A 72,089-nucleotide genomic window follows, 5' to 3' on the forward strand; every position below is an offset into this window, starting at 1 on the left:
CTCATGAACCAACAGTGATTTTTGGCCTCTTTCCTCGTTCTATCGAGTGTAATTGCAAGAGCTGGTACTATTAGGACAAGTCGAGGGTCTTTTAAAAATCAGCCAGCTACTGCCTTCTGAGATGCCTTTGATTGTTGTCTTCTGATATGCAGTGCCTGTTTTAGTTATGGTGGACGATTAATTCACAATTTATATTTCCCTATATCCTTTGCTGTTTTATATTTTTATATGGTGTCATTTCTTATTAATTTCCTTCCAGAATTAAACTTCCCTCACATTTTCTACTGGCTTTATACAGCTTTTTCTCTACTTTAAACAGTCTTAGTGATATAGCAAAGCACTGACAAGGTTGTACAAGGCTCCTGTGAGACCTCATCTGGAGTACCTTGTGTAACTTCTGGTTGGGAACTGACATACTTGTGCATAAGTGGTTCGGGAAAGGGAGGAGATTATCATAAAAGAGAAAAATAGAATATCCTAGCTTGTTTTCCTTCAAAAACTGAAGACTGAGAGAGGATATAACTGCTCTATGTGGAGCAGGGGGTTAAACACCAACAATGAAAAAAGAATTTCTTACGCAAAGGTTGATATTGGCATAAGAACCACATGGGTATAGACTTGCTATGGATGTATAAAGCCTTGGAAGTCATGAGAATGTTCCTAATGGTTGACACAGAGAGGTTCTGCAATGGTATTTTCAACAGAGGGGGAAGGGCTAACTGCTTCCAGAATGGTTATGAAGGAATAAAGCACAATGTGGTGCCTGAGGTGGTAAAGAATCAAAGTCAGTGAATTCACAGATTAATTCCAGTTTATCTGTCTGGGAGTCCCAGGTCCAGACTGTAGGTTTAGATTTCTAGAAGAGTCTTAAGTGTTTTGTCTCCCATTATATTCCACAGAGAACAGAGAACAATCCAGCTCAGCCAAATATAAGTATGAGCATTTTATCAATCTCCACTTACTGTAATGAATAGACACCTACTTTTAGACACCTCAATTTAGATGTTAGCACTGGAATCTCACTGTACTCTGAATTATTAATTGCATAGCCCATGGGGGTTTGACTCAGATGGCTCAGAGAAGTGTGTTGTCCCATCTGAGAGGCCAGAGGGAAATCTGAAGAGGCAGGCAGATATGACATAAAACCTGTTCTCTTCTGAAGGATCAGCTGGGGTTTCAGCAGACATGAGGGTAACTTAGAAGGCACAAACTGCCTATATTTTGGTAACCGGATTGCATCTCAGACAGAGGGAACATTCGAAGTGAGAATGAATCCAAAGTCATAACCTTGATAACTTTCTCTCCTTTCCTTTCCTTGTCTCCTCTTGTCTTTCTCTGATTTTCTGTTGCATTTGCTTAATTTGGTTACATTTGCAGTTACATACTTTAGAACAGACTGCAGAATCTTGAAAAGCAAAAAGAATTATGCATATTTAAACTGAAAAGAAATAAACTAAGATTGTAACTTTCCTTCCCAAGTAAAGGCTTCACTGTGCAATGGGCACGTGGATTCCCTCTGTTTAGCCCCAAACTTTCTGCTGATTTTGCACTAATGATTTCAGCACGGTAAACTGAGCATTTTAACATTTACCACCAGGTTTCTCAATGACACCAGTGAGTTTCTTCTTAGCCAGCAGAAGTCTTTTCATAATGTAGGGCAAGAAAGAACTTTAAGGAAGGGCAAACAGCACCAAAAGGTAAAGCAATGGTTCCCTGCAGGATCCTGTTTGCCAACCATTATTAATATGCTCATTTTTGGATTTGTCTTTGGGGCTTTCCTTGCACTGTGACATTAAAAGTCTTGGCAGATGTTAAAAGTAAACAAAATCTGCAGTGTTTTTTGCCTCTCTGAATGGAAGGAAGGTGTGACTGATCACTGCCTTGCAAACCCTTGATAAGAACAATTGGTGTTACTGAGGCACGTGGAAGGAAAGAAATCCAAGCCAGACTGTTGTGAGGGCTTCTGGAGGGAGTAAGAAGAGAAGAAGAATAAAACTGAAGATTTAAGAGGAGACAAGAGATTATGCAAATATGAGCTGTGAATAACATCCTGGCAGTACAGCCCCTCCAGAGATAACTTGCCACCTGCATTTCTCTAACAGGCACCTCCAAGTCAGTGAGAAAAATAGAGTAGCTTTTGAACAAAAAGGGAAGAGCTAGAAATCAAAATCAGACTAAGCGCTCTTTAATTCTAGACACGTTAAACTCTAAATGCTGTCAAAAAGCCAGTAATAAAATTTAATTCTTTCTGAGGACATGACGATCAGTCATCCGACCAAAAAATCAAAGTCTCCTGGGAGTGTTTCTTCCATTGCAGGGCTTGAGTAGACTTGACCCTCTCAGCATTTCATATTTCATAATTGAACTCAATGTCCCTCACACTTTTAACATCTAGCTAGATTAAAAAAGAGCATTAATCACTCTTGCCTTGGAACAGCTCTGAAGAGGGAAGTAGGACATCAGGTGCAGTTTAGAGAGGCCTGGGGGATTCAGGGGATCAGTGTCTCTGTGCGTGTGTTAGTGTGTGTCCATGTCTGTGTCACAAACAAACAACAGTCTCCAATATATATGATCTACCACCAGCTCAACAGTTTCACAAACCTGAGAACCATGCTTCTGCGGCTTATCTCTGGAGAAGTAAAAAAAAAAAAAAAAAAATTAACAAGCTCTTTTTAACTGGTTGCTTTGTTATGATTTATTCATTTCTTTTTTGAATAGCCAGGGTTTATCTCTTCCAGCTGCAGGAACTTAGAGCAAATGATAAACGAAAACATCAAGCCAGAGCCTGCGCTAATGTCTGACACAAACATGTCATTCGATATTTAAGTATTTATTTATTCATTTATGTTTTTGTAGTCTCTTTTTAGGCGCAGAACCTTTGTATTTATTGTAATAATGGTGACAAAATGTGGGAATGGGGCGGGGGTGCGGGGGGGAAGAATGAACGTAAACGCAAGGGAAAAAAGAAAGCAGCGACACCAGAGGCGGAGGACCGGTCCCCGCAGAGGCGGGGCCGTCGCTCCCCCTCTTTGCTTTTGGTTTAAGTGAGGAAAACCCATCTGGGGAGCGGGCTGCACCCCGCATCCGAGGGGAGCAAGGCCGAGAGGGCATTTGGGGTCCTGGCCAGGAGGGGAGACTGGGCGAGCGGGAGCAGCCCGAGGGCCCCGCGGCAGCGGCGGCCGCCGAGGGGGCGAGCCGGGTCCCACGGCCCTGGCGGGGCCCGGGCCCCATGGCGGGGTGGTCCTGCCACCAGCATGGCTACAAATTGCCGTGGCTGCGGGCCCGGGCGAGCGCGGGGCCCTGGGGAGGGTCCCCTCCCGCCCGGACGGTCTGCAGGGAAGCCACGGGGCCAGGGGTGCAGCGGAGCGAGGAGGGGACAAAGGAGGTGGCTGGGGCTGGCTGCCGGAGAGGGGTGCCCGGCTGAAATCCTTCACAGCCCCGCCACACAAAAGCTCCTAAATCTTCATCAGAAAGTCATTAGAAATCTGTTGGCGGGGCCGGGCGCAGATTGCCGGGGGAAGGGACTGCAAAGCCCCTCCGGGCTCCACAATACCTGAAATGAACTGGAAGGGATGGGGTGGGGCTGGCAAGCAGATTTCCTGCCATAACTAAAGACCCCTTTCAGCCCGCTCTGCAACAGTTTTACGATGTGTTAGAATTTACATTCACGTGTTGTTAACCATTCTTTGGTGCAATGAAACGTTTTATCTGTCTGACCTCAACCTTTGCCATATGCTGGTGCAAACTGTTCAACTTAAGCCTGGACGAGTTTAAGAAAAGGAGGAGAAAAAAAAAATAGGGGGAGAAAAAGGAGGGTCCAAAAAGCACATTGCTGGGTAGCCTCTGTTGTTGCTTGCGATAGCTGCCTTCCTCTCCGTTTTCCATGGAAACGTTTTGAAAGCCAATTCCAAAAAAAAAAAAAAAAAAAAGAAAAAAAAAAGAAAAAGATCCATGCCAAATAATGAATAGGGGTTCAGGACATGCCAGCTCTTCACTAATTGTCCACTTTACTTATGCTACTTCATGTTTGAAGGTTCTTTTTATATTGTGGAGAGATGGCAATGAAACTTCTTACTGGGTTAAGGAGAGGTGTATGGAATACATTTGAAAATGATCAGGAAGAGTTTTGTAAGGTTTTTATTTAGTTTATTCTAATTTCCTGATTTCTTTCTCAGCCCAGTTATTTTGAAAGAATAAGAGATACAGACTGTGGAAGGAGAGTGATAGTTGTGTGAGATAGCCTGGTAATTCTGTAATGAAGGATCCCATTTTATGCTTTTAAAGATGTGCCTGGTTAACTTATGAATTTGACCTTATTTTTGCCAGAGACTGGCACTGTGGCAATGCCTCAGGCTTGCTATTTTTTCTTTGTGAAACTGTGGTTATGGATTTGTCTCTACATCTTACCTACATCTTGCCTGTTTAGATGTGGTTAGGTATTTCTCACCTTACGTTTCTGGTATACTAAACAACCCAGGGTGCACTTCCTAATATCTGTGGATATTCCTAATCCATCTGTGATGGATTTTCATGGTCATTTCTGTTCTGAGAAACATCAGATTTACTTCATCTCACAGATGCCTCTGGAATCTAGTAAGAATGGTCTTGGATAGGTCCCTCAGGAGGATGTCCACAAAGATGTTGTAATGTTGTCATGTTCAGCAGCAGTGGGACTTTGGGATCAGAAAACCTTGAGTTCAGCCATTTAGCTGTAAAGGTTCGTTTGCACACATATGGAGTTTTTTATGACAAGGCTTTGAATGCTTGAGGATATTGGGTTGTTTGGGAGTTAGGCAAGTCCTTAGTGACTCAACTGGTAGCACTTGTGTTCCTGGAAGGCACCCATTGTTTTGTGAACCTCCCTCTGTAAAGCCATGCTGACCCTGGGGGGCATCCAGCTAAGAGAACTCTTATGGCTAGATAAGGCTCCTATACTCACCATCATAATGAATCCCCAAATTCATTAAATTCAACCTAATCAGATGTATTAGCATTGATACAGTCCATCAGTAATCCCTGTCCTGGCTCAATCATTGCTGCAGTCTCTTATAGTATATATTTATGTATTTCTTGGTATGTGGCATGATTCTCAGGGAAATAAAAATAATTGTTGCTTTCTGTGAAACCCTGTCACATTTTTATAAGTAATTTCCATTCTGTTATGGTCTATTACACATGATGTTTTGAAAGAATGAGAAAGAGTTAAGCAAAATGAAGACCATTATCAATATTTCATTTGTCACAGCTGAAAAACTACATTTATAGGTCAGTCCTTTTCAATCCGTTCATTGATTTCAGTACTCAAAGCCCTTCAGGGAGTGTCTAAAATCCACTGATGTTTCAGAGTGCTAAGTTTTGTGTTTGAATGTCTGATAAAAATGAAAGATGTGTCAAAATCATGTAACAAGCTCTGGATCTGATTTACCACTGTACACTTTCAGTCCCTACTGGTGTTAACTTCAGTGATTTCATTGGAATGGAGCTGGTATTGATTTAATTCTTGTGTTGACATGACCCTCCAGAGACACACTTCCCTGCTCTTATTCCCACTGACTTCAGTTCAGAATATAATCAGGATCATAATTAGAAATGATGACCTGATTCAGTCAGGCATAAAAATACAAGTCAGTCTTCAAGTTTCTCAGTAATGCTACTGACTGCAGTGGCACTACTTGCTTACTTGAAGTCAAGTATGTGCTTACATCCCTTGCAGATGGTAACCTATGTATGTAGGTTCTCTCTTGAATTCTCTGAAAGTGGAAGTCTTTTGACTGTCTATAACAAGCTTTGGAACAAGTCCATAAATAGAAGAAACTTGGTAAGAGGAGGGAGCAAAAGAGAGACTTGGGAGCAAAACTGTGGTTGCTCCTCAATCCCCATCTATGCAATTCCATTTACTTCGATTAACTTTAATGTTTGCAACTGGAATGCTTGGAATTTGATCAAAGATCTTTCAGAACATATTCATGATATTGTCTACAAACTTACTACTCTAAGAAAGCAAAACAGGATAATGCATTTCTTCCTGCAGATTGTGCTGTCTATTCTAGGTGCCATTTAAATATCTGATGCCTCAACAAGCATACCCAGCAGGATTCAAACACCTTTATTTATGTGTATTTTTCAGTCAAAACTTGCCAAACTGCAGTTGCAGGCTTCTGGGGAGAGAACTTGGCTTGGAATTAAGTACTCTGGAAGTGGACTGGATCCAAGAATAAATAAAATCACAGTTGAGGTGGAAACACCTAATTACAACCTTTGTCCAAAAATTCAATGTAAAAATAAGGAAAATACTACTCATCACATGAAAAGGTGAATTTTTCTAGTTTCATTAGGAGATTTTAAAATCAGCCAAAATATCAAAAGCTAAATTATCTATAAATGACCTAAATCATTGAGCTAAATGATCAATATTTATATTCAAGTGAAAGAGAAGAGGACTGAGGCAATGAAATTTAGAAATGCATGTATTGTAATTTGATTTGAACAGTCAACATTGGTAAAAAAGCCTAATTGTTTACTAGAAGATTACTTTCTGATTCAGCATTACCACACAGATCTACATCTGTTGCTCTTCATTTAAAAATTACTTCTAATCTAATTAAAAATAGAAAGCAAGAAGGAGCTTGCTGTCCTTTGAAAGTCCTTAAACTTGTTGAAGCTAAAAGTTATTCAACAATTTTAAAGGAATTAATTGGATTAATTAGAATCAGGGGCTAGATTCTAGCTAGTGAGCTCCAGCTGGAAAGGTAACTGTAAGGAATACGATTTTTAATGCAACACCAACAGTGTACTTATTGCTTGTTGGCATCAAATAAATACCTGTGATATGCCTAAGTTACCTTTGAAACAGCTGATTGACCTATGTTGCCTTTGAAATGGCTGATTTGTGTTGGCCTAGCGGCAGCAGCACGGGGGTCAGTGTGGCTTGGTTGATCTCATACTGCAGGAGACCAGCTTCTGCACTTAGGCTGGTAGCACTGCAGGGTGGCTCAGATCTACAGATTATCTCTCTAAAGAGTAAGAGGTTATGTAACTGGAGGAGAATGCAAATTCAGGTAGCCTGGTTTGTGTCTTGCCTGGTGTTACTTTTCTTTTCTTGCAGATCTTTAAACTGTGACCGAAAAAGAACTTGCATCACAATTTCCCCTCCAACATTATAAAAGCATTATTTCTCTTAAGTACATTAGATTGCCTCTAAAATTTTAATCTAGCATCCTAGCAATAACCTTTTTTTCTTCCCTGTAGTAATTATTTGCTTGGAAAAGCCTCCTGTTCCTGAAAAGAGCAGGAAACAAACACAGGCATATGCAGGGAACAGAGTGAGAATTTCTGAGTATTACATCTTACGATAAGTGACTAAGTAAAATAGGCAGAAACATAGTAGTCTTAAGTATTCATGTAACATTTTATATTCCTATTTAAGGTCTCCACTTTCTGTAACTATGAGAGGACATGGGTTTGTCTTTTTTTAATGTGGAGATGAGTGAACACAATATAATAAATGTCATACTTGTTCCTGGTCTTCTAGTATTTCTTGCTGAATTGATTTGCAAATTTCAGATGAAATTCATTTCACCCAACTTTAGCTGTTCACAAAACTCAGTGACCTTTGGTGAGCACCAAGAAATATATCTTCACAGTGACTCTGGATGAGGAAGCCCAGGGAGAAACTGGCTTACATCAGATGCTTCATTCTTTGGCAACTAGACTTAGCTGAGATAAAGCTCTCCCACTATGGTGCTGTTGCATGTCTGGGAAAGGGAAAACCACTTCAGTGGGTGGTTTTAGTAGACCAGATGTAGATTGTCAGGTGTAGATTTGGTAAGGTGAATGCTCTTTCTGGCATTCCTGGAAGAAGACCATAATTTCTTATTGTCCTTTTAGGGAATGATCGTGGTGTGTAGGCACACAGTTTGTGGTGATTGGGAGTGGGGCTGCTGCCAAGCCTCATCCCTAATGGGCCACAGCTGTGAAAAGCAGGTGAGCAGCATTGAAGGTAATGGACCTGGAGTGCGAGGTGCACTGACCAATCAGGAAAGGGACAGAGGGCACAGAGGTGCAATGCATCAACAATCAGGGGTATAAAAGGCTGGGCTGAAGAACAAGAAGAGTAGCTGCTTGCAGCCTTTTGGAGTGGTATGCTGTTACTCTGTATGGGCAGATGCCTGTAAGCCTTCTGACCAGGTATGGTGTTGATCTGTATGAGTTGAAGCCTTCTGAAATTATATGGTGAAATTGTATATCCTGGCTGCTTGGACTGTGGCATATGCTATGGCAGGGGTGTATCACAGCAATTTATTGTTCAGCATTCATGTGTCATGTCTAGGTGCTGTATTGGAAGTGGGGTTGGTGTGTGGTTGGCTGCTAAGAGGAGCTGTGATCCTGTAAGTATAGCCTGGGGCACCCTATTGTCACAAGCAAGGGAGTGTGGTATGCTTGCCAAAGGTAGAGGCTTGCAGGATCTGAGAGAAGGTATTTGGGTAGGACTGAGGTGGGACTTACTGTAAATGTGGGTGCTCTGCAAATCTTTGATTTCAGAAATGTTGAGCACCTTGACCTAATTCTCCAGATAAATTACTTGCCATTAATTTTGGTCTGTCTTTTTGGAAAGTGTCAAAACAGAAAGGTTTAATACTACAGGGGTAACTTTCAAAGAATTCAGGCCCAGTTATTTAAAAATATGGCATAGGCTTCATCTCACCTGCTTCTAGAAGTCTGCTGTTTAAATTATGTCTATTTGTGAGTTAGCACTATTAAAGGGCATGTTTTCAACACCTGCTCCATAAGAAATGGCTTGTCTACCTGCAAGTGCTTAACTCTTCCCACTGACTAGGCTAGCCTGGAGCAGTGAGCTCAGATGAGACACCTTGGGTTTAGACATCTTAATCTGTAGGTACTGCTGTTTAAAAATTACAGATTAAATTAATGGAGAAGTTGCTGCTGATTTGCATGGGAGGTATGACCTTCCAAGCCCATGGGACTTAGTCATGTGATTAAAACCCATGTGACTATTTCATTGCTCACAAGACCTAAGCTGTGCTTACTACTATTTAAATAAAAATAAGTCTCAGTTGATTTTAACTGGTATTATGTTACAACCCCAGTATAACCCATTGGGTACCAGGATGAGTTTTCTAGTTTGACATTGGTACTTTCCGGAGCACTTATGGAAAGTTTCCAAACTCTCCATTGCAGCCATGGAGTACAGCTGTAGATAGCAAGGAGCCTTGCAGTACCTGTATGGCATCCTCTGGCAGGTGCTCTTTGTGTGGCTGGGGGCTGCCTTGCTGTGGCCGAAATTGGAGATCTGCTTCAGCCCACATGCATAGGGTGTGCTTCTTCTTGCTGAGTGCTGCTGCCACTGTCTTAAGCTGCCTGCTCTTGCTGCTGTGCAGGCAGTGGGCCAGGATGTCAGAAGTGGCTTTGGGTGCTGAGGATTGTGATGTGTGTATGGTGAAGAAATGGTGCAGTCTGTCCCTAACAGCCTTGCCTTCATCTCTGATAGTCCCCCTTGGATTTGCTTCTGCTGCTGCCTGCTATTGAGCTGCCACCAGTGATTGCTGTGGGTGGCCAGAGGAACAGACAAGAAGCTGATGAGTAAAAAATACAAAAAGATGGTAGTATCAGAAGGCTAAAAGTCTTGTTACCTACACATAGACTGTCTCCTGCTTACATACCTGGTGTAAATATCTCTCTTGTTGTCCTTCTTGTGCTGCCAAGTGTTGAAGTATGTTTGCAGCAGTGGTCATACTATTCTTGTCATCTCTTTCATGAAGAGTGGCAGAATACAATTAAGACAAGGAATTGTCTTGCCATTTTGGGATTTCAGGGCATATGTCTCCCTTCATTTTGCCTCCTGGTGTCCTTCAGGGAGTGTAGGGAAATTAACCCCATTCACAATATAAGTGCTTGTAATTAGAATTCTCATTCACTCTTAATAGTCACTGGTATCCATCAAAGCCTTGATTTCCTGGTCTGTTGCATAGTGCAGTGAAGAGGAAAAGAGCTTAAGGTATGAAGCTTGTTGTCAGAATGAGAGGAGCTGCTCTGTTGGCTCTGAGAGTAGGCTTGAGAGGACCCAGCTATGCTTGACATATACCCCAGGGTGCTGTGTGGTCTGGAAAAGCCGGTCAGAGGAGTGAGTGGGGCTTTTAACAGCACTTTATTAGACACTAGGGGCAGGCCAGGAATGGGTTTATAATCTGTTGTCATGGTTCAGCTGACAGATGGTAGCTGGTGAGCAGGGGAGTCTTGAATGGGTCTGATGCCTGGGCTAACGACTCTAACTTGATGGCAAGCTGATGAAAGTGCCCCTGTGCTAAGAAGCTGTGCTGGCTGAAGGCTAGGGCAATCTGAAAACCAGTTTTAATTACACCAGTGCAAATTTTGTGAGCAAGCACACAGTCACCTTGGCAGTAAGCAGAGAGATGATGTTAGTGGTGTGTAACTCTGGTCTGTACTCTCTAGACCAGGCTAGCACAGCATGGAAAGAATATCAGACACAAGGTAGTCACCATAATAAGTTAAAAGTTCCCCTATATTATGATGGTACATGTTAATCTGTCCCTTCTTGTCAGCATCTAACTGTTGAAAAAGCTCTAATTCAGGAACAAGGAAATAATGTAATTCAAAACCAGGAAAAACCCACTAAACAGGGCTCTGTAAGGTATAGGAACAGTGGATTAACAGGGTACAAGGAAGCCTGCCAGATTTGTGCTGTATCTGAAGCTCTGCCATCCTGTTCGGCAATCTTGTCTTTACAGCTCAACAAGTGTCACGAGCTGGCTGTGTGCTGACACATCAGATCTGTGACCTCTCTTTTCAGCCCTGTGCAGCTGAACTGACCCTTGCAGCCAGGGATCAGATGGAAAGCCATTAGGGCTGATTCCTCACCAGCACCACGTCCAGACTCATGTCACTCCTGCTTCGAGTCATCCTGGGAGCAATCATCCATGCATTGATTTTATGGCAGTGCTGACACTTGCTTTCATTCTTTCGGAGCCGGGGAGAATTGCTCTTAACCATGCCCCCTGCTGCCTCGGGATATAATCTCAGGAGCATAGTTTAGGGGCACAGCCAGCTTCAAGGAGCATTACTTTGCTTCAGTGCATTTTTATGTTTTCTTTTCCCTGCCGGCCTTTTTCTGCGAAGGGGGATGTTTGAACCAGGGAATGCACTCCTTTTTTTCTTCTCCTTAGTAAAGTGACAGTCAAAAAGTCTGTGTGCTGTTGCCAAAAAATACAGACATTTGCCCCATTTGCTCCGGGGTAGTGTCATGGGCTTATGTCTTAGCATTTAGCTTGGTAATAATACCCTCCCTTAAAAAAGGACTTTGCAAGCAAATCAGTTCATCAATACAACAGCAATGTGAAGCCTGCATTTGCCAAATGCACATCCTGGGAATAAATTTTCAAGGATTGAACCTTCAGTAAGAGTATTTATGCAAAAACTTTTTTTTTTTTTTTTTTTTAGCATCAGGACCAAAACAAGGTTTTTTTCATATATTAGAAATTGTTTGAAGTACATGTTTGTTTTTTTTTCCCTCTGTAATTCTCATTAGCTAAATTAATTGTTGTTCTCTTTTGAAATTAAGGAGAACAAATTTTCTTGTACTGAAAGGCACAAGCAAATAGTTTCCAACAGTCTGTTTGTACCTGAGTTTTTATTACATTTCTCTTGAATGGAATCTCAAAAAGGGAAGAAAACTGTTTACAGGGGGAAAAAAAAGCCCAGTATATTGAAGAAAGAAATACGTTTGTGTGATGATTTCTTGTGGATGCATACAGCATTACAGTGTTTTGATAATGGAAACAATTAGTTTTAGAAACAGTATAATGCTTGCTAATTTCCAAATAATGGGAAATGGTCTGCCTGACAGGCTTTTCTTTTTGGTATTTATACTGCTTATATAGTAGCAAAATAGCAGGAGTAGAGGCAAAGCGGGACAGGCTCTCCAACAGCTGCATCAGACCCCTGCTGTGTCTCTGCCAAAGCCTGTGCAGTGGAACAGCGGCAAGGAGACAGGCTTTTGGGGGTCCCCTTATGTGATTAGCCCTCTCCATTTGGCCTGAAAAGGGAGCGAAATGTCAGGGTTTTTTAAGAGGAAAATGAAGGCCACATCCACATGGGCAGATGGGTTGTTTTCCATTGCATGAACAAATATCTCTGGAAAACAAGCGTGATTTGGAAAGGTAACCTGGCTAAGGGTCTTGAACTAAGTTATGCTAAACCATTTTTCATTTTCCTATTTAATTTCCTCTCTGAAACAAGGGAAGGGAATTGTGCCTTACTTTTTGCTGTTGTATAAGGCAAATGGGGTTGGAGGTCTGTGGATTAATAGACTAGGAGGCAGCTTCCTGCCTTCTGTCAGTGGGAGATAAAGGTGCCATCTCATTTCACAGGCATTTCTGAAAGAATCCATGAAGTTTGGTGTTAATAGGAAGAATGGGTGAAGTGGGTGGAGAGAAGGACTTTCCTGGAGTAGAGTGCATACTTTACACTGACCAATGATCTCATGAGCTGGTCATATTGCTCTGGCAATAATTGGGATGAAGGGCTATAGTGGACTATATAGGCAGCTAGATGTGGTTTTTGTGAAGAGGGATTAGTTAGTCTGGCTCCTATTTAGCTGAAGAAAGACCTGAGATGGGACAGCATGAACAAAACCATCCATGCATACCCTCTTTACAAGATATGAAGGTTGAAGAAGGTCTGTCATAAATGCTCCCTTTGGCTGCTTATTTCTTCCCTGGTCTAATGAGAAAGTGCTCAGGAGGCAAAGAAAGATTGGTTCCCCATTGGTATTGGTAGTGAGAATATGTGGTGGCACTGTAAGTTGCTGAAAAGCATCATGTATTTTGTGAACCATCTACTCTGCTCTGTAGAGGTAAGGTCAAGTGTTCAGTCTTTTCAGTTTCCCACTGAATTCCTTACAGTGACATCTTTTTGGAATCTTTTATAAAGGTTAACTGTCCCTTAAGAATACTATAAACTTCTAGACTCAGCAATAGAAGATCTCCGAGTTTACTGTCTTTTGGGATTTTATACCCTTAAATCCTAGAAAGCTTTATGTGTGACCCGAACTGCAAATATGTAGCAAGTAAAGGGTGGGACACGCAGGCCCAAATAATGTTGGTAGCAGGAAGATGGAAGGCTTCCTCTTGAGGGCTAGTTGAGGACCATCTGCTCAAGAAGGGCTAGAAAGCTACCTGGTCAAGGAAGGTTTAAAAGGATGAAAGAACAATTAAAAAGAAGTTAAAGGAGTGTTATGAAATGCCCAGGAGAAAGGAAGACTCATACACTTATGGGCCTTTAAGGCTCTGTGGAGCAAGGGCCAGTCACCTTACGCACTCTTCAGGAGGCACAACATACAGCCTTGTACATGGAAACACACATAACAAATCTTATCATTTTTGATGTGAGTACTTTGATTATTCAGTGTACCATGGATGAGAATGAGCAATTAAAATAAAATCAGATTTTATTTGCACAGATACTGAAAAGTATCTCTCTTTAGCAAAGCCTTTTGCTATTGCTCTTTGCACCCTAGGGAGTCTTCAGATGCCTGATCATTTCCCTTGGCTCCCTGTCTCTGGGGAAATCATATCTTTTTGTTGGTTCCCTTGGCTTCCCAGGCAATGTGAGGAGCTGGCTCAATGTGGGACATGAATGACAATTCATTGCCAGAAGGGAAGTAATTTTCAGGCCTCCTCCCCTTCTTTTCTTGCTGTGAATGTAATAGTACACTTTGGAAACATTACTGTGGTAATCTGAAAACAGCAATGCTGTCAGAATTCAGAAAATGCCTGATAGAACTGATCATTCGCATAGCTTAGCTATGATATTTGAATTGCTGTACATCATACTTCATTCTTCACTTATATCCTGATGGGTTTTTCCCCAGTGAACTGTCTTTGCACTAAAGCAGTATAAGAGCACTATAGGTTGGATGTTATTTTTCTTCTCCTTCCTTCCTGTCTACCTCTTTTTCTTTTTTTTTTTCTCTTTTTTCTCTTTTCCAGAAAGCTACTTTGTGTTGCAAAGATCATCAGATGAAATGAATGCAGCCCAGCTGGGATTTGCTGGAAATGTGTTCAGCTTGGCAACACCTCTCACAGAGTAGCTGGGTCCCTAAAAGCTTTGTTTAAAACGATGAAATGAAAACAAAGGAGACATAATTAGCTGCTGTGTAATAATAGAAAAGGCTTGTATCCAGTTACTGTAAAAGTCATTTAATGAAGGGTAATCTGGACATAAGCCTGCACACTATAGCTGTAAAATATTTAAGCTTTTTAATGAGAGGGAAAATGGAGAGAAGGGTTTGCTAACGTGATTAGGAAAAATGCCTTTCATAACCATTTTTACAGGGGCTTGCAATTCCTAAACTGAGGTTTGAAGCTTTCTTCAAGCCAAAGCAGCAATAAAACTTTTATGCTGCACCAACACTTAAAAGCTACATACATCACATTGGTTTTATATGTCTGAGTGGGAACATCAGTGTACTGCTTTTTATGCCTGCAAAGGGCTACACTGGCTATTGAGTAGCAGCTCCAGTTTCTTCCACTTACTTCAGATTGTAGAGTGCCTGTGGATGAGCAGTCATTAATCTTAAACTGCAGTAAAGTTGCTTTCAGTGATGCTCTTTCTCATCTCCCCCTCCTTGTTCTGTTTTTGCTGTCTCTGTTCCCTATCTTCCCCTTCTCTCTCCTTCCTGCAAAGCTCCCTTTTCTTATACTCACTCCACTCCTGAAACCAAAACAGATGCTCCTTGGTCTTAGGTGGACCAGCTGCTCTGATGGGATGAATGCATAGTATTATTTTTAGTCCATTGACAGGTTACTAGGCAAAATGCAGGAACCAGCTGGGGATTTTCTGTGATGGGACAATCATAAATGGTGTAATAAAACATTATTGTATCCCTGTGTAGTATTTAGAGGTGGGATTTACTATTACTATGGTATTTACCTAAGCCAAGTGCAAATGTGTCTGGTTTTGCTACCTATACCTGGGAGGAAGGGATAATCCTGTCCCCCTGCAGGGGACCCCTTCTTTTTAATCAATGGAGAAAGGTGGGCACAACTGTAAACCCCCTGGATTATAGATGTTCCTCTTTTTGTTCACGAAAATGAATGGAATCTCACAGTGGTACACCAGATTTTCCAGTCTTTTCTAAGATGCGGGAATGGCTGAGAAGGGCCACATGATATTGAGGCAGTGTGAAGAGTTATTCATGGCTATCTGACATCTAGGGGGGAAATAACCTAGAGACAGGATGGTTTCCACCCTAAACCTCTTCATGGAAAGTCTGATGGTTGTTGATAGCAGGGTGCACAGTGGTAGAGCCTTCCCTGTGGTCCTCAGGACAGTGACTGGCAAGGGGAAAGGAGGGCTTGGCAGTGAGGAGGAGCTGCTGGGCAGTGGTTGGAAGTTTTGCCACTGAGAATTTGAAGGGTGGAAAGGAGAAAAAACTGGGAGTTCATGTGCCCTCACTGTGCCAAAATATCGCCTGGCTTACGTGCACTGCCATAGCTCAGCTGCCTTCAGCTGTGCTCTTCCCCTTGTTTCCTAACTGCCTATTTTCAAGGGCTCCATGAATTGTACTCATTGTCAGTACAGCCAATTAGAGTAATTGTTGCCATTATTTCAGTGATATCTCACAGAAATAACATGCTCACAGACACAGCTTTTTCATTCCTTCAAAGTCATTACTGTACCATCAGAATTTCAGCTCAAAGGTTTTGCTTCAACATATAAATATTTGTAGGTCTGCCCCTCATATTCTTGCAAATTCTTCATTTAGTCTTCTGTGTAGAAATGGAGATAATAAATATTCATGCATTTCTTCCTACCTTGATATGCTAATTCCGGTATGAATGGTAATCTAGAAGCATCTGAAAAAGATGGCTTGATTCTGGTATTATTTATGAATCCTGCACTGAAGTATTTGGCTGGGGGCGACAATGCCAGTTAAGAGTGATTTGACAAGAATTGGTCTCTGGAGATACTGTCTTGCTTTATCCATTGCCTGAAATCACTTAATATTATTGAATTCCCTATTTATTACCTTATTACATTGGTGAATTGTCTCAATTTAGGTGAAATTGATTATTTTTTCTCATCTCTTTAACAGCCTTCTAAATAAGGTGCTGAACTCTCAAGTGCTTTGAGGTGTGCACCTAATAGTCCCTTTGACTTCAATGAGCTAGTTTAAAGAAATCCAAATACTTGTAGGAGATGGCTCTTCTATAGTTACTGGCTACATAGTATTAAATGAAGAGTTTGTTTCTGGGCAAGACGAATGGATGTTCAAATTGGCTCATTTAGTGTTAGTCACAAAAATATTTTCATACTATTGGAGAATTAAGGATATGTCTCAAATGAATCTCAAGCGCTAAGACTCTCAGACTTTGTTTTAAAAGCTTTGTATTTGAAAAATCTGGGACTGAAACCTGTTTTTTCTTTTTACTCGTATTGAGCAGGGATCCAGACAGTTGCACTATACTTGATATTGGTGGATATTAGGATGAAAAATATAGAATCATGACTGTCTCTCAGCCAATTATTTGTAGTACAGAACTCAGGACTCTGCTGTTGCCTTCAGTGGCAGCAGAGACCTACTTTCATCTGTGCCAGAACCTAATGGAGTTAGAAAAGCAGCAGTGGCTCAAATCAAACCAGTTACTTCAAGCTAACCTCTATGACAGATACTTGAAAGAAAGACAAAAGACCACTGGAGCTACTTCTAAATTGGTAACTCTGATCACTATGTAACCTTTCATGCACCACTGCATGTTTACTAGAAGAGGTGTCATGCAAACTGACAGAACTTTTTATTATTATTATTAGCATTTCAATGTAATTGCAAATAACAGGAAGGATCAGAAAAACATAATCGTGTGATGGTCAATTTTACATGTCACTAACTGGTCTCCATTTTTAATAAATATGAAATGTTAGTTGTATCAGCAAACCTTGACTGGTAAAAGATCAAATGACCTTTGAATGTAAGGGGTTAAAAAGACCAGATGCTTGGAATTGAGCTAATTGTAGATTCAAAGTGCATAAAGCTAAAAGCTGAAAGACTGAGCTTGTGTTTTCTCATTTAATGCTACAGGTCACTGGGGTTACATGCTCTTAACTATGTGAAGGCCTTGTAAGTATGAAGGCTTCTTCCTTTACGTCCTAGTGGCTTGGCAGCAGAATAACTCATTATGGTTAGAAATTACAATTTCCTTTTTAAATGTCTGGAAAGAAAAGAAGGACAAAAATTTAAAACCCTCATTCAAATATGCCCAGTTCCAAGCTCTTTAGCATGGGAACTGTGAGGATTGTATTTAACTGGTGGTAGATGACACTCAAATAATATCATTTTGGCTCATGAGGTGCAGCATTACCAGATGTAGCCATAAACTGCAAACATCCTCTTTATTTTGTTTTCCCATCAACACTGAGTAGGTTAAAGAAGATTTGCCTTTGTAAGTGGTCAAAAATTTAAGTCCATAAAAATGACAAAAGTTAGTAAAAAATGATTTACAACATTTAGAATATTTAAATTTTACTTCTTTCTGCTTTTGGTAATAGAGTTACTGTGAAATATCACTACAATTTTTGAACAATGTTTTCTATTTGTAAGATCAATTGTTTATCATATTGATTTTATCATGGAGAGGATGGTTTGGATATTTTCATCCTAATTAAACACAATTTTTCTCCCGGGCCTAGCTTAGGTGGAACCAAATAATGAGATTTATGGAGGCTTCAGATGTAAAACTATCTTTTGTGTTTTCTCTAGACCTTGTCAGTCCTAAGAAAAGTGAAATTCACTGCATCAGATTTATTCAGTCTCACTATTGCTATTTCACACTGCTGCAAGGAGGGCCCTAGTGGGAAGGACTCCGAGGATGTGGGAGTTTTAATAATTCTCATCATAGATGTGCAAGACAATGGAGGGAAGAGTGGGACCTCTGCCAGAGGTGTCAGTCGGAGGAGGTGGGTCATTGATGCCTTCTATCAAAATGACAACACCCAGTAGGAGTTCCTCATCAGAGGCTGCTTGGGAGCACTGGAAAAGTAGTCAGTTTTGTTCTGACAGGGTGATCAGGAGCTGGCATTGTATCCATGGCACCCTCCCCACTGTACTGCTGTATGACCTGCTGGTGGGAAATGCACTGTGCAAAGACAGGCTCTGCTGGCATGGGAGGAGTCCTGCAGAAGTTGAGCTGTCAGGAAAGTTCTGACAGCTTGTGCTTTTCTGATTTGGTAACTAGCTGATGCATGGCTTGTTTAGCTGTGCTATGAGGGTAGCAGGCCTTTACATGCTGTTTTGTGGTGTGAGAAGAGTGTACTTCTCATCTATTGGTTTGCTCTGCTACTGCTTGAGGCTTGCTTGTGTTTTTATTACTTGTTTCAGAAAGCAGATTATGAGAATGATTTGTTTCAGCAAAACATACCCTTAATCTACCCTATTCTTCAATTTAAAGTTGCTGTAGGCTATATTCTGCATTGGTCTTACCTAAATAGTACTGTCTAAAATTAGTCGTCTAGCCTATAATCAGATAGCTTGCCTCTAGACTCCACTGCCAGTGGGGGGAGAGAGAGAGTTAATCCAGCTAGCCTGTTTTATACAGACTTGATCCTCTCTGGACCAGCTCATGCTTCCCCCCTTTATGAGAGGATTTGGTGGCCACATTATTGATAGTTAACAGATTCCTGAGCCTCAGCTTTGCTGTGTGTACTGACTGAAAATGTGTTCTGTCCAACGCTGCAACACTCCACAAGAAATGAAGTGTCAGTGCTGAAGGTAGACTTAAGAGGGCTGCCATTGTCATCTTGGGGAGTGGTAGCAAGAGGGGAACTTAAATCTGTAAAGATTTCTTCTTGTCTGTAATCGAGGTGTGCACATTTAAAGTGCTTTCCAGGTTCTGGCCTCATTACTGTCTTCATGGGAAATTTTTACATTGCAACTCTTTTGTCTCTAGACACAAAAGGAATGAGTTCTCTGTAACATACAGTGACACATTTTGCTAGAGGGATAGAAGTGGGTGTTTTACTGACAAAAAGACCCTGTTAAACAGCATCCATCTTCCTCTTTGCAAAATGGGCAGTTTTTGTTATTTCTGTGAGTGCCCCTGCTGTAATGCATTTTCTTTTGCATTTAGACTTGTTCAGTACCTCTTCATTAGTGCTGTTAGATCCTTAGTAAGAGCAATCCATTGTACTAACTGGCTGGGATGCCAGACACAGAAGCTGGCACAGAGTGAAACTCAAATGGTCACTGTCTGCCTGCCAGGAGTGGGATTCACCAGGAATGTGGGTTGTTTAACACGTCTTTAAAAAGGAGCACATCTTTTCTTGGTGCTCATACCTTCTCCCCTCAGTTCAAGTGAAAACTTGGTTTTTACTTTGTCAAGAGAGTGACTGGTCCAATTGAAAAAGTTTGTTGATACTTATAAAGCCTCTACTAAAATACTTTATTCTTGGCCTTGGGAGATCATGGATTTTTATGCAAAACCATAGTATTTCTGGGTACTGAATATTCCTAAATTTCAGCATCTAGAAATGTTGGGGTTTTTTTCATGCTTCAATCCAAAAGAAGTAAATATTTGTAAAAGAATACCAGCTTTGATGTAGGCACCAATAAAAGGATTTATTTCACTTCTGAAAGTCAGAAGTCCAGTTGAAACTAGCTGTCTTTCTTCCTCTCTGATTAACAGGAGTCATATCATAAATCTTTGCAAGACACTTGCCTTAGTGTTATGTATGTCATTCCTTGGAATTACTTTACTGTCTACTTATTTTAGAGATTAATCCCATCCCTGTTTCCCATTGTTTATCCCTTGATATCAAGGTGAATCTGGATGGTGACATAGAAATTGAGCATCTAAATATCATTATGGATATAGGTAAAAGCTGGAAAATTTTGTTTTATCAAGTTTAAGTTCACAAGTATTATCTTACCTTTTCAAAGGGCAGAGGAGAAAAATCTCTATTTAAATCCTTTCCTTTGAAAAATACTACAATCAGCTGAACACCAGTAATTGTGTTCTAAATCTTTATAGCCTTAGTTCTAGCCTTTAAAGTGTATTTAGAATAACATATTTAGCTGTATTTCTTCTCTTGCCTTTAGAATGCCAGGCACACCAATAGAACTATATGAATAATAAATTATAATACTGTTTATCATCTAAATTGTTATAATTTAGAATTTTTCTCTCAAGTGTTTCTTCTAGAAATCTATTCAACCCTCCCTGATGACACATTTGGATGAACATTTTTCAACTGTGAATGCCTAAAGTTAACCATCTAGATCTAAATTTAGGCACAAAAATGAATGACCTGATTTTCAGAGTTGCTCATTACTTATTTTGATGCATTAATATGAATTTAATAGCTTTGCTATAGGTGCCAAAGTCTTAAGACTGTTGGGTTTTTTCCCATGCACATCTTGTCTATCAAACTGCAGAACACGTGCAGAATTAAATTACTAATGAACGATGACAATATGCCATATAAAAACAATGTTACATTGATTCATTTATTTATTTACATGGCTCGGCAGGCTAATATTATGCAGAAAGTTCATGATGAAAGCTGTTTTATACTGATTTGAACAGAAAAGCAGGCATTTCTCCCACTTGGAGAGAGACAATGGCGAATTCTGTGTGAAGAAAGCACATCCTCTGTTTCTTTGTTGTATGCCAAAATGAAATATAATCTGAACACACTTTGTTCATTCTATAGAAAAGCAAAATTAGTTTTTCCTGATGACTTTCATCATGCTAAAATTTGTGGAAAACTGGATGCTGCACAATAAATTGATGCATATTGTGAAACAAAAGCCTTTCAGAAAACATTAAGAGCCATATGCTCCTTTTAGAGATATGGGATGCTGCTTTAAAATGTGACTTCCTTGCTGTTTGAAGACCTGAATTGTCAAAGCTCTTGGCTACTTACATTAAGGGACCATAAGGATTTGCTTAAAGACATTGCTGAATTGGGGCCTAATAATCTGCTTTGATATACCTTTTTTAGAAGGTCCCTAAACTACGTTAAGACTGCCCGGGACTCCAAGCAGAGTCTACTGCACTGTTGGGCTGTAGCGTGAGTGGCAGGATCTAGACTTCAAAGATAAGGGTAATAAATACCCTTTGCTCAGTCTCTTTTTTCATTGAGTTATTTTTGATGCACACAAAGGGCATTTTGCAAAGAAAGTGAAAGAGGACTAGATGCTAATTTTCTTTGTCTTTAAGAGTTGGTCTTTGGGCCCTGATCAAACCAGTGGGGAGATTCTTATGAGCCACAGGGAAAGTGGGTGCAGGATCCCACCTACTGCACTCAATTTGCTTGCAGAAGCTTTCAGGAGAACATCTTGAATAGAAGTAAGCTTAGTGAGAGTGGCACAGCTCCACCTGACATTATATTGACAGCAGGTGGCAAATGTGGATGGAAGTGCCTGACAATTGCTGAATTAAGCATACAGTCCCTTCAGCGTCAGCAGCTGTGTGATCACTGGGGAGTTGTTTGGTTACATGTGGTTTTTTTCACATCTGTCAATTTAACTAAATTGGTGGTCTAAATGAATAGTGTCATGCACAGGAACATTACATGGATTTATGACAGCTTAAATGTATAGCACCTAGAGGTTTTGGGGTCCATGAAGCAGTGAATGGATTTCAGAAAAAGCATGTTTTTCATCTGTGGTAGACATAAACTTGATCCATTATTCAACATGCTATGCAAAAAAGAATTGCAGATTGGATTCACAGGGCAGTCTTCTGGCATTTCAAAAAGAAGAAAAAGGAATTTGAGAGAAAGATTTATGTTTGTTGCCTCTTTTTATGATACTAGGAAAGGAAGTCCAATTTCCTCCTAATTAGATTATAACAGGTGCAAGCAAATCCAACGGGAGGGAAGCTGCTTGTGTTATAGATATAGTGCATTTGGAGTGAGTGTAGCAGGGAAACAGGAAGCATCTCTCAGCCATGGTTTTCCCATGGTACTGTCTCAGACCTGTCACATGCTCTGCCATCAGATAATCCTGTTACTGGGCTTGGAGATATGACCTTACCCTCAGGTCAGGTGGCTGAGTTCAGCTGAACCAACTGGAGAAGCAAGTCCCCTTCTGACACTTGTTTCACACTGTGCTTTGTTCCTCTGAGAGCCGTGTTGCCTCAGGTTCTCCTGTTCCATCTTGCACACTCTGTTTCTTGGAAGCTTGGGGCTGCTGCTTTCAGCCGTGTGGGAGGCGCTGCAGTCCTCACCAGTTCTTGACTGCTGATCCTGCCTCAGGTTCTCCTTCCCGCCTCCAAACCAAAGAGGCAGCAAGAAAAGGATAACGTATCCTGCATGCAGACTTTGCCTCCTCCATCCTTGTAAGCTGAGGTGTGAGCAGAGAAGGCTTGAAGGGCCTCACATTTTCTGCTGTGCTGCCATGTTGGTTCTGCCAACACAGTGGGAGGCAGAAACTTGTAGAAATGTCAAGTATGGCCACAACTTGCTTCTCAGAGATTTCAGGTTGTCTTGGTGTGTAAAGATGGTAGAGTTTTTCTCCTTTCTCTTCAGGCTTGCACTGAGCAAGCTCTATTGACATGCCTCTGATAATGAGACTGGAGTCCAGATGGGCAGAAACTGAACAAGTGGTGTAAGAAGATGGATGGATGTTTCACTCCTGTTTTTAAGCAGTCCAGGGAGCAATGTTACTTAAATTAAAATGAGAACTAATGAGTTGAGAAACTTTAATTGCATTTTAAAGGAGGGGCAGATTTTCTACTTTCATTTTGAGTCTATAACTTAATATATAAGAAGGGTGAAGATCTACTTTTTAATTAAACAACTGAAGAGATCAGAACTGAGATCCTAGTTGACTAGGATGCTAATGCTGTTCTTTAAAAACTGCTAATGAAAAATATAGAGGATTAATTTATTATTATTGTAAAGGAATGCACAGAATTGTTTGTAATGGAGTATTTAATAACTTTCTTGTGGGAAAATTGAACTATTCTGATATAATGTGTATTTTGAGGAAACAAGGTAAAGTATGTTTCTGTGTAAATACATTTTACTATTGCTTCAGACTCTTGGTGAGATCATAATGATAAAGCTGCATAAATACTGTCACAAACTGGCAAAAACTAGCCTGGCAGGAAATTTCAAACCTAATGGCAAACTTCCACAGGCTATAGAAAATTAGTAGCTGTACTGCTAAAATAGCCATTGCAAGTCTAATGGGAAGAGGACTGAGTTTTAATATGTAGACAGGCAGATGGGTCCTTGTCAGCTTTATGGTGTGACACTCTTTTACCTTTAGGGAGAAGCTGAAATCCAGACTGTAAAGAAAAAATAGGGTCCAGAGGCTGGATCTGTGGGGAAAAATACCCAACTTTTTTTTTCTTCAGATTTGCTTTAACTATTCAGAATGGTATGTGAACTGCATTTCTAGAAATTAATGGCTAAATAACTGAACATTATAATTCCTTTTTAAAATCAGCTTTGGCTTTTCCCTACTTCTCTTTCCTTTTGGCCATAATTTATAATTTTATCTGGTGCTACATTCTTACCTGTTTTTGATATGTGTTTTGAGGAATTTCTTCAGGCTTGTCTATATCAACAGCAATGCAGTCTCTCAGCAGATGCACTAATTCCACTGACTGGGTGTCATCTTTTTGAGTTAGCTTAACTCCAGTTGGTGTGGATTTAAACTATTTCAGACTAAGCCTATTTTGAAATAAGAGAGCCTATCCAAATATTGTGGAAAAACTTATTTTTCTTTAAAGCTGACACCAACTCAGTTTAAACACACTTTGTGGTGTAAACAAGCCTGGGAGAGCATACCATATGTTTTGAATTACATTTGCAAGCTCTTGTGAGTACTCCAACTCATGTTCATGTGCAATTCAACCTATAGCAATTCAAGATGTTATCACTTCCCCACCTTCTCTGCTATTTATCACAGTCGGTCCATCAGAAGTTCCTGCCAGAGTGGCAGATAGCAGACTGGAGCACCAGCTCATTCAAGCTCCAATGAGAAGTGTACTGTCTTAGCACAAACCTGGATTCGGTCATGAGTTACACTGGACTGTGAAGTGGAATGTGATTGAGGATGCAGTTCTGATGTTTTGACTCTTGTTTTGGGGTTGCTAAGCTGTTGCATGGCAGCAGATGGACTCCAACATAACCACTGCTGGAGTGAGATTAACAAGGTGCAACACTTTGTCAAGATGCCTGAGAGGTGGTGTGGCTCAGTACCTCACCTGGTACACATTATAGACTCATATTCTTTCTCCTTCCTTGAAGTGATCTTTCACGGTGTCTTTGATATTTTTCTGTAAAGGAATCAGGTTTTTCTTGGGGTCAACAAGCAAGGTTATTCAGCCCCTGCTCTAGGTTAATTTGAATATCAGATTCCTCTGGATGCCAGTGAGGCTGTTCAGAATTCTGCCAAAAAATAGTATTCAGAATGGCTTCTTCTCCTTTAACCTTGTTCTCAAAGCAACAGCAACAAAAAATTGTTCTGGTCCCCCCGAGTCTTAAAAAATCATTAAGGCAGGCATTAAGCTCAGACACTTGAAATTTGGCTGTATTACAAAGGACTGAAAATAAGACATTTGCCCTAGAAAATGTCTTAATAGAGGGGTCATTACCTGTGCTCTCTCTGTGACTGGATTAGGCTCACTGCAGCTGAGGATGGATTGGACTAATAAACTCTGGAGCCCACAGAAAGTCTCCGGTAGTCAACAGCAGAGAAAGCAATCAGGGTGTGTGTTACAGTGTGAGCGTTATTGGAGGAAAGCTTGCCTTGCTCCAGGGTCCCCAGGGCTGCTTGGGCAGCTCTATTTCCTTCAGTTGTCTGAGAAGTTGAGAGCTGGTATGTTAATTTGTCCTGAGAAGCAGTCTGAGTTGCATAAGAGCAGCGGTAGGTGACACAGTGCCTGTCCATCCTGAGGTTTGCAGAAATCTAGCATGCCACTATATATGCAGTTCAGGTCAATCAGCTGCAGAGAATATCTCTGAGCATGACTCCTCTTTGTGCTGACCAAAAAGCACATTCTTGTGTGGGCCATCTATTTATTTCTGGGAGATCAGGCCTGCTTTGGCATTGCTTGCTGTTACCATTATGCAAATTTTGTATCTAGTCAGAATGGATCATTGTGTCCATTGCAAAGCCCAGAGCACACGTGTCCACTTCTACAGGTACTGCAAGACAGAACATTTGAGCAGCTTATAAAACCAAATGATGACTTTCTTTTCCAGTGTCAAGTGTTATTTGGGTGTGAGCTTTCTTTTCTCTGAGTGATGAATGTGGCTGAAATGAAGGGACTAGTCGAGAGAATAGCAGCTGGTCTGGTCTATTTGTACAGCCAAGCCCCTGTACAGCCTGTCTGACATGAATAGACCAGGTCTGTGCCACGAAGTGTTGGGCAATTTGAAGATAAAATGGTCACACCTTGATCCTGGATGTAATAATGCCATGATGATGCAATGTTCCAAGGAGGCTGAGTGAGTAGGTGTAGGATTGGTTTAACTTTTGTGTGCATGCCACAGGAAAGGGATGAGAATATTCTCCTTTCCTGGGATCAATAAGGCCTTTGAAATGCATGCTACAGGCCTCTTTAGGGATATTTAACATTAATGTGAAAATATTCACAATGCTAAAGGCTAAACAAAGCTGCAGCTGTATCCAGCTGATAGTCTATAGGTTTCCTCATCTCTTATTTCAGCTCAGATATTTTCCATGTCATCTTCATTGGGATATCTGGCTGAAGATGAAAACCTGAAGGAGGACCTTTTTTGCCACCATGCCAAGCCCAGAAGGTATTGTCAATTGAAGAGAAAGTGTTCATTAACATTTTTGGTGTGACTGAACACTTTGTTATTTGGCCTATAGAGAGGGAAGATATTCTCTTTGAATACTTTCCTTCTCACAGATACGTAGAACTATTATGAAAACACATTTCTCTCATTACCTCCTTAAGCTGGTCAAGACAACCCTGATCTGAGATTCAAAATGGGTACGAAGAGTAAAAAGGAGAGTGCCACAGCTTTCAGACATGGGGTTATTGTGGGGATTATTTTTATTTCTTGTCCCTTAGCTCTGCATATTGAGGTGCACTTTTAATCATGGGGTTGCTAAAACTTGCTAACTCCAGGCTGGGCTGGAGCCACATTTCCTGTTCACAGAGCAGCCAGGGCTGCTGGTGCATAAGGCTGGTGCTGCTCTGCAACTCGGCAGAGGCAGCAGTTTGCCTGAAATGTGCAGAGCCATAAAAAGCATCTGGGAGCCTTTTCCCTCTGGCCAAGTGGCTGCATTTATATTCACCAGCCACAGGCATGTGCAGGCATTAGAGAAATGGCTTTTGCTTTTTTTAATAAAGATCTTATTTTTGTTGGGACTTGTGGTATGTGGAACAGATGTTTCAAGGACCTTTCTGTATTAAGCCTTTATTATATAGGTGCCAGTAAGTGTTTGGGTTCATATTAGTGACTCAGATTACATCTAGGCCATATTCCTGTGTTCCTTGGGACTGGGACATATGTATGAAGGACAAATATTTTTTTGAGGGAGTAAGATTTCTCTTTGCTGGATACACTTTCGGGGGGAAGAGACAGAAATAAGTGCAAGACTCACAAGTTTGAACTGCAGTGTACTGAAGTGCTAAGCAAATAGCTGCTCAGATGAGAAGAAAACCATTATTAGTTTGAGGTCTTTTCTAATAGTGTGTCAACTTTTACTTTTGAAAATTATTTATCCACAACATAATACCAAAGTAAATAATTTATTTCAGTGTCATGCTGGGTTTATTTCCAAGATATTTCCAACTGCTCCTTTTGAAGGAGCAGTTTTCTGTTGTCAGCAGTAACATGTCCCCTGCCTTGTCATTGCCCCAGGTGGTTGTTAAGCAATTATTCCTTCTTCTTTAAAAAAAATTGCATGCAGGTTTCTCCTGCCTTTATACATGTGGCTAGCTGTCCATGGAAATCTATTGTAATCCCAAGGCAGCTGTATACTTTCGTAACCAAAATGTCCTCTAACATTCCTTCTCCTGGATGTTTTCTTCTGCCTTCCTTTGCCATGCTCTATGAATATACACTCTTCTCTGGGTTTGCTCTTGTTTCTTTTAAGGAATTAGTTATTTCTTCTTAAGCATCCTTGAATGGGAATTGATTCTCATTCACCACCCCAGCATATTCTGGTACTGCTGTCAGTGTCTCATATATACACCCTTATAATCCTCTTCTAGATTTTGCTTTTCATGCATTTTGACATTCTTTAACAAAATATACCAGTTTTCATGTATGCTCTTACCATTTTGCCATCCACTCTGCCTTCTGCTTGTTGTCTTCCTGTTCTTCCAGACCAGGACTATACTTTCGCGGTACCTTTTGGCATTGAACTCAGGCAGATTATGGTTAGACTCAATTCATTTATCCAAGAGTCTCTGGATTGCTTTGTTTCAGGGTTACAAGCTCTTTTGCCAAGCCACAGAATCTGTGGTCAATGATCTCTCATGGTTCTGGCTGGTAGCACCTCAGCTGCTGTTTTCCTGGTCTTATGTCTTTCTTAGTGAAGGTCTTTCTTTTTTGACATTATGGATAATTTTTTCTTCTTTCTGTTTTTGTGGATGAATCAACCCAGTTGGTGTCCGTGGCATTTTTAAAGATGTAAAGGAAATTTCACCCTTTCTGCAACTTCTACTCAGTTTCTCATTCTGCTCCAGGAAGATGCCCCTTTCCTCCAGTCTCAGAAAACTAAGGCTCACCCTTACTAACATAATTTTTAAACTAGGTGTTAATATTTCCCATACACTTTATTTTGAACATGGCCCAGAGGGATGTTTTTTAAAACACTAACCTGCCATTCTACTGATAAAGGGATTAAATGCAAGTATTTGCATAATGTCTTCCAAATAGATGAGCTTTATGATAGATGACACCAATATATATTGCATAAAAATGTGAATTGCTTGGAGAGGGAAAAAGTGCAAGCAATTTGTAAAGAGATTAGCAGAGTAAAACAGGTCTGTGTTGAACACTGGTATCATGAAATAGATGGGATTTCATGATGACAATTTTTCCACAACACCTTAGTGAAGAAAGCTGACCCCCCTAACCTCCTTATTTCACTACAGGATGATCCTATAATCAGAGACAACCAGACTCATTATTTTCAGAAAAAAACACATTCAGAAAATAAAAAGGAATTTTAGCTGCTATGTTCTTGTATCATAGGATGAATTTGAATTAATATTTTCTCCATATTTTTGGCTTTACTTTAGGAATACATAGATTGGTGGGAGGAGGGATTTAGCGAGCTTTAGGCAAGCTTTGCTAAATCCACAGTATAGAAGGTACTGGACGACATGCACTGAAATGCTGATTCCACGAGGCTCGAAGTCTTATCGCGTCTGCAGGCAAACAGTAGAAATGCTTTTACATTAGACTTGCAAAATGTAATGTGCAGCGCAGTACTTTCTGTCTGAACTATTCTGGCAAGTTAGCACAGGAAGGTACTATATCCTACTTTGGATTCAGTGATTTTTATTTTCTTGTTTTAAGGAAGTGCAGGTCATACACCTGTCCTGGGAATGTACTGAACAATTTAGAGAGAATTTGAAATTGTGACATCAGCTGGGATAAATATGTGTGGATGCTTACTTGATAGATAGAACCACCAAGATACATAATCTACATTCAATTCATCCTGTTTTTGGCCTAATAAGCCAAGACAAGTTTTATCTTTTTTTTGGCCTGCATTTTTGTGTGTTTAATGTCCCTGTTCTCTAACAGTTGAATGCCTCTTAACCTTGTTAATGCATATAATTGCAAAACGTGGCTCTGAGGCAGGGAAATACTATCATTTCCAAATGTTGATGGGAAACTGAGATGTAAAAGGTTATGTTCATACCACCAAGCATGATCAAGTAATACTTGACTCCTGTGACTTTGGATTGAGCTTTAGAGAGCAGATGATATGAATCGCCTATCTCTCTGTTAAATAATAATCATTATAATCTCTGCTGTAATAAAATCAGTGATAAGATGGTTTGAGAAGGGTTCTGCTGAACAGGTGTCTGAGAAACTTAAGTGTGCTTTTTGAGAGGGTATTTTTTGTATCGCTCCCACTGAAATCAAAAACAAGGTCTGTTGCAAAAGAAGGGACTTTGCCCTGAATTGCCCACTAGGACTGTTGCAAACAAGGAAGTACTGGTGAGGGTGCAGCTCTACCAAAAGAAAATCCTTGTATTTCCCTGTTTTCCCCAATGGAAATTCTGAAGTAATCACAACTTTCCTATATGATATATAAATAAAGTTTCTCGTCTCTAAAATGTAGAAAACGAGTCTAAGTTTTTTTTTTTTTTTTCAGATTAAGAGTGCTACATAGATTCAGAGAAAGTATTTTTATTTAGCATTAATTACTCTTCAATTAGGAATAAAAATGTAGGCCCCCATTGTCTCTGTGAGGTCATGTGCAAACACAAATACTGCGGAAAATGCCAAAGCAACGGATTAACTGTCATTACTTAACCAATATTTGCTTCCTATCTTGGAACTGCCTTTTAAACATAAAATAAAAACTATTGAGGAACTTTTATGCTTTGTGGGTGATTTGCAGTCCCAGCCTCTGGAAAGAACAGAGACTCACTGTTCTGCTCAGAAAACAGGTTTTTCTCCTGATTAGATATCAGGCTCCAAACTCTATGCTGTGTCTATGCTGAAAGCACAAAGGTGCTTACAGAATATCACTTGCTTGCTGCACAGTGGAGCTTGTGAGTGTGGCCATGTGGGCCGCAAAGTAGCCCTCTTTATAGCCAGCAGGACTTGTGGTGCCTTAGCAAAGCCAGTGATGTTGTAGGTGCCATGGACAGCTGCCTTCGGGCAGGTTGCAAGCATGCTAGTAATCTGGAGTCTTCATATACACACAGGCATCTGTACTGTGAGCTCAATTTACCTGTGTCTCTGTGTTGTGCTTTCCCTTGCTATTTCATCTGTCATGCTAAATGCATTCACCCCTTGGAATAATGCCTGGGCCTCAGGAAAAGTGGCCTGTTTGTATGCTTCTCAGAGCTTGTTCCCTTCTAACAGCCCAGTGGTTTCCCTTGTATCCACATCATGAAACACTTGTCCTCTTGGATCTCTTCTGGGCCCTTTGGTGCTAAGATATGATCATTACTTTTCTGTGTGGCTTGGTGTGGGCCTTTCTTTTTGTTTGGAGCATCAGAAAGAATGTGATGCATGGATTGAAGACTGCCAGGGTGGCATTTCTGTAACAAGTGATGTGATAGAAGGGCTTATGCCAGGAGTTGGAGAGCTGGTTAGTACCAGGCAGGGCCAATAAGAACCAAACCCTCATCCGTGACACCTTTTGGGAGTTGATCTATTTCCAGAGTTTCCCTTGGTTTTGTGTGGAGATCAGTTGGTTCACTCAAAAACACCCAAAACCAAAAAACAACCAACCTCTGGGAAGCAAGTGGCAATTCTGCAATATCAGGCTATCACAACCTGAGAGAAGAGCTACCCTGGTGGGCAGCATAGGCTTACTGGTTGTCTGCAACGTGTATGTACTGGTTTGGACCTGAACTCTGCTCTGATGTGGCCAAGGAGTTTTTCTTATAGTGCAAAGGATATTTCACAGCCTTCAGCTGCTCTGATAGGGGCCAATCTGCTTCTCTTGGAGCTCAGGGCTTTATTCCTGACTGTACTTACAGCATCAATCTCTCTATTCCCTTGACAGCACTGTGATTTACATAGGAAAGCACAGCACTGTAACCTGAGAGGAAGAAGCCTGGATTCATTTTCTTGCTCTACCAGCATGGCTCTGGTTCTTTTTGCTTACATGTTATTGCATGCCTTCCCGGTCTTGTCGATCTTATATTGAATTATTAGCCATGAAATCCTCCAGTAGAGATGCAGCTTCTGCTGTGAAAAAATGTCTTTCCAAGAAGCTATTATATCCTTACCCTGCAAGATGCTGCTGCCAGCCTTGTGAATATGTCAGGAAGCTTATGCTTATGCAAAGCTGTGGTTAAAAACCATGTTACTCTTATGGACACGGCTTCTCTCAAGAGTTTTCTAGTATGGATTTGCCCTAAGCCTCAGCTTTCCCATTGCTACCTGTAGCTGATAGTGCTATGGTAATGCAAGGAAGCCTTAAGAGTTCCTCACCAGGGAGATGAGTTTCATATGAAGCAGCACTGCTGTTCTTGCCCTGACCTCTGCCCACCAACTTTGGAAAGGAATAAGAGTCTCCTAACCCCTTTCTTCACTTAGGCATAGCTACAGCCTTTTGTTACTGACTCAGTAGAGCAACTAAGGCTGAGAGAATGAAGAAGGAAAAGGATGTTTTGTCATGGTTATGTTTTGGTCTGGAGACTTTTTTACAAGTGTATAGATATAGCCATTCCCTTAATCCCAACTAGAACCTTCCTTCCAAACACCAAACTCATTTTCCTAATGATCCAAAAAACTCAGATTTTAGTTTCTTCTGCACAGGAGGTTTGCAGCTGACTCTATCAAGGTAGTAGCTTTTTGGAAGTGGAGAATTCCCACGATGGGTTGGGTGCTGTGGAAACTACAGGCAGCTAGCTCTCACAGGGTGGTGTGGCACAGCTGGGGAGTGTGGGGGCCACAATAATTGCGTGTGACCTTTTTTCATCTCTCTGGATCAGTGCTCTAAAGACAGGACAGTGAATTGTTGTGGTCGGGTGGAATGCAGCCCCATGGAAAGAGCAGGCAAGTAAGCACAGATGGGTACACAGTGTTAATGCACGAGTAAGCATTAATGGGCACGTAGTGTTAATATATGACTCACAAACCTTCTGGGAACGAAATGGGAGGTAGTCTGTGTCCCACCTGTGCTATGTGAGAATCAAGGGAACTGAAAAGCTGTAGAGACATCTGTGTATCTTGCTTATTGGCAAAGGTCTGTTGGCCTTTGGGAGAAGGGAAACATGGTTTTGGGGTGTGAGCAGGCTAGCCTGACCTGCTTTTTTCTCTACATGTAAGAAGTAATAAATACCACAATGATGTGTATTGTCTGCACAACTTTGAAGGAATTGTCAAAGAATCTATAAGAATTTTTACGACTGCGTCACTGTAAGGGGAATGTCTGTTGACCTCTTGTAGCAAATAAGCACCTGATGTTCTATAGAATCAAGATTAAGTTGAGATACTGTACCCCATGGAAAAGATTTCCTGTTAGAAAACTGGATATAGTTAGTTTATGATGGTAACTCATGTGTTCTTTGTATGTTAATAATTTGCTTATTATGAGTTTATGACATCACTTATCGAAAACCTGTAAAAATATCATGTAAGTTCCTTAAGGTTTGGTTGGGGAAATCCCCAGACTGTACTATAAAAGACACCTTTTCTCCCTTTGTTGTCACATCTGCAGGCTGAGAAGATGAAGTACACACTGGTGGCTGTGCTTTTCCTCATGCAGGGCATGAGTGCTCTGGCTGAGATGATGGCAGCAACAGGAGTGGTAAGACAGGGGTCTCATAACCTGAGCTTTGATTCCTTCTTGTCTTCTTATGTAGTTTAGTTTGATGAAAATTCTTTTAAGGTTACTGGAAAATTATTAGACAAATATTGAGGTCTCTGCATGGAGAAAGTTTAAAGTATTCCTCCATCCTCCTCCCAGCTAATGTGTAGGGACTGGGTAATAAATGTAAAAGTGAGGCACAGGTTTAAAGTCAGAGTCAAATTCTGCCTTTGGTTAGATGAGTGCAACTCCCAGTGAGGATCTGAGTGGATATTAAATGCTCTGTGTAGCTTCTAATTAATTAGCAAGGGCTTATAGCAGGAACAGATCCACATCTTTGATGTGGAAGGAATTGGGAGGTGGGAGCTTTCCCAGTTGCATGATTGCTGTCATACTCTGTGGCTGGGCACATGAAAGCTATATTGGTTGGTTATTGTTGGGTGCTCTCCATCTTCCCTAAAAAACTGTATCTGGTTGGGCAAGAGAGAAATTCAAAGCAGACCAAATAAATCAGAAAAACCCCCAAAATAACCCCAACCAAAAGCTACATCAAATTCAGGTGGGAAGGAGAAATCTTTGAAAAATGCTTTTTTAAAGCAAACAATTATATTAGTGAAAGAAAGATAGTTTTGATTTTGTACCATCTTTTTTTTGTTGTTGTTTTTTCAAATTTAAAATGGGGGTTCAATTTTCAGGAAAAGAGTTTGTGACTATCTTAAGAACTTTTTCAAATGAAACAAAGCATTTTGGTTTTGTTTGACCAAAAATGTGACTGCCTTTTTGGTATTATTTAAAATTGAGAAAAAAACATTTTGGCTACCCATAATTCTTTCTAATTTATCTGGTTTATTCACCAACCAGAAAATTCCTGTATGCCCCAGTTATGTTTTTTAAAGTTTGGGAGTGTTGTGGATGGAGGCAGTGAAGTTAGCACCTCCTGGGAAGGTGCTTTTATCTGCTCAAGGAATGAAAAGCTGCAAAATTCAAGATGGAGGTGTAAATATATGTTGATAAGCTGAGGATAGAAAGCTTAATGGGGGAGAAAGTCCTCCTTAGTCTGCTTAGATTTAAGCTAGTCTTCAGTTTGTGTAATTTGCACAATTTGAGATGCTCTCTGCCCTAACACTGTTAATTGCTACCAGCTGCCCATCATGCTCAGTGTAACTGTATGAGCACACAAGTGCCTGTTTTAGAGGGTCTATTTGACAAATTGTCCCACCAAGCTTGTTTACACTGTGTCACTTAATAGACCTGCCCTTTGCCGGCCATTTGGGTATCCCCACCATCCCCTGGGTCAGGAGCAGGGTTCGAGCTGGGATTTGGGAAATGAAGAAAGACCCAGCAGTGAGTGTCCTGTTGCAGGGGAAGCCCATTTGATGCTCTGTCTGTTACACCATTTGACATTGAGGGTGCCTCTCTCCAGTTCCCAGTTTGACACAGGTTTTGGTGATCCCATTACGGGTGACAGTGTGCTGCATCATGGGAACGCACTGTGCTCTTCACACTGTGTGGGGCTGTGTCAACCCCCAGTATGGTGTTGGGGTGACAGCTGCTGTCCTTGCTGTGGCAGGAAGGCAGGTGTTAGCCATGGATGGTAGTTAAAGGGAATGTACATATTCTTATTGCATAAAAGGCTCCCAAGGTGCATCTGGCTGTATCCTTGGCAGTGTGGTGTCTTCTCCCGGTGCTTCCTCTCCTTGGTGGGATGCTGTCACCTCCATAGTGCTAGTAGCAGAGTGGGATATGTTTCCTAGCCATCACAGCTCACAGCCTGACAGTTTGGTGTGAAAGGGGCAGTGAGTCCTCTGCTTAGAGGCTGGGGCATGAGCTGGGTGGTGAGAAGGGGACATTCCTGCTGGGAGGACAGTATTCTCTGGATTTAGGGCAGCAGGGCACGGCACTGTCCTTTTAGACTGCCATGCAATCTGCCACGGCTGCCTGTCACATCCTCGGCTCACACCTCCATGACAGGCTGAGCATCCCCTGCCTTGCTCTGGTCACACAGAGCCTTTCTTCAAGAAGAGGTGTCTGTGAAGTGACACTGTGCCCTGGGAAACTGTCGCCTCAGTAGCAGATCAGAAATTTTACAGTTGCTCAGGATAGCTCCCATAATAAAATCAAAGTGCTTTTGAGCTGCAGGATGGGGGATATCTGTTGGGGATGGGGGATGGTGCCATGTGCAGAAAATCCACACTAAAAAAAAAAAAAAATCTTTCCTTTGCTTTTCAGACTGCTCATCTCAGTACGATGCTTCCATATGTGACTCAGCCTAGGAATACGAATGGCAAGTTGCTCACTTCCCCAAAGGTATAACCATTACTATTCTTCAATATAGTCCAGAAAAGACAAAATTTAGGAACTTGTGTCCTTTTCTTTAAATGTTGCAGAGTTACTTAGTGATTTAACTCTGACACAGGTAAGCCAGTTGTGCTGCCTGGAAGAAGCGTTTATGTCTTGTGTATCCAGTACTTTAGGAAGTAGTGAATCTCCAAAATCATTACTGCTGTTACTCTGTCATTTAATGCCTCAAGTAAGATCCAAAACTTTGGCATTAACCTTGTAACTACTGAACTGGACCACAGACATGAAACAGATGAGGCCCTGGGGATTTAATGCCAATGTGGCAAACAGTTTGGTGATTACAGTCTCCCTGAGGAAGTCTTCTCTCATAAGTTGCTGGTTGCGAGAAAATCTTTATTCTCCCTGTTCTACCTAATTAAAATATTATCAGCTATTTGGTGATGGACCTGAATCTTATTTCCCTGCCTTCTGTTACAGTGATTAAGTTCGTGGTCTGCAGATTTCACAGTTCATTTTCTTTCCCTCTATCAGTGGCTTTTTAATAACACGTTCGCTTTGGAGCAGATTCAGTGGGTCACAATTGCTCTGTATGGTCCTGCAAATTGTTGTCAAAAACAGAGTTCATCCAAAGCACATGTTCAGCTTCACATCAGATCTTTTGTCCAGGCAAGCCCATTGTGGCCTATTGGATGAGTGGAGTGGCCTCTTCTGAGACAGAGTTGAGTCTCTGGCTCCAGCAGAGCATTTAGAAAGTTTAATGGAGTCGGGTTCTCTTTCAGAGCCTGATTTACAGGACCCACATTTCCTTGCCCATCTGAGGTGGCTTCTGTCCCTCGTGTGGCCCTGCTATGTGCTTTCTGTGGATCCCATTCTTTGTCTTAGGATGAGCAAACAGCTGATTTAGAGCTGTGTATGTCACTAGGCTACAGTGACAAATTTCCTGATTTTCAGAAAATGGAGTAACTGCTTGCTCCTACTCCCTTTGTTAATTTGAAGGGATGTGGAGAAGGAACATTTCTCATAGCTTCAAATACATAGATGTAACAATTTTTCAGAGTAAAGTGTTGCTGTCAAGTCCTTGCTGTAGGCTAGGACAGTTTGCTCTCTTTTAAGCGTTCTGTATAAATTATTAAACTTTAAAAACTGTACAGCTCCATCAAAAGTAGCACTCTCTCATGTATTTTTCTAGAGGATGACGAAAGACATTTTTGTTACATGGTTGTCATTTGGCTGGTATTATATTTTGATTGAAGTACTTTTTGACTCAAGGGGCTTTTAACTAAACAATGCTTCTTGGTCTTGGCAACATCATGATCTCAATGTTTGTAACGTCAGTGGAAGAATGGAAGCAGTTCTGTCTGCCCAGGCTGCTTCCACTCTTTTGCGGAAACTGTTGGCTTCAATATAAGCAGCACTTACTGCAGTGAAGCTCTGCCTTCAACTCAAAGCTCCCTCTTTACTCAAATGTTAAAATATAATGATTGTTTTTCATAGGGAGGTTAAAAGCACAAGTTCAAGGTTTTTTTGGAGATATCTGAATGCATTTATGATTTTTTTTTTTAGCACATGAAATAGGCAGGGTAAGTCTAGAAAACTGATTGGTATAATGCAGTTGAGACTGTGGTTTACAGCAGGGTGTGTAATGCATATGAAAGAATAGCACACACTATTGCTATACAATGTATAGCATACGCTCTCTTGTAGACACATACTCATATTTGTGTTTCACACAGAGGAAACAGAACACAATACTTTCCACACAAAAATTAGCATGCTAGTATGCAACTGTCTCAAGCTCCCATATACTCACTAAGTCACATTTATTTCTTCTTTTGGTCTTTCCCATCTGTTCCTTTATTGCTGAGCAACTTGCCTGCCATCCCAACCATGCCAATGCACTGAGGACTCAGAGGTGTAGAAATACCTAAGTGACTTAGGAACTAATTTTTCATACTAATTTACATACTGATAGCCATATCTTCAAAACTATGTGGAAACTTAGATAAAATGTGTTCTTAGTGGGACTTTCAGAAGTGCTTTGGTAACCTGCCTGGCAGAGAAATCAATGCAAGTTATGTGCTGGGACATTCTGGAATGCCATGAGATACTTCTCTGCTTCCTTTCACATTAAATGTCTTCAGGAATCTGAGTGAAGTTTTAAGACCCATGGTGCTTGAATAACACAGATAAAATGGCTTTTCATGCTTTTTTTCAGAATGATATTCATGCTGTTTGTTGTGGCTGCAGTAAAGAGGTTGCCAGAAATGTGAACTGGGATCATTCCTGCATGCTGCTCTTCTCTTTTTGGGCTCACAGATCAAGACAACTTTGGTGCTGGTCATCACTGTGTGTTCTGGGCTGGTTTTTCAGGGAGGAGTTGAAAGCACTGTGGAAAAGCCAGGGAAGAAGTGCTGAAATGTCAGCTCTCAGGACATAGTTTTGTTGTTTGATTTTAATTTTTAAGAGGGAAAGAAAATGAGAAAACACATGAATAACCCTGGGATTTCTGCAAGGCAGAAGTGATTATAGAAAGAAGTGTTTTTAAAGAACAAGTCTGTAGCTTTAAAATATGCAGCTGCATTGAAGTATGTGCCAGAATATTTTAAAGTAACATCAAATATCTTTATTAATAAATTCGTGATAGGTTTATGAATTGGAAACATTTTGTGTACAAACAAAAAGAACTGTCCTGAACACACTCAGTATTCAGCCTGGTGTTTATAGACTACAGTGTGCCTTGGCTTTGAATTATGGAAAGATCAGGGGGTGCCAGCCCTGACCTTTCTGTCCCTCATGTGCATTGCTTGGTGATGATGCTGTGAGCATGCAGACAGCTGGGACAAGGCAGTTCATGGGCAAGAGCTTTGCCAGCTATCCATAAGGATGGATGGGCGGGCTGTGATGTGTGGGTGTTATGAGCAATATTTTGTAGCAAAATAAGAATCTCTACCCTAGGCCAAACCTGCATATTTAATTCATCACCTTTCAGTGGTGTATAATTAAATGCACATGTCTGTTTGCTGTGGCTGGCTGCAAATCTTCAAATGAAAGATTTTTTTTTTTCAAAACATTCCCTGTTACTAGTTCTATTTTAGTGCTTGCCTCTCTTTGGATGTAAATGACTAAATTATTTGTCCAATTTATGTGAACAGAATAGTAGCTGTAAGACCTAACTTGTTACATTATTATTTTCCTGCTGTTGCCTGCTTTTCTATCTGCTGGAGAAGTTATTTCATTATCTTAGGAACATTGTCCACAAGATTGGGAAAGTAAGGACTATTATATGTCTCCATTTTTTCCAATGGTAAAATCTTTAAAGCAATATTTAACTATTTTTAGAGAGATTTGTGAGGATGAGTAATAAAAATTGCTAGATATATTGAGTTCCTGGGAAAAAAAGGTGAAAGATGACTAGTAAGGAAATTGTTGATTGCGTGATTTGCACAATTCATGTTATTGCCAAAGATTATTGTGTACTGATTCTAGAGAAGAATGTTAACACTTTTTTTTCTTACCAATTTGTTTTTGTAGCTCTTTACCAACGTGTCCGGCTCTGTGAATAATGAGGGAACTTGTCAGTGCTCTGTGTACCTGCCAGATACTACCTTTCCAGTGCAGAAGGCTGAGCAACTGGAAATTATCGCCACAATGCTCTCGGAGAAGTTTGAGGCAGAGCTTTCTAAAGTAAGGTGTTCTTTTGTCTTAAAAATAATTGTTGTATCTTTTCTGAAGAATGGCTGCCTACAAAAAAGTACAGCAGTCAGCATTTTACTGTGGTGTGCCTTTGAGTGGGAACGAGAGCTCTGTAAGAACAAGGAGAAAGGTGATTAAATCTCTAATCTTTGACATGGTAACATGTCATACATTTGAATATTTTCAGGTCTCTTTTCTAGGCCTTTTCAGCTAGAGACATATGGTATGTTTTGGAAGAATGATTATGTTTTTCCTCTTTTGGCTCAATTTTATTAGTTTGTGATTGCTACACGATGCTATAGGAAGCCAAGCCTCCTGCTCTTTCATGTGTTATTATTTGTATCAAGCCAGCCAGATTGTGAGAAGGCAGTGAAGGGAAAGAGGAGAAAGGTCACCACAATCCAGAGTGAAGATGTAGGTGAATAATTGCCCCTTCACTGCTTCTGCTCTCACAGGGAAAAATAAATAAATAAAAAAATTCTTTTCAACATCTAAAGCTGTGGCAGTGAGACTGCTGAATTATGCATTTCTGTTGAAGACAAACACTGCTTTGGTTGCTTGTTGCATGAATTGAGATCCATTTTTTGAGGAACTCGGGCAAACCTACACATGCTGAAGTGCACTGGGTGAAGCTGCCTGTGAAGACAGGAGTCTGCCTTTGACTTCTTATGATGGATAAATATTCAGGATTCAGACTGGGTGTCCAGCAGACAGTCTTCTCTTTGGAAACCAAGCATCTTAAGAAACAAAGTGTCCTTGAATTAATCAGCAGAAAAGGCAAAGCATTAAATTATGAATTCTAATCATAAATATTCATAACCCTCCTCTGGTATAATCAAGAACAGATAAGAAGTTGTGCATAAAACCCACAACAACAGGCGTAGGATCCTGTGGTAAGTTCTTTCAGTTCAAATAGTTTGTTTTGAAAGAGCTGAAGCTAACAGTGAAACACATTTGGCTGTCAGCAGGCATATGAAGGACAAACTGATGTAAATCCTGCTACCTCCAAGTGCAGGAGTTACCTGATCCCTTGGAGCATGCAAGTGCAGCTCAGGGTTAATGAGCCATGACAATCCCTGAGATTTCAGGTCCCCATACTGTTCCCACTGTGGTCAATGCCAGCATTTGAAAGTAGCTGTGCTGGGACAGGATGAGGGGCATGATTCCTAGCCAAATATTGGCATGATTCTTTGAGGTGGTCGTGTACCACCTTTCCCAGTCTCTTGTGCTGTTGTAACCTATCTCTTACTGGTATTTTACTCAGAATGGTACATGTTCCCTTTAGGCTAGTGCCAGGCAGATATGGGAGCATCTCAAGTGCTGCTTGAGCTCTCTGTGAGGAAAGCCTCAGATCTCCAATGAATTCAGGCATCTTGCTCATATAAAAGCACAGGTTAGTGCTATAGATACCTAAAATTAGGTGTCCAGATATGTAGCTGAAACTCACCTCTAAATTCAGGGCAAGCTGCGTCCCCACCCTAGACTTTAATGTCTAGGCTGTCAGCTGGTGTCAGCTGCTGTGACTGTTGTCACCCTTCTGTGCCCAGCAGTGTACCACAGTGTAGACACTGACCTCGACTTGCAATTCTTGCTGCAGACAGTGAAAATTCCTGACCTAACTCAGGCTTCACTGAATTTCATCCTGTCGAGGCCAATCAGCCAAGCAGTGTTACAATACATCTAGTTGATGCGTGACATATACTTTGGTGTGATATGGGCAAAGACACACTTTAGGTCAGAAATTGAAATGAACAGATTGAATTTTGGTATAAATTGATGTAAGACTACTCAGTTATAATGTTCTATTTTTTAAAAGACAGAAGAGAGTTTTTGAGCATTACCTTATTGATATCTGAACTTAAGTATTCTGAGATCCTGTAATGTGTAAATTTCCATGCTCAAAAAATCTTTATCTTTCAAATTGTAGAAAAAAATGCTTCTTATATAATTCTGTATCTTAATTCAGTCATGATAATACAGTATCACAGAGGCCAGGAAATAATGAAATGGAGGAAACCCAAGCTTTCAATATTGATCATTTTTAGAAATTATTATGAGCAAAATCCTAGGGAATTGCATTCAGAAATAACCTAGTCTCACCACAGAAGTGGGACTTTCTACTGAATGCTTCCTTTTTGGCTCTGAGAATCCATGCTTTTGTTGCTCTTCTAAAACACCCTCTGAAGCTCATGGGAACTTTTCCTGGATTAGAGCTGCAGGATTGGACCCTCTTAAGGATGCTTTCCATGTGCTAAAAGTCCCAGATAAACAGCCTGATTGAATCATTAACCTTTTGCCTGATTGTTGGCTAATTCAAAAAGCAAGGGGGTCCTTTTATAGAATCAGCAGGCAAGGAAGCGTGCAGATAAAGAGATGCTCTCATGTGCCAAGTGAGTACAAACCGTAGGCTGAAAATACCAGACTAATTTTTCTTCTGTAACATCAACCTTTGCCAGCATAATTATGATTACAGAGGAAAATTAACCTTTTAAAGCAAAGTGGGAATTGGCTGTTCCTCTCAATAGGAAGGGGGAGAGGACAATTCTATAACAGTGGTGGATCAGCACACAATCACAAGGAGAGAAAGTGTCTTTCAGAACATGGCTCAGGATGACCACAGCATTCTCACTTAAGAGAAACAGGAGCAAAAAAACCCCTGCTTTTCAAAACAGGTTAACCTGCAATGGAATTCTTATCCATCTCGGAAGACAGACTTCCAGCCTTGCTTCTTATGGATCTGTAGAGGTCAACCTGCTTGAAGCCAGTGTCCTGGACTGAGTGATTTTAAAAAGTTGCTGGGTTTGTAATTTCTTATCTACTCTCATTCCTCCCACGTTTTTTCTTTGGCATCTTCATCTTGCATCTTTGTTCTCCCTTCTGTACTCTCCAAATATGTGCTGGAGAAGTGTCTGCTTGCATGCTGCAAAACCTGTTTTGATAAATACCAGTTGCAGGTAAATGACACACTAAATGAGCATTGCAGATTTTTCCTGCCCTTTTCATTAAACAAAGGTGACAATGCTTGGAATGAGGAAAAACTGAGGATTTTTCCCCTTACATATGCCTCATATGGTTCCATTTTCTTCCCATAAAGGGTTAATCCAGGCCCTATGCACTTATCATACCCTACTTTAGGCTTTTATGAAAAATGGAGCAGCAATCGGTACTAGCTATTGATCTGTATCCCTAAAAATAGGATATGCACAGAATGTCTGTGCCAGCCTGTCAAGAGACTACAGTCAGTCACTAGCAGGTAGATGCAGTAGAAGAGCAGGGATTACAAGCTGCTTAAATCTATCTGCCAATCAACAGAGCAATATAGTGTTCTTTTTTCAACTGATATTTCTAACCCAAAGAAACTCCTAAACCAGATTTGAGCAGGTGGGAATCTCCACACAGAGCATTGCAGTGTTTAACATATGTACTGGATTTATCTGCAAAAGCAGTATAGACCTGGTAGTACAGCACTGCTGAGAATTTTATTTGTCCAATAATTTGCCAGGGGAGCTATTAGCTGAAGTTCTCTGTGATGCTGGTGTGGCTGTGCAGAGCACTGCAGTGATGGTGCTAGTTCAGGCTCAGCTATACTCTGCTGGATGGTGTTGATGTGTCCTTAAATGACCTATATGGTTGACTGAGTGAAAATCCTCTAATATGGGAGGAGAACTTCAGGTCTGCATTCTGCAGTCAGGGCTGAAATAAGTATGTATGCCTTGTTCCAGCCCTCAGCATTTTGTCCAGGCTCTGAAAACCCTGGAGAAAACTTCAAATTCACAGGTTACTCACTAATGAGTAGCCATCATAAATTCCAGCAGCCTGTTTATTTCAGTGGTTTGTAGATTTGGTCTGTATTGCATTATTACCAGTATTACCGTGAGAAAGTTCACTAATTATTTCCAGTATTACGATGAGAAAGGTTATTAATACGTAGACAAATTTCCAGATATCTCTGTGACAGGCATAACTTCACACAGCAGTGCAATTTTGCTCAAAAATGGACTTGCTTCATACTTCTCAGGCTGTAATTTTTTGTTGTTGTTCTTGAACAAACTCTAGACACACAGTTTAAACATTTGCCTTTGAATAATTTTTCCAGATGATTTTTCAGAGGTTCTCTTTCAATGCCAAACTGATTTTGGTGATCACTGAAAGTGTGAGGTCCAAGTACCTCTGACTTTTCCAAAAGGATTGGTTCTTCCTTATTCCCTACCAGATGATGGTGGCACCTAGGCCAAGGGGTCCCAGCTGTCACTGTTGCCAGTTACAAGGAGCTAGGTCTAGGTCTTTTAGGTTGTTATTTTTTTGATTCTTAATTGTATAACTTTAATTATATAACTTTTGATTCTTAATTCAATAACTTGAAGTTATCCTGGCTTGATCAGGGATATCTAGAGCATCCAGTGCTGTGAGCCAGGGCGCTTCTGCTACAGCTTGTGGAAACTTGACAGTTTTGAGCAGCTTGAAGTCTGGCTGCACACATTTAGAACAGAAGATCTGTTTCAAACTCAGATTTAAATACATGGAACCGAGCATCCTGGTTTTGGTGTATACAACGTATGTCCATGCAGGGTTTTTGTAGTGGCTTAAGATTTATAGTGTAGTTGTGCCATTATTGATAATTATACTTCTGAATAGAGTATCTACTCTTATGCTTCTCCTCCTTAATCCACATCACTACGTAACTTATAAATTTCCATGGAAATTACAGTGCTGTAGATAGAGGCACAAATACCATCTGAGGGTATGAATATGAAGTTACTAGTGCAACAAACTATGTATTCCTACTTATCTTTTGTGATATCATTATATATGGAGCATATGGGAGAGAAATTATGCCCCTTTACCAAAGCGTTAAGTTTCAAGGAACTCATATTTCTAAGGAAAGTCCCAAATCCATATAATATTTGTAACATTCTGCTTCACAATGCTTGTGCTGTGACCTTTATCTCAGCAGATATATGTGTGAAAATATATTTATCTGGACAACTATTTAATGCTTCAAAGAGTGAAAAGGCTGCTATATAAATCATTCCAGCTAATGCCTGCCATATATTTAATGCTTTCATTTAAACCAGATTTGATTTTTAACACTGTGTTTAAATATTTCCTCCCTGCCCAAAGACAAGCATCAAATAAATTCTGCCAATGTTTGACACAATTCAAATGTATACAGGGTAAAGTCCTATTTGGATTCAGAGTTTATAGGAAATGAAGTTGAAAAACTTGGAGATCCTTTATTGCATTTTGCAGCCTTCTCTGGTTGCTTTTGAGAGATAATACACTGCAGATTTCCTAATAAAATTTTCACCAATGTAAGCTCTTGGCATACTGAGGATAAAATTAGCTCAAAGAGACAATATTGGCAATGAATTAAAAAAATTGAAGGCTGTGAGTAAAATTCTGCCTTCAGTTATCCCCAGGCATTTCTGAGGGGATTTTGTGAAAACTGCCAACAAAAAATGAGGGTTAAATTTTATATTTTTTAATGGATGTGATGAGAATTACATTTATGCAATTTATGTAAAGAATATATATGGCAAGTATGTGGAAGATATGCATAGGGTACTCAGAAATAAATATATTTTATATATATATTTCTCAGAAATACAGTAAGGATGTCAGACAGCCTTGTCTTATTTCCTAACCTGGACTTGAATATGTATCTCTTTTTTTCTTTCAGGTTAAGGAGTACTCAAAAAGAATTGAACTGTATCAGCAGCAAATTGTCAATCTAACCATCAGAGTGCAGCAAGTGGAGATGGGCAGTGTCTCTTACACAGAACTGGACTTCCAGTTACTGAAAGTGGAAATCAGTGACCTAGAGAGACTGGTCACTCAGCTGAAACCCAGCATTGTTGGAAGCAATGCCATCGTTGAGCAAATATATTTGGAGGTATTGCCAAGGTCTTAATTAGCCACAGAGGGTTCAAGTACACAGATAGTCCATTCTCTCTTTAGTGTTTAGGTTGAGGAAATGCAGTCTGTCTCTACTGCAGCTAGCAGAATTATTTTAGCATTTCATCAGCATAAATTAAAAGAAAGCTTGACCTTAAATGTATTGTCTTATTCCCTGCTATAGAGCACAGAAAAGTAAAGAAACCCCAAAGCAAATGGAGTCCACTCTGGTTTTACCAAATATCTGCCCAAAAGTTAAAAGTTTTGCATAGCGTTAAACACATAAGCTGATTAAATTATTATAATAAATATTAATTTACAGACCCCCATGCTTGAAAGCTTCCATGCTTTAATTTAGATAATTAAAAAATTAGCTTCTTGTTGCTAAGGCAGTGGCTCAATCAATAAGAAATCAAGAAGTGGGAAAGATTATCACCTTCCTAGCAGACTATAAATCACATTTTCAAAATTGTACTTAATCACTCACCTAGAGAGAATAATTACTTAAGATGGAAAGTGAAATCTCATTTGCTCCATTGTCCTCTATATCATCAAGCAGGTGATTAAAAAAACTATTTATCTTTGCAAATAAAATTTACAGATATTTTTTGTAAGGCTGGAATAAATACCTTTTATATTCAACAGCTACTTGCCTAAGACTCTCCAGATAGTTTTATGCCACAAATAAAATAACACTATTTTTGCATGCTGTTACACAACTTAGTCCTAAAGCATATCCTTGTGGTTATGTACTCTGCTGGAAATGTCAAGCTGAGGCTACGAGGATAAGGCCTATTTCTTAGAACCTTTATCTGTAGCATCCTCTGTGGTCAGCCCTACCTGCAAATATCTATAAAATAACATTGACATTAAACTTGCTGTTTTTTTTTTCCTCTCTAGATCACTAATCTGACTATACTGGTAAATGAACTAGAGTCACTGGACAAAAATAATGTCCTTGCAATTCGTCGACAAATTGCGTCTCTGCAGAAACGGTTGAAAGAGTGTGAAGAGAACGCAACCAAAACTACACCACCCCCTTATTTCCCACCAGGTAAGCATTTCTGTTGGGTAACACATAAGAGATAAGATAATACGTGGTTAGAACTGTAAATGCAGAGACTTCCCTTTGTTAATATTAAATACAATTGTAATGATACTCCTTAGCTCTTGAAAAATTGAGCTGACAGCTCCTAATGTTTCATCAATGGTACAAAAGGAAAACGAAAGCAGGAATAATTCTTACAAACACAGTAGCTGTTTTCAGCTAGAAGTAGTTGCAGTCTTCCTCTTACCTATAGTTTGAAAAGTGGATCTTTATCCCTCTTCTCTTTTTGCTTTTTTTTTTTTCCCAGAACAATTACCTGTGGGAAACAATATATTTTTTTTACTAACTAGCTTTGATTTTCAGTAGTTCCTGTGAAAGTGACCTGTATTAGTGGCAATATTGCTCTAATGCTGCTTGGAAAATGTATGAGCAACTGTTGATGCACTAAAGCTGTAGATATGTAAGCTCCAGAGGGGAGCTTTGCATGAAGATTACTTTTGCTTGACAATCAAAAGATGCTTCTAAAACAGGTGGTCAAAGGAGCTGGGGGAAAACTCTGGTCTCAGGAAGATAAGGAGGAGCTGTATTACTGATTTCAATGGAACTAAGGTTGTATAGTTTTCTTAACTAGGAAAGGTTATATTCTGGGGCATGGATCAATGGCTCTCAGAGTGCAGTTCATATAATGGTGTTGAGTTACAGGGTGTGTGGTAATTAGTTTATAACTGAAAGAACTTTTGTCTGGACATTGTGTTCAGTTTGAAAAAATCACATTGTGAGTGAATCATAATCTGAGAGCTTTTGAGAGTCATATATGACATTCTGGAGCAAAACATTTAGGAAACACTAGATGAGATATGCCAAGTCAAGAATCCCAGTTGCTAACAGACAGGAGGATTTCTAAAACCATGTTGGTTCCCTCAGTGTTTTATACACAGCGGTTTCCTTTAGCCCAGAGTATTGTAAGAGCAAAAGTGCTGTGTTGTATACAATACCCAGGGGAAGAGTCTTGCTTTTACACGTAAGCTGGTTAACAATCAGCTAGAGGAGCCTATAGTAAAGGAGGAGCTGTGTCCTGCTTTCAAGGAGCACAAATTTGCACCTACCAGCATTTAGCTCTCATCACCTTGAGGTCAGCTAATTATTTGAAAGGTGAGAGGCAGAAATACAAGCTTCCCTTATGGTGAGCAGTCCTTCCTTAGGACTTCATGGCAATGCAAGCAGTTGCTGTGTTTCTCTGACAGAATGCATGAGTAACACCTTGTCTGGGAATCAGACAGGAGAAAAATCTGAAACAAAAACCTTCAGTAAAAAGATCTCAATGCCTTTCTCTGCTCCTTAAGGAAGGGCTTAAAATATTTCATTGGAAAAAACTCCACAATGTTTTAGAAGAATATTTGAGGGTGATGGTGTGTGAAAAGAAACAATCTCATACTCTTCAAGCCTACAGCAAGCTTTTGTTTTGATGAGAAAGTACTGAACAAGAGTACTGTGTCCTTCCATGAGTGATGGACGAGGGGCCTGCTTTTATCTCCTGGGTGGTTGGTGTGTCTGTGGGACATAGCAGCTTTCACTGTGTAGGAAAGGGGAAACCACTTGGAGTGCAACTCTATGCAGGGATAGGCAAGTCATGGTCTAGAGCAGAATGGTAGCTCTGGGGTGGATAAATGGAACTGCATGGAATTGTGACTGTAATAGACTTATTCAGCATTGTTTCCCAGGTCACAGTAGGGAGATGGGTAGACTTTATCTGGACCCAAAATAGTATTGCTTCAGCATTGCCTTATTCCTGACTGGTCAGACAGCTCAGGCACCTTTGCATAAGGCAACAATGCATTGTAGCAGAAAAGAATAAAGGAGGTAAAAACAACTTGGTATAACAACTTCCAGAGAATTACCAGCACTGAAATCAGCTGAGGACAACCTCTGGTGTTGTCTGTGAGTTTTTCTGTCCAGAGTTAGGAACTTGGGAGGAATTGGAGGATGTGTGTGAGTGTATTAGCACATGGCCTCCTTTAGGGTGAGTGTGGTCTCTGAGGATGGCACAAAGGACTGGCAGAGAAACTGTTGTATGCTGGCAAGTTTTCTTCGTGTTGGGAAATGCTAGCTCTACAGATAATCCAGGTGTTGGGTAGGCTCAGATCCCTGCTAATCCACACAGGACTAGCATATTGTGACTTGTGTGACTCATGGGGAGCAACCATCATCTATGCAGAGGACTTTGTAGAGCAGCTACATGTCCTGCAGACTGTATCTGAAAACACTTAAAAGCAATAAGATATTTTTGCTTGGGAACATGGAGTAAGTATGTGACAAAGCTGCATCTCCTGGCTGGTCATTTTGGGGGTGCTGCATGGATGCTCACAGCTAAGTCTCTGGGGCTTTCTAGGACCCATTTGTGTGTTTGAATACAATTTCAGTATGTTTTCTCTGCAAGCTTGAGTGTCTTGAATTCCTGCCAAACCTCTTGGCCTTGCCCCGATTTTAGTTCATATTATATTTATAATGTTTGTATTAAACTGACTCTTTGTCCTGTTTTCAGATTGCTTTTTCTTTCCCCCTTCATCCTTCTCCTGCATATTTTGGGTAGGCAGCATGAACTAGAGAGAGATTGGCTAATCCCCAAGCTGTCTAAGATCATGAGTCTAAATGCAAGTTTAATTAAAGCTTCTTGCTTCACATTGCTGTAGTATGCAGCCCCTCTGACTCTGTCCCCCAAGGCTTTTGCTGCTGTATTTCTTCAAGTGAGCAGGCTTGTTCTCAAATAACAGAGCAGAAAGAAATCACTGGTTTCCATTTGCCTTACCCTGACTGGAGTGTTGTGTGTCTGAGTATCTGATATATAGGTAGTCATCCCCATCATTGTCACTGGCTCTCCTATCTGCAATGGTTCATGGCATTTCTCTCCTCACCACTCCAGTGGGAAGAAATCCTTATCCATTAGTTTTCCTTTGGGCTGATCTCATGTGGCTGCATTGGGTAGGTATAGACAGAAATGACCCCAAGGTAGTCTTTTGAGGACTCTGCAGCAGATGCTGTGTTGCACCTCACTAAAATGATCTGAGAGAGGAAGCAGGGAGAAGTGAGTTAGGTGAAATTCAAAGGCAAAATGGAAAGAAAGGAAAAAAGGAGCAGCATTGGGTTTTTTTTTATTCCTGGATTTTATATACTCAGAAATTAAGGGTTTTGAGCTACTGGTGAGTAGGTCTCAGCAGGAAGAATACCTGGAGTAGCCTAATGCTGAAACTCAGGCAATCCTATTGGAGTCCTACAGTGATTTCACTCTTAGTTTGTTTTAACTCATCCCTTCCTCTACCCCATCCCCTGTTAGATGTTGCCAACACAGATCTTATTTTATGCAGCTGCAAGCCTGTGTCTGTCCCCCATGATGCTGGTGAAAGACTGGAATGTCTTTGTGGGTCTTCCTGGGTCAGTGAGATAGCAGGAGCCTTTAGAGCTCTTTCCTTCAGAGCTCAGTCTTTCGTGTCCTTTCGTGTCTCAAGCCCTCGTAAGGCTAAGAAACAGCTCCTACATCTGGATGCAGTGGTTGATCTGATGGGAGGGGAAGGGTGCACATCTGATGCTTAGGAGCCTGTGTGAGAATGTAGCACCAGCCTGCTTCTGGTGTCAGTACCCCTTGTGGGAGTTCCTTCCAGTGTGGCTCCCACCTTGTCTTGCAACCTTTGTCGGCATAGGCCAAGGGTGGTCCCTTCTCTTCTACAATCAGATGCAGCTGCTTGGTGGGAATAGGCTGCTGGAATGTTTTCTTGTATTGCTGGAGTAAGAAGCTGATGTGTTCTGTCAGTGCTTCAGAGTGAAGTGGGTAAAGGGAAGACCCAGCAGCATGTGCCTCATGCTCAGTTCTGTAGCCTGTTAGCCAAGCAAGTCAGGCACTCTTCAGTCCTGACAACTAGGTGTCAGCTCTTTTTCTGATGAATCAGAAGCATAAGTATATCATCTATAGAGCTGAGATACTGGTTCTTTATGTGGGGACAAGTATGTGTGTGTACCTTTGCTAGTCCTTCCCTTGTCTGTTTGCTACATAAACACAAGACAAAGGAAGGCAGAAATACCAGGATGTCATTTATCTGTGGCCCAAAACAATGGAGAAAGGAGTTAAAAACTTGAAAGTTTGAATAATGCATATGGATTTATTTCAAGTACCTTCTAATATTTACAGAATTACATGACACTTTGTTTCCTTTGTGCATTTTTTCCCCCAAGATCTAAACAGGGAAGCAAGTTTAGATTAAATAAACAACAATGAATTCTTCTGAACCTGTGTGAAAGACAGATCACCCCCAACTACCACAGAGGATTTTTGTAAAAAAAATAATAATTATGGGAGAATTTTCAAGGAAATAAAAATCAAGCACGTACTCTATAGAAACCTCAGACAATTTTTGATGTCATTAAAACGGAACACACATCTAACTTTATTTTAATAATTCATTGTTTCATAAATAAAAACCAAATAAGTGTTCAGCAGAGAGATCTCTTTAAGGGAAGAAATAATAATTTATTTCTTTTGTAAAAAAAGGTCTCTCTGCTGAACACACGTTTGTTTTTTATTTATGAAACAATGTATAAATTATTAAAATAAATCTGGAATTGTGTTCTGCTTAATGACAAGAAAAATTATTTGAGGTCGCATATAGATGAGCTTATCAGTATTTCACTACCTGAAAGCTTCAGTGCTACATTTTTTTAAACAAATGAAGAGTTTTAGAGCATTTAATAACCATTTAATTCTGAGAAGTTTATTGTGATTTAAGCACAGTAATATATTCAATATGTCACCAGATTTAAAGAAGTCCTCATGCCAGAGTTAACAATACATAATAGAGATATGAGGAAAAAAAAACCAGTTCAAATTGATGTATGCAGCTGGCAGGCTGCAAGCCATTTTGCACTGGCTGCCTTAGCTTTCTTCCTTTGTATGAGCTGAGGTGTAAGCACCTCCAAATGCTGGTAGCTGTGCCAAGTGCTGAGGCCATGTTACTAGACATGCTACGTGCCATTTCCAGAGATCCAGCCTGGCCAGCCATACAGCAGTGCCTGCCTTGTGTGCTATGTTTGGAAATGAGGTTTCTGCTCCAGGGCCTCATCCTTTGTAAAGCACTTAAGTGCATGCTTAAATGCTCATCTGCTCTGAGCCAGAAATGCTGATTTGAATGGATTCTTGGTGGCAAGAAGGAAAGCAGCATTCAACAAGGGTCATGCCATGTTTCAGCTGCAAGAAACCCAGGACACAAAAGTGTCTGGGGGAGGATATGGGAGTATTTACAATTTCTGCCACCTTCTCTGCCATCAGATGGAGACTAAGTGATGAAGAGCTACTCTCATGGGCAATACTGCCACCAAGGAAGTTGCCGACATGACCTGGGGACATAGGGATTTATCTCATTATAGTGATTTATATTTAATATAAAACTGCATCCCACCTTCCTCACAGATGTTGAGAGAAGGCTGCAGGTGAATCACATGTCCTCCAGGTCACAGTCACTAGCATAAGACAGTACAAAACTGTGAGGAGTGAAGGTGTTATGCAGTAGGAGCAGAGACATAGTACATTTTGAGAGAGGGGGAGACATGCAGAGCTTCACTGCCCAAACCAACTTTACACATTGGCCCAAATGTCAGTGCTTGGACACTACTAACATTCAGGACACAGGTTTTCTAGTCCCATAGGTAGAGCACCTTTCTCCTAGGCAAAGCAGATCAGAAAAAGATTTCTCTGCTTTTGTAACTGCATTTTTTCACCAATTATGTTGTTTCCCAGTCTTTTTCCAAGTAGACTACTTCAGATTGGTCTGCCTCTAATTTTACTTCTTTCTGTGAGATAGACTGCAAAGCCTTTGAGAACAAAATATCTCCTAGACCTTTCCTGTCTGTGGTTTCAAGAGTTTCCAATTCATCTCCATAAGTATTGCCTGGCCATGCTTAGGGATGGTCAGGTTTGAGGGCAAAAGAAAAAATCTTTCTCTGTTATTCCTCTTTCTTCTTTGTGCTAAGACAGAGGTTATTTATATGCCAGACATCCCTTCATATGACTGAGCTTACAAGCCATTCTTGTCATAGAAGCTGCAAGAAATTGTGATATGATTCCCACTCAAAGTATTAAAACCTCAAAAGTTAGTTTTGACTTTCATCAGCACTATAGCTGTCAGAGCACGGAGTTCCTGTTTTGAGGTAGGTGTTATTAATACCAAAATTTGTGGCCATTATTTAATCACTAATTGATGTGTGAGACTTGGTCTATTCATATTATACCCCATCTTTAATAAGGAAGGCTATCCTGTGGCTAGAGCACCCTGGTGAACTGGGAAACATTGGAGTACCACTAAGCTTGTGAGCTGGTGCCAGCCACTTGATATCTCTGTCTCTGTTACCTCAGGTGAAGATAACCTTACAGAGAAAAATCTGGGACACTTTTGTGGCAGTAATACAAAAAGCTAATATTAACAGTTGGAAAAGTGCATGCTAGTTTTTGCCAGTGGCAGCTTCACACTCATCAGAAGCCCAGGGACATTTTTGAGTGGAGTTTTTTTCCTACCAGTGACTTACAATATTAAGAATTTATCAGGAAACAGGAATGTCACTAATTCAGCATGAGTAAAATAAAACTGTTTCTTGTATTGAAATTATTTTTTCCATGATGCTGAAAATGGTTTTACAGTTGATATGTGTAAAACAGAGCTGTTCTGCTTCAGCTTGAAATCATATTTTCTTTAGCATTGCCCCACATGAAAAGTCAGAGTAATATCAGTGTATATTTCCTGGGCTGTGGTTGTTACTTTCTGCAGATTTCTTTGAGGGCCTGAGGTGGAAGGCACCATGTGGCTGTGACACACAGTTGTAAAGCTGTGATTCTGACAGCAGAATGCTAATCTGAAATGTGACTCTGGAATTACTGCTGCTTCTGCTTCTTTCTTCCCCTTCACAGTGAAATACACAGAAATCAGATGCTCCTCATTCTTTTTTTCCCCAGCTCCCATGCTTTCAGTTCCACTGAGGTAGAAAATAACCTAAAATGCTTCTAAAATTGTATTTTCCAAGGGATTTCCTAATGCATCAGGCTGGCCTGCCTCAAATGGGTAGAAACAGAAATCTGTCCCTTGTATGGAACAGCACAATGAGCACTTACTTACTGTGACTTAATCCCCCACCTTCTCTTTAAAATAAGTGTAATAATATGTACTCTATTTTTTTTCTGAGTTTTTGAGTCAACTTGGAACACTGGGTGCCGTCCAGTTGCTGACCTTGGCCCAAAATGAGCCTTTTACACATGAAGCTGTGCATTTATGTGTGTGCTTGGTCACAAAACTATTCCTACTAAGCACAGTCTAGAGGCTACGGTCTGCAAAACCTCTCCCCTTGTAATGACATTTGGAAAACCTGTTTGTTTTGGTTTTTTTCTCTTTACTTACAGGTACCTGCGTTCACCATGGACCGATGAATGTTAGCCAGCCTTATGTTGCCAAGCTGAACTGGAGAGGATTTTCCTACAAATATGGTTCCTGGGGTAGAGATTATGATCCCTCTAACCCAGACAAGGAAGTCTATTGGGTTGCACCATTGAACACCGATGGGAGATACTTAGAATACTTCAGAATTTATAATTCCTTTGATGATTTGCTGCTGTTTAAATACGCATATGAAAGGAGAATAACATACGGGGAAGGAAGTGGTGCTGCCCTTTATAAAAATTACTTGTACTATCATCTTTATGGTTCGAGATATATGGTGAAGCACAATATAAAAACAAACACAGAGGTTTTGAGGAAGCAGCTTCCAAATGCTGCTATTGGTAACCGCTTCTCTTATGCAGGCGTAGCGTGGCAGGACATAGATTTTGCCGTGGATGAAAGTGGGTTATGGGTAATATATTCAACTGAAAATAACGTGGGCAACATTGTGATTAGCAAGCTCAATGAGACCACACTTGATGTGCTAAATACTTGGCAGACGAGACAGTACAAGCCATCTGTTTCCAATGCTTTCATGTTATGTGGTGTTCTTTATGCCACAAGGCCATTGAACACTAAGAAAGAGGAGATCTTCTACATGTATGACACAAGAACTGGTCAAGAAAATAGAGTTAGTATCATCATGGATAAAAAGTTAGATACAATCCAGAGTATTGATTATAGCCCCACAGATCAAAAACTTTATGTTTACAGTGACGGTTACCTTGTAAGATATGATGTGACTTTTCAGCCTTAGGACCTCAGGGACATATGCATATGATAAAACTGGCAGCAGCCAATATGAGAGATCCAATGGAACTTCAGACAATGCTACTGCCAGTTCAGAGTTCATCTGGTCTGATGACCTGTATGTGGGGGTGTCATACAGGTACTTATACTCTTTAAAGGGATTGCCCACTCTGACCACTAATATTGCTGGCAGCAGTTGGCACTATGGGTTTTTTTAGGTTTTTCTTGGTGTTTATTGGTGCTCAGTGCTGTGCAATTGTCCTGTCTCTGGGGGTAGATTCAGTGCATAGATTTAGTGCTTTTTGTTTGCAGAAATAGCTGGGCACAGACTATCTGGTGACCGAGTAGATAATTACCCACTGATTTGCATTTGTCAGAGTAACACAAGCAAGGCACTCAGAAACAGAATGATTTTCCACTGATCTTCATCAGAGTGAAATGAGGCCTCAGAGAAATTAATTCAAGGATTAAAATAGATTAGGAAAGTAGACTTGGTCGAAAGACAGCAATCCATTTGTTAGGTGGAAGCCGTGGTATCTAGCTCAAGACTTCAGGAGGGAGGGTAAAAATGCACTTTGCTGTGTAAATGCTACCACAGGAAGAGAAGGCATTGTGGAAGGGACAGGGTTTACTGCCCTTGATAGCAGTGATGCAGTGGGACACTGGCTCCTGGCCCCCAACTATAGCTGCCTCTGAGCAGTTCCAACACTCTCCCAAGTTGCCACATAACTAGGCTGCCTTACTTACTGGAGTGCTTGTGGAGGCAAAACTGGCAGTATGCTTTTCATCAATGTTCCCTTCTGTCCCACTCTGCTTCCCTTATTAATTCTGTGTGTCTAAACCTGGCCCTACGAATGGTCTTACTATAATCTAGCTATATACTTCATTTCCCAGCCAGTGCAGTGTAAAGAGCACTGTTTTCCTTTTCTTTATGTTCTTCTAAGTTTATGCAAATCCTCCCATTGACTTTATTGGCCACGAGTGGCTCTTGGTGTATATAATGCATTGCCATGGAATAACAGACGCGTTATTTGACGTGCCTCTTTTCAACATTTTTGCCATTCTGTAATTAGATTCCTGAGAGCCTCATTAATCTAGGCTCCTATTTGTTCCCTGGATAATTCTGTCTTGCAGCAAGGTAAGAGGTCTTATGGAAAACATAAGTCTGGTCAAACTAGTTGAAATATGATATGGTTTTCATTTTTTTAATGATTATTGTGTGATAGTTTCTGAATATGTGCACTGTCTTATTTTTATCATGTCAGAAAGCAAGCTAAAACACTGAAATTCAGAGCTCTGAAATGACAAAGAAAGCAGTTCATGTGGTTTATTTTCTTCTGTTGCATATGCAACCATGTCTGTGTCCTTTGATAATCAAAAACAACATGCAAATGATTGCTTTTGTTTTAATAAAGAACTGTTTCAAAGAATCTCAGCTGTTCTATAGAGCCATTTAAAGCTATTTGTGACAAACAGGTAACTTCTGGGATGCAATGGGAGCCCTGGGCACCAAATATTTGAAACAGGATCACTGCACTCACTTGGTCTCTGTGTGCTTAAGTAGGAGCAATGAAAGGTGTGAATCTATATGTCAACAAGTATGGAAGGGGAGCTTTATTTCTCTGCATGGAAATATGTTAGCTGGCTAGGGCAACACTTCTTCACCAAGCTGAGATGTTACTCAAGATATTGGAGGCAGATGAACTGAGAACATGTTTTGAATCCAGGTGCTGCCACTTATCAGGTATCAGCATCTGTTTCTTGGAAACCTGTGAAATGAATTTGAAAGCCATGGAGGTGTTGATGCAGTAATAAGATCAGACAGTACAGGCAGGGCTGTGTGAATAATCTGCAACAGACCAAATAAGGATTTGGCTGAGAAAGGAAGAAGAAAATACTGCAAAAAAGATTTCCCCCCCTTCATCTGTGTATGTGTCAAGGAAGTTGAATAGCTCTCCACTTATTATCAAGAAATGCCATCAGCATGGGCCTTGAGGCTCCTCAGCTCATCACCTTTTAGGGAGGGAGTTGATGTTAGCATGCATAGATTCTAGTGAATTGGTTGTGGTTCTCAAGTGTCTTTAATGCTTCAATGGCTTTCAGCTGAAGAAGTGTAGATTTAGGTTAGGTATTAGGAAGAAATTCTTTATGTGAGAGTGGCGAGATGCTGGAACAGGTTGCCCAGAGAGGCTGTGGATGCCCCATCTCTGAAAGTGTTCAAAGCCAGGTTGGATGGGTCAGGTGGAAGGTGTCCTTGCCTATGGCAGAGGGGTTGGAGCTAGAAGATCTTTAAGGTCTCTTCCAACCCAAACCATTCTATGATTCTCTTGTTCTCTGATTCCTGGGGACAGCTTTCTCTCCTTTGAAAACCACATTTGGCCTGGACAGGAGAATTCTATGGCAATCTGGAGGTGGGGATGCTCTGGCTGCCCACCATGTTCAATTGCAGTGTGGCCCAGACCCTGTGTAGCTTGGAACCAGGCTCCAACTGTGACCACTGAGAGGGGGAAGATTGTGACGGCAGCCATCTCTTCAGGATGCCATTCAACATCACTGCAGAGTAGATAAAGCACAACTGGGTTGGCTCTTAGTAGTTCAGTACCAGAAGGAAAGCAGAAACATCCCTACACTTTCAAAACTTCAAAATATCTTGTGCAGAGGGGCTGGGTTGGGAGGTTTTGGTACTGGCAAGGCTGAGTTTATCCTTTGATTTTTTTTTTTTTTTTTTTTTTTTTTGTCCTGTGCTAATATTTCTCAGGTGGCAGGCGCCAGGGTGCAGTGGGGAACTCCCCATGGGTCTGTCAGGGCAGGCTAGGCAGCCAGGAGCCATCCCACTGTCCCTGCCAAAATCGGGGGAGCTGGGGGGCACCAGGGCAGCGCCAGGCACTGGGCATCCCTCTGGGGACAGTCCAAGGCTGGGCAAGGCTGTGGGGAACTGGATGTGGCATCACTGTTTGGGGGCTGATGGCCCTTGGGCTAATATGGGGTCCTGGGCAGGATAGAGGGAGCCACAAGGTGTGGGCATGGTGGAAAGTGCCCCTGGGGCACTGACAGTGATCTGTTTATAAGAGGCTTTGCAGAGTTTAAAAAGATCACTGTCCTTTTAAAAGCAGAAAAAAATAAAAGCATACAAGACTTTATTTCAGCTCAGCCTATTGACTTGGCATTTCCCCGTGGAGATTTTGGGGTCCATAAACAATATTGAACATAAATAGTTCCTGCCACAGAGGTAGGTGGAGAGGACATTTGTCTGCATGGTGACACAGGGACTTAGAGGCAATTTTGCTGATGAGTGGTTTTCACACCACTTATCTTAAGACACCGAAGGTGGGAGACTTGGCTCTGATCCATGCATTGATGGTATGTAGGGAGAGGGGATCTTCTGCAAAGGAGCACTTCAAGAAGTGGGAGTAATACATCTTTTCACTTCTTCTCTAGACTTGTCCTTTCAGGTCTTGGCTGAAGGTGGTTCAGTAGAGCTGGCTGTGAAAATTAAAGTGTTTTCTTGAGCTGGCCATGGCACGCAGCCTTGGGTAGGCATCACTTGCTGTCTCTGTTGCCCCCTCTCCAGTTGCTGGTGCTACCTCTTCTTTTGCTTGGGGAGTGTTCCCTCCTTTCCTTCTTCCTTGCATGTGGAGAAGACCCTACCCCATACTTCCCAGCATGGACTCTTGCTGGTTTGGTGGCTCTACACTGTTTCTTGAGAAGGCTTTTGCCTGCAATGACATGAGTTGTAGTCTGACCCTTTTCACTCAGACATTCCTATGCTCACTGACCTTGTTCTGGCTGGCCTATTCAAAGTGCAGTGACATCCTTTTTTTGCCCTTTGCAATCCTTTTGGTCCCACTATTTTCTTAATATGTTAGATATAAACTCTTTATTTTTTGATCCAGGACTTCTACATCCTTTCCTCTCGGCAACCAAGTTACCCAGGCCTCCTTCCTTTGCTGTCTAAACAATGCAACAATGCCAACCTCCTTCATCCTCCTGCTCCCTTGTTAGATACCCTTCTGTTTATCCCACCTGACACTTTTCTCTGGGATGCCCTTGCCTGGACTCCTTCAAATTTCTCATTAATTTCTCTGTGAAGCTCCTGATAAATTGCTAACTGGCTACAATTAACTTGTTGCCTTCAATAGACTGGTATTTATATGCATCGTGTATTCAATTAGCTGGCACATGAGTGCAAAAAGCTGGCATACATAAACTCTCTTATTATTCATTCCCGTATGTCACTCCCTCACTCTGTGTTACATTTACTTGTTATATCTTGTCTTAAACAGAGTCTGCATGTTCCTCAAGTGAAATACCTGTCTTTGAGTTTGGGGGTAGTGCAGCACTCAGCATAATGGACTACTACCTTCCTCCTCTTTCCTGGGTACTTCTGAGAAACAAGCAATAAGGAACAACAAGAGCTGGCCAGGGATTGTTGCATGCATCTGTGTTTTTGTCTGAATTTTCGTGCATGCTGTGATGTGTGCTGCATATAAATTGGCTTTGAAAAGCAGGCAAACAATATGCTTCCAGACAACAGTGTAAACATTCTGTTGGAAACTGTTTCAGTAGCTATAGCACATGATGTAGCTACAATGCATCCCTAAATTTGTACCATGTGGGGTAGAATCACTTTTTCTCCTGTAAATATTTGGTTTCTTTCCCTTCTTTCTTTGCGTTTTTGTCACTGCACAACAGTTGCTCCCTGAAAGCCCCAGACCAATGGCACAAATGCGAGCCATGTGCAGAGTCTACAGCCACAACCTGTTTCATACTGCCAAAACAACCTGTCGTTTTGCAGGACTAGAAGTTCTCCTAATAGGACAAAATGCTTGCTTTGTTGGCGAGTTGGGTTTGGAGAGATGAGAATTAAGGACTTGCAACATGACGGTTTGTAAAAGTGAGCATGTGTGAGGGTGAATGTGTGTGTCTTCCCCTCTGCTTTCTGGGTTGCTGCCAGTTTGCAAGCTGTCAGCCATGGACAGGGAAGAAAATGGAAGGAGGGAGGATGCACGGGCAACCTTTCTTTCAGGCCATGGCTCCTGCCACTGGCCTACATTCTCCAGTATGTTCGGCCAGGTTGGCTGTACTTGTCCTTGGAACACATGTGAAGGCAAATCTGGCTTTAAACCATTGCTCTTCCTCAGCAATGAGGTTGGAAATCGGTCACCCAGTCTCCAACTCAGCAGCTCCTAAACTTCATTAATTCTGCCTGCTAAGTGTGATTTCTGTGGAGTAACTGGACACAGCCATATCCCATGTACATCTCTCTGCCTTGGGTCCATGTGTTATGATGGAGAGAGAAGGTGTTGGACAGCAGTGCTATACTGCTAGTGGATCTGCTGATGGCGGGAAGTGTCACTAGAAGAAGACATCCGAGTGTACTGCTTTTGGCTAGAGCTGTGCAAAAGAAGGCAGAATCCTAGACCCAGGTCCCAGGAGGTCTCCTTGTCCACCCCTCTGCTCAGAGGTAGGAGCATGTTATGTCTGAGCTGCCTTTGACAGCTGTTTGTGTAATCTGTTCTTTAAAATCTCTAATGATGGGAGATTTCACAGTCTCCCTAGTGGCCTCTTTTGGCACTTAACTACCCTCACAAGTAGGATTTTTTTCATAAACCTCTGCTGAAAATTAAGTGGATTTAAGGCGATAAGCATGACTATGTTGCTGAGACCAAAGGCTCAGCTGCCCCAGCATCTCTACACAGCAGTGGCCAATAACAGAGGCTTCACAGACGTGTATAGCAACAGGACGAGCAAGGATGCAGTGATAATCCTGCCACTGGACTTCTGTAGCCTGAAGTTTGGGAATGTTTTGTTGGTCTGTCTGCAAGAAGTTCAAAGAACAGCTCTCTTAACTGTCTTCTGTGTAAGAATCATTGTGTAGTGGATAATGCTTTTCATAAAGCTACAATATCTTCTCTTTTCTAGATAAAGTAAGCCCTGATTCTTACCTCTTCCACTTTGGTCAAGTTTTCTAAACCTTATAAAATGTGTGTTGATTCTCATTTCAGTTGACCTACAACTCCTTTAGTCATCTTTTAGGAGAATGGCCCAATTACCTGTAATCTCATAGTTTATAGCACTTTAAACTGGCATCATCTTTTCTATTGCTGATGAGTTTTGGCCCAATCTGGTTTGAAAGGAAAGGATTAAGGAGAGATCCATAAAGAGAAAAACAAGAAGATCGGGATAATACTCTAGCCCAAGCAATATCCTGACCATGAAGAGTCCCATGGCCTGCCTCCTGCACTGTTCATGAAAGGTGTGTGTGAGATAACGCAGAAGCTGCCCTGTAGAGGAACCAGCCTAGCACTTTTTCCTCCAAGAAGTGCAGAAGAATTGGGCAGTCATTATCCCTTAGGGCTCAGGGATATTGCATTCTTGCACGGTAATACAATTTTCAGAGGGGGAATGGAGAATTTTCACCCAAACCCCAGAACCTGTATTATACCCTGCTGTGCTGTAATGGGAGTTGAAGGATATGTGGATTTGTATGGGGTTTGGCTCTGACTCCTAGTGTTGCAGTGCCAACTTACTGTGAGATTTCATTCTTTGGCATTTCCTTCTGGCTGGCTCAGTGTGTTTGTTGGTTGTTCTGCATCCTCCTGTGAGAAGCTCAGGTCTCTCACAGTATTACGTGGGGAGCTGCAGACATGTCTGTGCCCTGCAGTGCAAGTCTTTACAGTGACACTTGAGTCACTCAGCTGTGATGATGCAAAATTGCCAGTGCCTTTTGGACCAAGGACAGAATCCTCTTTGCTGTCTTTCATTTGGCAGTATAGGCAGATTCTTGAAGCTGAACAGGATAGCTGTTTTAGCAGATGCTAACATGAGCACTTGGCTAGCAAGCTATGCTAATGTGGCTCAGTGGCTTCCAGAGTGCAAGCACTCTGCCACAGAAATGACCCAGCTAGTTTAGAAATTCCTGATGAGCCCCTCAGTGCAATGTGGCGTGGGTGCATTGACAGGCGACTTCCTCAGTGCCGGACACTCTGCAGCAGAGGGTGGGAATAAATTTTGTGCCTTTACCTAGTGAGCTGTAGTTTGGTTAACTTACTGGGTTCTTGGCTCATTTTACATGCATCTGTGTGACTCAATTAACTCCTGACCTGTAATCAGGGAGGGCCGAAGAATACTCTGGAAAGACCGAGGTGATGGAAGATTGCTGTCATTGTCCATGTGATGGAAGATCATTGTTGAAAAGATTGATGAAAAGAGCTCAGGTTTATGTGGGAAGCACATACACAAGCTGCTCAAATCATTATCATCTGTATTATGAACAGACCCCAGAGTATTAACCTGTTCTATTAGTTGCCTATGCTGGAAATACTGTTTTATGTTAGCAAAGCTGAGGTATGAATCCTTCTTATGCATAATGCAGGACATTTTATTCATTTGACAGGAATGCAATTTGAAATATTTTGAATGGAAACATTCTCTGTAGAATTGTTTTATTGTGATGAAAAATACCCCCAAGAAACAGTGATGTTAAAGATGCCAAGTCTTTGGAACTCAGGAAAGTTTGGAGTGATAAAATGCAGCTTGATTTTAAGATTTCCTCATCTCCATTTTGCTCTATTTTAAAGATTAGGAAAAAGGAAAAGATTAGTTTGGCTTTTAAAATGGGAATAATAATGGTTAGCGCTTCATAAAGTGGTTTTCCTCTGTTGGCCACCCAGCCTTTCACGAGCAGTAATTTAACTTTGAAACCTCAATGTGAGGAAGGGAACGTATAACAACAATTCTCATATTCATGCAAAATTCCATACCTTTAAAAATGGGGAAGGAAGAAAAGTCAGCTGGAAGGTTGTGAAAGATCTCTTTACCTGCAAAACATTCCTTTTATAGCTTCTCTTCCTTTGAAGAATATGCAGCTTTCCAGAATGGGGGAGAGTCAGGTTTCTGTAGGATAAATGAAGTGTGTGCACTTGGGCTTTTGCCTGCAAACTGCGGAGACTTTTTTCCCTTTTGACCAGTATGACTCCCTTAAAGACTTGGGGGTGCAGTCTGTGCAGCTTCACACCATGCCCTGTCACAAAGGACAGGATCCAGGATGGGGAATGGTACTGTTCCTGGCATCACCAGCTCCTGGGTATTTCTTAGTGCAAATCTTTGGCAACCGGATTATGTTTTGGAAGTGATTCTTTGATGTCTTCTTATTGAGGGCCCGGGGGCTTTAACTATGTGTCTGTTCTCTGCTGGAGATGGGAAGTATTTTCTCTTTTCCGTAGCTCAGAATAATTCCTGCTTTTCCCTTTGTATCAGCTGTAAGTGAAGTGGCCCAGAGAGATTCAGATGTGCATCTGTAGCACAGAAAAAGGCTCAAGGAGGTTGGCAATTATTTTTCTTATTCTGATCCCTGGAGTAATGTCTGGAATCTGGGGCAATAGTCATGGCATATGAGCCTTAAGACAAAAAAAATGATTTGTTGATTTTTATTTTTATCCAGTGTTAATTCTTCATGTTTCTATATGGAGAAGTATGACCAAGGAACGTCTTACTGTTGCAAAGCAACATTTCTAAAAGCATTTGAATGTAGTTATATTCATAAATAAATGAGTTTTTAAGTGTACTTACTCCTCCTGGGAATCGAGGTGGATTAATAAGCAGATCACAGCAATCCATTCTTGCAACCCTCAGGAAAAAACTGGCACTATGTATATTGCAAGAAGAATAGAGCCAAGTTCAAGTGACACAGACTGACATACTGGTGAGAGATCCCAGCTCTTTCATGACTAATTCTTGAAGAAATCTGCTTGGATAGCAGAGACAGTGAGTGAAGAAACACTGTGTGGATGATCAACAGTGCAGCATGGTTCCTCATCCTTGGATATTTATGAGTGGAGATCTTCTGTTAGTGCATAGCTTCAGCTTCCAGCATTGGGATCTCTATGCCTCACAGGATATCATATGGATATACTTTTTTTTTAAATTTTATTTTTTATTTCAGCTTGGGAAACAGACTTCCATAAGAAATGTGTCTGTAAAACATTAGCAAGAAGTTTTTCCGCTGCCAGCCTATGGTGGGTTTTGGGCTGAGTGTCCTAAATGGTATGTCCAAGGTAGTCTAAAGATGTTATTTACAGGATAAAGGTGAAAGTGGTAGATAGAGGTTTGTTATCAAAATGGGAGGGAAGAGTTTGAATTATTTGGCTTTGAAAAGCTTTTGTGGGTGAACAAATAACAAGGACAGACCACAAGGTTTCTGGACTTTCAGTTTTCAAGAGAAATAAGGCTTTACCAAAATTTCCTGGAAGTACTTTATTAAGTAAACTTTTACAATTTTTACCTTTAAATAGGGTGTGTTTATAGCTTGTTCACAACATTCACAATGTACTTTTGGCCGAGAGTTATTTTGTACCCCTAAATCACACAAGTTTATTTAATACGGTGAAAAATACTGTTTGTTAATTGAGCAGTGCACTAAACAGGATTTAGCAGTAGCACCTGTGGAGCATTCCCAGGAGTTAATCCTTCACATATCTTAGTAAGGAATTATGAGCAACCTGCAAAAGGATGAAAAGCATCCTGCAACAATCCACATTGTAAAATTCCTTCTACTTTAGGGAATGAATTACAAGATAGGTGTTACCATAGGTACTAGTGGCTGTATTGACAAGGTCTCAGTTTTACTGTGGAATTAGGGCACTCTAAAGAGCACTGCTTAGTTTTAGACATTTCAGACATGATCAGCAGAAAAGTGGTTATTGTGCTGAGAGCTGGAAAAGAGATTATGGTTAAATGGAGCAAAAATTGCCATTTTGTACCTGACTCTTCACCATCCTGCCTTCGTTTGCAGCTGCATTGTGTCATCAAACCAGGAGCAATCCATGGGGTTTCAGCTGCCTGACTCCCATTAATTTTGATCAGAGTCAGGAGAATAAACTGCTGAGCAAAGCACTCTGAAAATTTTCCCCTCCGTTCTTAACAATTATATTACTCTGCTTTGTGTGGTGGGCAATCTTTAGGAGGCAGAGTCTGAATGCTGAATCATTTCAATACCTGCTCTTTGTGCATAATGAAATCAGCACCGTTTGCAGCCTGCTCCCTACTACAGTTGACAACTGATTTCACTACACAAATGCCCAAATGATTGACTTCAGCATTTCTCTCCATGAAACAGGTACAAATCTTTCTGGGACATATCAGCCATGTTTTACAGGATAGAAAGACTGTTTAGGAATATTTGGTGATGTCATCCTTTAATTTAAATAGTTGCCAGGATGCTATCAAATTACAGAGGATAACTGTGACTGTGACAGTTCTAATGTTAAAGAGATGAACAAATAACAGCAGTCAGAACCAGTGCCATGTGTTTAAAGCTAGCGCAGAAGTCCAGGTGTAAGCTGATAGATCCCCACTGCCATATTTCCATGAACTATAGCAGGCATGCACACTCTGGAATGGTCCATCCAAACAGCCCTGCAGCAGCCAGAGACTGTGAGATGCTGAAAATCCTCATCCCTCATTAGTGTCACTGACCGGGAGATACTCAGTGCTGCTCAGAACCACAGATAGGCAGCAAGCACGTAGAGCTGGCATCTAGCCCTCTCACTGTGTATGTGTTTCCTGGCTTTTATGCCCTGGCTCAATTGTTCTGAGTAAATAACCGCCCTAGTTTACAAATCTGCATTCTGAATAATTTCTTCAGCATTCAAACATGCCCCAACCTTTTACATGACCCTCCAAGTGCAGATAAAACCGCAGCGATTTCCTGTGGGAACTTTAAAAAAAACAATAACTGCAAACTCCTCTGAAGGACAGATAAAAATGTGGTGAAAGTTTCATTAGCAACAAACTCTAGCCCTTTTAATTGCACTAGCAGCCATTTTTTGTTTGGTGGGACAGTTTTTGCACAGATGTCAAGTTTTGCTACTTGAGGAATGTGAAAATGAGAACAGAGTTTTCAATGCATTCGGATCAGTAGGCATAATCAGGTCTTAAGACTACCCTTCCTTATCCAGATAAACAGTAATTCTTTACAATGATTTCTGAAGTGTACCATGTTCCCATTTACTCAGACACGCAGTGCTTATAGTGGGAAGCATTGAAAAGCGTTGTCCTGCATTATCTGAGGGATTTTGAAGGAAATGAAGCCAATCTGCTTTACAAGACATTGTTCCTGCAAGGAAGGATCTCACAGAATCTAATCTTTTTTTCATTCATTTTTTTTAGTGTAGCCTGCACAAGAGGCAGGCTCTTCAGCATCATTTGTATGATAATAGCATTTTTTTGTCCCAAATATGGTGCACATCTCAAGGACCTCCATAGTTACATCATGGGGATTGTTCAGTCCAGACAAGGGAGAGGCAATTGTGGAGGGAACAAGTCTAAACACAGTGAAGTGAATTTCAAATATTACCGTAAAATCGTTACATTACCTTTCTTGTCTGCCACCAAAGAGCCTTTTCAGCAAGTGGGACATTTGGCTTCCCATGGAATTTCTGCCAGACCAGTACACACTGAGCTTTTCCAAGAGACTTAGTTTCCTGAATGTCACCTGTCTGCCTAATCCTGCATTGCAATAGAGCTTTAGGCAGTCAATAAATACTTAGCCTCAAGACAGAGTTCCCTCTTAGTGTGCATGGGTAATTGAGGATAAACTTCTGGGAATTTTGAGGTGAAGTGGGAAGTCACTTAGACCTTAATGTAGTTTAGGTCTAGAGGTGTCTGAGGTGCTGTGCCTGGTCCCCACACCAATTCCAGAGGAGTTTGTGCTTCCTATCTGATAGCCATGATACCTCAGGGTATGTTGCAAGGTCCTAAATACCCACATGAGAGCAGCCACAAAGTAATTTATTAATGATTTTAGTCATCTATAGGGCTAGGAGGGCTCTAAAGCCTGCAGAATGGATTGGTGTTTGAGACTGAGGTGTTCTACAGGGGGATTGGTTCCATTTGTTTTCTCCCTGTGGATTTTGCTATTCTCCCTGTGGATTCAGCCTAGGGAACCTGGACTCCTAATTTAGTCACTTCTCTGGGATGCCTAAAGCTGGCAACATGAATCCCCCAAGTGCTATTTAGAACAGTGCCAGGGCTTCCACAAGTGAAACTAAGTGCTGTTATGACTCTATAATGAGTAGTTTTCTTATAATACAGCATATGATTTGGCATGGATGCTTTAATTATAAAGCTGAACCCACTTTTCTTCTTTGCAAAATATTAATGAATAGCTCATGAAGTGCTTGTTGTGACTGGTTGTGTAACATTCATGGTCCTCTCAGTGTTACGAGTTTGCTGTGAATATTCAAAGTTCACACTTGTTATTGTACTGCAAAGCCTCATGAATCAAATGGAATGAAATTTATTTTATACACCTTTATCAATCTAAAATATATATTGCTCTAAGCTAGTTGAATAGGCACTATCCATGGAAAAAGTTAGACACTGCCCAGCTGATTCACCTTCTCCTTAAGGAAAACATGAAATAGTTAAAATAGGTAGGTGAGATAACACTCTGGAGTGTTTTTCCATGTTAGTGGGGTTAGATTTAATGTGGGGTTTGCTTCTGTGTCCTGCCCTGATATTTTTAGGGCTGTTTGAGGTGCCCTAGAAGAGGTAGTTGTGACAGGGGCTACAGGAAATGTACCTCCCTAGACCAGACAGAGGCAAGGCAATGTACCCTAGGGCACTTCAAATGGCTTAGATGCTTACATACTGTGTAGATGCCCACAGTGTGTGGCAATGGAATATCTAAACAAATATCCCTCATTTGTCATGGTCACTGAAATTGGAGATTTCCTTAATAATCAGGTGAACATGTTTATTCTAGGTTGTGCCCAGTACCTTTGTAGTTTCTGTTGGTTCTATTTTCTTTTCCTCTTGGATGAAACCCACCTCAGATGCAGAGACTGGCACCCTGACAATCTGCACATAAATATCTGAATTCCACTGGTGCATTTGGGGGGAATTAAGTTGAATGAGATGAATGTTACCCAAGGCTGAGACAAAAAGCTGTGAGAAGAAAAAAGCTAGCTCAACTGACATCAAACTAGAACATATCTCCTTTTTTGGGGGGAGATGCAGGACCCCAAAACAATATTACTTGCTTCATAGTGGCGTAAGTAAAATATGTAGCTAACTAAAACCACCCATTCCCTATATAGTTGAATCCTCTTATTTTTAAATGAGGTCAATTTTGATATGAAAAAGCCATTTCCAAATAAAAAATGCAAAAGATTCCTTTTGAAAGTGTTGAAATGAAATGTGCCATTTTGAAAGTTTCACTCCTGCTTTTTTAAAATGAAATGTCAAATAAATGCAAATCAAATTTACACAGTTTCTATCATGTGAAAACAACATATTTTATCAAATCTATTATTCACCTATATTTTCAGGATAGATCTATGTCTGATGTGTGATGTTATAAAACCAGCACAGTGTGAATTCAGTTGTAAGAGGAAGATGACAACTCATTCCATGTGACTCTCTACATTGTAAAAGAACAACTGAAAATTCAGTTCCCATGATATTTGTGTTAAAAAGTTTGGCTGTACGATGGTTTTTACTGAAGAGATTATGAATGGAAAATAATTTTGATTTCTAAGGAAATAATTTTGACTTCTAAGAAAAGAATTTTTGGCAGTGTTTTTGTTTGAATGGAAAACCAAAACAAACTGAACCTGGCATACAAGATGAAGATAAGGTCTAGTTCTCCTACTTTACTACTTTATGTATTTAGCTTATATTTTAAATATAAGCTACTGTTTAAATAAGCTTTCCATAGTAATTATCTAAGTATTTATAAGACTGATTTCTATGTAAATATTTGGGAATTATAAAAGTTTTTGAAAAAACTCTAAGATGTTATGTAGTCTATCTATATTTGGCCACTTGATTTGAGTACATAACCTCTCTATTGAAGTCTTCACTATTCCATATTTGCTGTTTAGGGACTGAGACACAGTTGAGGTGATCTGCCTCATTATGAGCCTAGCATTCAAAGTTCAACATTCAAGCCAAGATGATTGAGTGGATTCTGTTCTAATTGTCTAAAGACATTGTTTCCAGACCACTGGTGAGGGTTAGGTATAGTAGAATTATAGACACCTGTAGGAGGAAAAGAAAATGAAATTAAATTTCTGCTGATGTGCACATCACTTTCTTAAGTGTGGCCTAAAACTTCAGCTGGCAGGCACCTGTGCAGGAATTAGGTTCTTATTTTTGGCAGTGATTTCTTAAATAATGATACCATAAGACTCAGGTTTTGTGTCTCTCCTTCAAAAGCAGCCTGACAGCCAAATAGGTCAGACTTTCTGGGCAGTGGAACAGCTAGACTGGAGACTCAGATGGAGTGAATCCACACCTTCTGCTCAGGGAGCTTGCCTCACTGCACGGACAGAGAGTGTCTCTGATGCACATGCTCACAGTAGCCATGGCCTCCAGCATCCTTAAGATACCACGGATTGCTGGAGTGAGTTTCCTATATGACTTTGGACAAGTCACGCTTTAGTTCCTCATCTATAGGCTGGGGATTATGTTGCTGGAGTGAATGGAGGCTAAAATCACTGATGTTTGTAATTTGTGTTGATATTCTCTGAGGGGAGGCAGGCACAATAGAAGTGCAAATAAATTGTTGTGACTGGTTAGTATTTCAGTAAATGGAAAAACTCTTCAAAGCAGAATTCAGAGCAAGTACAATAGAGTGGAAAATTACATGTACAGAGATAAGAAAGAAAGACACGAACAAGTAATTTCATTTCAGTCATTCTGGTAATCAATGCGATGTGTACATTTATTTGCCAGTGTGGATTATAATATTAACGATGAGCATTTCAAGAAAAACAGTATTGCGTTTGGGCAGGCAAGGCAAATTTGAAACAGGTCCAATTTTGGTCACAAATGTTTCCACTTCCCTTTCCCCGCCTGTTGATTATAATTAGGAAGCAGAGCTACACATTTCTCCAGGAAGGGACAGCTGAGCAGGCTTCTGACTTTAAGACGGACCTGCACCTTCCTCATGAGTCTGGCTACAGTGGGACCAGGCATATGACAGCTTGGAGAAACAGGGTATGGTGATGGACCTGGTGAGCTGAGACCATCTCTGTGTGTGTGGGTGGAGGGCACATGGATCATGGAACTTGTCATGACCATCTCAGATTTGCCTATCTCACAGTGGAAAAAACACTAACTTTGTAGACACTGGAGGGGTGAGCATAACTCTGTCGAGTGGGAAAAGGGAGCCAGCTTCTGCTTGGCTGTGACATTAGATGTCATTGCCATTTGGTGAGGAGGGACTGGTCTGGTGACAATGCAGGAGGCAGTTTCAGGGAGTGAATTAGGACAACCAATTCCTTATGGGCAGGTTACTCACATTTGTTGTCATTATCATGGTTCCTCTCCTTAAGAGAGTATGTATTCCTAACAGGGCTGAGCAGGGTGTCTGCAAGTGCAGTTTGATGCAAAAGCCTCCACCTACATACCATGGGTTGTGACTGTGGAAATGGCCATTTGGCAGCCAGTGGGAAAGGAATTATTTTTCAGCCTGGCTCTTAACAGACAGGTTATCCCCACATCAGCATTGTCACTGTAATGCTTTTCATTGTTGGGCATATCAGCAAACACATCAGAGAAGAATGAATATCTTTTACTTCTATGGGTATGTTTCCTCAAACTCGGCATTGACACATACCATGAACTAAAGTCCTTGTCCTGTTCTTATCCTACATAATTTCTGTCCCTGAGCAAGTCTCCTAAATTCCCAGACTGTCATTCTTGCTCTTCTAGTGAGCAGTTACAGAGCAGTTACATCTCCCTTACAGAGAGGGATGGCACTGAACCAGACCCCAGAGAGGAGTGTAAGCTAACAGGACCTTAGAGTTTGCAATTGGTCTATATATCTGGCAAGCTGCCCTTCCTCAGTTCAAGTGCTCCTGACCTTAGATCTCAAAGAAGTATTGGTTATAAACAATGATTGAAAACTGGAGTCTCTCCTATATAAAAGATACAAGAAAATATTCTGATCTGTGGTAGGTTATAACAGCTCTAGGGCAGTGGGAAGATGATGGTGCACAGCAGGTCACAATAAGCACTAATTTTTGACACTTATGTATCACACAAATGACAGGAGAGAGAAACCTTGAGTGAAGAAAAGATGTGAAGAGGTTAGGAATAGAAAGAATAAAGTGAATCCTAAACCCCTAAACGGCTCATACCTGAAAGCTATATGAAATGGCAGAGGAGGTTCGCTGTGCTGAAGAATGAGGACAGATATAATCTGAGCTGTGATAATACAGTGTTAGGTTATTTAAATAATCTGTTTAATTCTTTTTAATTTGTAAGATCTTTTTCTTGGAAACTGGGATCCTTTTGACACTAAAGGAGTGCTAGCCGTCCTTAAAAAGCTGACCCTGCCACAAAAGGGACTGCTAAGAAAAATTGAAAACAGCTCCTTAACAATGGATGCTTCAGTTATAGTGTGGAAGTGTTGGAAAAGCATGTCTCAGGACTTCCAGAGAGCTGCTGCATAGAGCTGAAAAGCGATTAAGGCTGGCAAATCACTGTATAGTTTTGCACTGCCAGTCTTGAGACTGCCTCAGTAATGGTGTGACTTACTCAATTCAATATAGCCTTGAAAAGGGACCTCTTGAGCTCAGAAATGCTGTTGTGTAGACCACTCATTTGCCTTGAGGGCATTGTCACAACATTTCCATGGCAATTGCTCTTGTAAGCTGAGAAACGTTCAGGAGGCTGCCATAATATAGGAGCTGGATAGTAAGTCCTGACTTGTGTGCATGTATGTGTGTGAGAGAGAATGACTGTCTAATGGAAGATCTGCCTATCTCACCTATCAACGGAGCTGAGTTGGCTGAGGGGTTTCTCTCTGTGCTGAAAAGATCTGGTTTTACACCACTTGCTAAGCTTTGAGTGGGTATATTTGCAGAAATTTGGATTGTTTTGTGAATTATTTATTGTCAGAAAAAGCAATCAAAATCCATGAAATAATGTATTCCTAATGGCTAATTTGACTATTTTAGAAGCAATTATGTTTTTGAAGCCATCAGTGTAAGCTTAATGCAGACAAAAAGGAGCTCTTAGTGCTACCCTTAAAGCCTTCTTCATTTCCTCTGCCACTGGGCATTGTACTTATCTCACCAGGATCCTTTCTCCAAATCCCAATATACAGGCCATGTTAGAATCTTCCTGTAAAGTAGTAGTGGTCCTTTCCCCTCCTGCCTGCCACTAATTATTTCCCACCCATGCCACCTCTCATTTCACAAACCATCATTGTGTTTAGACACCTCAGGAAGATTTCTGAAAACTTAGTGTAAAATAGGTGCTGGATTGGAATTTTGGGTCATATTTTCAGCAAAACCTTAGCCATGGTTCCAGTCAGCAGCTGTGTACATTGAATAGCAGGATTTCTGGAATGTTGTAGGACTTAGTTCTGCCCACCAGCTGACCTGAACTGGAATCACCAACAGTTTGTGGCTGCAGAGAGGTGAGGCAACATGGATTTTGCTACATCCTGATTATACCAGCCAGGTCCTTGGAGCAGGCTCCTGCAGCAGTGCAAGAGGAGTCTGGTCAAGTTTGTGGTTGCACTTCAGCTACAAAGGCAGGGAAAAGAATGAAGTCTTATCTGGTCGTGCTATCTGTTTCTATGGTGCTTTTCATTGTGTGTATCATATACTTGTCACTTTATTGCTGCTATTGCCATGTGCAAAGGCTACCGTCACCTGGCTGTGGTTTGTAGCATATCAAATCCCTCTCCTTTTGATCTGATGACCAGTTGTATGTGTGGCAAGGAAAAAAATAGCTGGGGTGTTTGGCTATCTTTGAGATACTACTTTGCTATTATTTTCTTAGCTCTATGTTTGGTGCTTCTTTTCATGTCACCATACAAAAGTGTTGCTTATCGTGGCCCACCTGGACAACTTCAAAATGACTTAACTGTGAAAATGTGTGGAAAAAACCCTATTCTATCAGTGCTTTTCTTTCTGGTGGTAGATGGTACTGAGAGGAGGCAAAGGGCTGTGCCAACTGAGAAAGGAATGAGCTGTTTTACACATATGTCTGCAGGACATAGCACAAGGAGTCACAGCCTTCAGTTACAGCAAGCAACCAGTATGATCAGGAGTTAGGAAGATTTTCTAACTTGAAGGACAGTCAACACCTAAGAGAATGACTGGGGATAAAAGCATCTTTAAGGCTGCACAAATATCTGTGAAGAATAACAGGAACTTAATTGTTTGTGGTATGCTGCTGGTACTAGTCTGAACGGTCTCTTGTCATGCCAGAATTCCTGTTCTTGTGTTTGTGCATCCATTTCCTGTCTGGTAGCTCAGCAATAAGTCTTTCCTTTTTCTAACTTACATCAATTTCCAGAATTAGATTTAATACTGAGCTCCAGCTACATCCCTGAATTTTGCTAATTGCCACTTACTTTCTTACATACATTCGCAAGACATCTTGGTTTACTTTTTTAATCAGTTTATAGAGGATCTAAACAGTAGCA

General features: G+C 40.8%; 1 protein-coding gene across 2 annotated transcripts; it reads left to right on the forward strand.

The window, feature by feature from the left end:
• Positions 1-7,031: 7,031 nt before the first annotated feature.
• Positions 7,032-54,768, forward strand: OLFM4 (olfactomedin 4). Of its 2 annotated transcripts, none has more exons than XM_068182270.1 (7): positions 7,032-7,058; positions 32,393-32,482; positions 34,712-34,789; positions 38,315-38,467; positions 44,157-44,369; positions 45,272-45,425; positions 52,852-54,768. In XM_068182270.1, exons 1-7 carry the CDS (start codon positions 7,047-7,049, stop codon positions 53,643-53,645), a joined length of 1,494 nt encoding a protein of 497 aa, XP_068038371.1. In that variant the 5' UTR covers positions 7,032-7,046; the 3' UTR covers positions 53,646-54,768. The 2 variants fall into 2 exon arrangements, with proteins under 2 accessions (XP_068038371.1, XP_068038372.1); XM_068182271.1 differs by lacking the exon at positions 7,032-7,058 and adding an exon at positions 25,932-26,059.
• The last annotated feature ends 17,321 nt before the right edge of the window (positions 54,769-72,089 follow it).

Source organism: Anomalospiza imberbis, chromosome 2 (genome assembly GCF_031753505.1).
Source record: "Anomalospiza imberbis isolate Cuckoo-Finch-1a 21T00152 chromosome 2, ASM3175350v1, whole genome shotgun sequence".
Taxonomy (NCBI): domain Eukaryota; kingdom Metazoa; phylum Chordata; class Aves; order Passeriformes; family Viduidae; genus Anomalospiza; species Anomalospiza imberbis.

Excerpts from the sequence above, each read along its gene's own strand:
- OLFM4 (XM_068182271.1), top strand. The coding sequence starts at position 26,006 with ATGGGTACGAAGAGTAAAAAGGAGAGTGCCACAGCTTTCAGACATGGG. Across the intron at positions 26,060-32,392 it reads CTTTCAGACATGGGGTTATT|GCTGAGAAGATGAAGTACAC; the intron begins GTGGGGATTATT and ends TCACATCTGCAG. Across the intron at positions 32,483-34,711 it reads TGATGGCAGCAACAGGAGTG|ACTGCTCATCTCAGTACGAT; the intron begins GTAAGACAGGGG and ends TTTGCTTTTCAG.